The sequence below is a fragment of the Panthera tigris genome, chromosome B4 (assembly GCF_018350195.1).
Source record: "Panthera tigris isolate Pti1 chromosome B4, P.tigris_Pti1_mat1.1, whole genome shotgun sequence".
Classification (NCBI taxonomy): domain Eukaryota; kingdom Metazoa; phylum Chordata; class Mammalia; order Carnivora; family Felidae; genus Panthera; species Panthera tigris.
The window spans coordinates 39569118-39641206 of NC_056666.1; positions in this window are offsets into that span (position 1 = coordinate 39569118).

The following is a 72089-nucleotide window of genomic DNA, read 5'->3' on the forward strand; positions in this document are numbered from 1 at the left end:
ACTCAAGGTCACAAAGCTAGTTAGCCAGGCAGACTGGCCTACATCTTCTACTCTGATATTTTGCTAGACCATCTCCCTACATAATGAAAGTAATGTTTCTACTCATGGGACAGCTGCTTCATGTGTGAATAGGATACCAGGCAGTAAAAGACTATAGTAATTGGCTAATGGAGACACCAAAATAATTACCTAATTTATTAAAAAGCGCTGAGAAAAAATGGGGCACCTGGGTGGCTCAGTCAGTTGAGCATCTGACTTTGGTTCAGGTCATGATTTCACAGTTTGTGAGTTTGAGCCCCATGTCAGGCTCTATGTTGACAGCATGAAGCCTGGAGCCCACTTCTAGTTCTGTGTCTCTCTCTCTCTCCCCCTCCCCTGCTCATGCTCTGTCTGTCTCTCTCTCTCAAATAAATAAATAAATAAACATTAAAATATTTTTAAAAAAATGCTGAGTAATGTTCTGTGTCAGACCCTGATTGTGGAGCTCCTTGCTCCTAGGGAGGTTATAGCAGGAGGAAGACAGACAAGTCATAGGGTGTTTCACTACAACATGGTAAGTGCTGGGGTAGGGTAAATATAAGGTCCTTTAGTAGTATATAGTAGAGACACCTAGCTAAGACCCAAGATCCAAGAGGTCTTCCTAGAAGAAGTGACTTTATTTAAGCTGAGAACTAAGGATATGTAAACCTTAGTTAGACAAAGATCATGGAACAACTCTGTACGCAGCAAGAATAGCATGTGCTGAGGTCTAGCAGAGAGAGGGAGTGCTAAGGAGTTCAGGCACTATAGGAGGTTCAGTGTGGATGGAGTGTAGACACCAGCACAAGGAGCAGGAGGCAGGATCATGGTAAGTCTTGCCAGCCAAGCCTCAGATATTATATTTGATCTCAAAGGCAATGGGAAAATTTTTAAATAGGAAAGTGATAGAGTTAGCTTTATATTTTATACTTCATCTGATTGCTATTTGAAAAGATTGGAGGGGCCCAAGACTAACACTTGAGAAATCACTTAGGGTTCTGGAACATGGGAATCTAGACAAGACGGCAGTCTGTAAGATGAAGACCCAGTCTTTTCCAGTGGGTTTTTTCACCTTGGAAGGTTGATAGCAATGCTGTTGAGAAACAATGTCAGCACAGTGGCAGGGAAGCCTGGTAGCAGTGGGTTGGGGATTGGGTAGGAGGCGAGGAAGTGTTGACAGTGTTCAGAAGAATCTTGGGAAGAAGTGTATAAAGAAAGAGTGAGGGTCACATGAAGCTGGAGAAAAGCATTAGATTTCACCACCCACCAGAAGTGGCTTTGTTCTTTTTTTTTCTTGCTTATGACATTCCTTAGATTCCCAGTGTTCCGATTTCAGGAGGAGACACACACATTATAGCAAACAACCCCAGTATTCCTCCCAATAAGCCCAGCCTGGGTTCTGGAATGTCTTCTTCTTCCTCTGGCCTCCTTTAACAAAATGCTGATTTCCTCAACTCTCAGGTTTATTTATTCTTGGCTGTCTGAGGACAGAGTCCGTGTCCTACTCATCAGTTTATCCTCAAGATCTGGCTCCTTGTGGATTCTAAATCTTTGTGGACTGACTGACTGACTGATTAAATTAGATTACAGTGACTTCTAGACATAAAGATGTAAAGTTCCTTTTGAGGGTACTTTCAAATTAAGAGGTGTTTGTGAGCTCAAAGGGATCTCTAACTTGAGAATGTGAGAAGAAAAGCTCTTTATACAGTGTAGGATATATTATTTTGTCCATGCTTGCCCACTCAGTCCAGTCTTTCCACTTTTCCCAGAGTCAGATTGAGGTGGGGAAGAGACATTTCTCACCACCACTTTCCTCAGGCCCCTATTTCAAAATTGAGAAATTCAGAGTGTACTTCTCTGTGGTCCTTAAGACTTGTTCTTCTTCCATTTCTGAAGTAGAGTTCACTGAACTCCTAAGCTAAAACTTCAGTGTGGTCCTCAGCAACTCCTACTGCATCTTGGATGACCACTTCAGTATGGGTTCTTGCCACATGAAGCTTCTCACACTGGCCCAGACTCCACCTCTTGCATAAGCCCCTCTCATTACACCTTTGTCCAGAATGCCCTTCTTCACTAGGACAGATCCAAGTTGCCTTTCAAGACCCTGCTCAAATGTCACTTTCTTGATGAAAGCTTTTTGACTCATGTAGGCAGACCTAGTCACTTCCCATATTTCTGCAATAGCTCTTACCGCATTGTGGGGTAATTTATCTGTTTACAAGCCTGTCTATTCTTAATCATGAGCTATCTTTGTATAGACCCACCACAGTGCCCATCACATAAAAGATGTTAGGTAATATCTATGGAATGATAAATGAATACATGAATGAAGACCCATTTCCTAGTGGGCCCCTGGAAAATGTCTTTGTATTTTAGGAAGGCATTCTGCTCCCTCTCCTCTCGATTTAGTGATGCTCATTTGAAATCCAACTGTCTTTTGCATATCCTGTAATATCTCTAGTCAGCTGTATAAGTTTGAATACCTCTCTGGAGGGCACACGTGAATGCTATTTCAACATGAAACTGCTTTTGTTACACTTTCCTATAATTAGGCTCTCTATATAATGGGACTTGCTAAATTGGGAAGAGTTAGAGCATGTGTGGGGGCAGGAAATAAAACCGATAGATTATATTCAGCTCAAACTTTCAATCACTCAGGAGATTTGTTGCAGACATGGCAGATGGTGAAATATTCTAAAAAGAATTGTAGAAAAGGATCCACAGAATGCACTGGAACCAAAGAAAAACACAATCAAATGTGAAATGCAGTGGTCAGACATGAACATGAGAAGACATTCATTCAGTCTATTAGTATATACCTCTTGTGTGACTATTCTAAATGTCAGAGATATTGCAGTGAATGGCACAGACAAAAAAGTCTCTGACCTCAGACAGTTTATATGCTAGTGGGAGGATACAGATAATAGTAAATAAGTAAAATATATAGACGGTGCTAAATGTATGGAAAGACTAAGGCAGAGAAGGACAAAAAGGAATTTCAGAGGATTCTAACTTTAAATAGAGAAGCCAGAAAAAGGAACACTGAGATGGTGACATTTAGGTGAAGACCTAACAATGAGGGTGAGCCATGCAGATACCTGGGGGTTGAGCATTCCAGGAGGGGAAACAGCAAGTGCAAAGGGCTTGAGGTGGATGTTTGTCTCACTTGTTCAGACAATGGCAAAAAGCCAGTCTGATAGCAGTAGGCCAGATTAGGTTGGGTCTGTAGGTCATTTTAAGGACTTTGGCTTTTACTTTGATTAAGTCAGGAAACCACTGGAAGGTTTTAAACCAAAGAGTAACATCTGATGTTATTTTACAAAGATGGAATGGACATACTCTGGTAGCATTTTGAAATAGACAAAGCTGACCAAGACACTGTACAGATTCTGTTTTCATTCTCCTTCCACTCTACCTGTGTACTACCTTCTCTTTTTCTCTAATTTAACAAATCTTTATTAAGAACTTTTTTTAGTGCCAATCACTGAGGATGCAGTGATGAGCAGATAGATGGAGTCTTCAGTTTTACAGAATTGCAGTGTGATTGGAAGACAGATATGAAACATAATATGTGCACTAACTTGGTCTGGGGCACAAAGGCATCTCTATAGAAGAAGGAGCATCTGAACTGAAATCTGAAGGCTGAGTAGAGGTAGCCAGGTGAGGGTATGGAGGAGAGAATTTCAGGCTGGAGAAGCTGCATGTGTGAAGATTCTGAGGTTGAGGCATTCCCTATGTCTTCCTGACTCTCAACATATGGTAGGAGGTCAGTATGGCTAGGTTGTGAGAGCATGGGGGGATAGGGGGTGGATGCAGTGGCATGAAATGAAGCTGGAGAGATGGGATGGAACATGAAGGACCACATAAGGATTTATTCTGAGAGAAATAGAAAACACCAGATAATCGCATGGTAAGAGTTATATTTTGAAAATGTTGTTAATTTTAGCTGTAATGTGGTGTATGGATTTCCAGGTGAAGACTAGTAAGGACATTGATGGGGTAAGAAGTAATGGATATTTGGCTAATCATGTGTCATGGATGTGAAGAAAGGTGGGTGGATTTGGGGCATACCGGGAGGTAAAATGAATAGAATTTGGTGATTGAATATGGCAAGGGTAGGGGAGTGGGCAAATATCAAAGATGACTTCATGTTTCTGGCTCGAGAGACTAGAAGGTAACAGCACTGAATTCTGACATAGAATACAGGAGGGTTAATAGGTTTGGTGGGGAGAAGTAGGAGCTGAATTTTGGTAGCTGTGAAGCATACATGAAGATGTAGGACCATGTGTAGTTAGAGTGATAGGTACCAGAGATACAAATTTGGAAAACCTCAGCACATACATGGTAATGGAAGCCTTGGATGTGATATGACCACTAAGAAGAGGTGAAAAGGGCTCTGGGGAGCTTTGAGGGATGTCATATGTAATGGGCAGAGTGAGTTTGAGGCTCAGAGAAGTCTGAGGAAAGCCAGGAGAACCTGGTGTTATTGAAATCCGGTGTAGAAAGGGGTGGCTTCATTTACTGCAGTTGCTCTCAGCTCTGGGTCCTGTGTTCCTGAGGTTGCTGGGGTTACTATATCAACTAGATTTGATCCTTCAGACTGTCTCCTCTTCAAGTCCAGAAAAAAGAATTTTCTGCCTCATTATTGAAACAAGCTCTTTTTGTCTACTTTCTTCCCTTCTGCCTTAAAATCAGATGACTTTAGTCCTGTCCTTCCAGGTTTATGCAGCATAGAGAAGGTCTTTGACCCACTTGCAAAGCTAAAGAGTAAAGTGGAGAATTTATGGTTTTTCTTTAAATGGATTAAGTGACATATTCAGGTTCTAAGAGTATTTCTTGGGTCATCCTTGGGTCTTCTCTGGTCATCTGCATTGAAACTTCATTTTACAGATGTGAAGACTGAGGCTCAAAAATGGATTTCTCAAGGACTAACCATAAGCAAGTGTCAGTTAGGACTTGATCTTGAACCCCCAACCCAGTGCTTGCATGGGTCTTTGCTCACACATACCCAAACAAAGCACACGCACAGACACACCCACTTACACGATTTGGGGCACATATTTATTCAGCCACTATTGGTGTATTTTTCTCCAGATGATATTAATGGATGAGATTAGGAGAAACACAAACTTTTCCAAAACTAGTTTTGGAGAGACCATCAGATGTTGTTTATCACACTTCTCTTTCATGTCCTCGTTCTCTTCTGATAGGTTTTGTAGAAGCGTAAAGGCAGACAGGATATTGATATTGAGTTGCGGAAGTCAAATGCAGAAACTCCACAGAACCAATAAACCACCACTTGCCTAAAACTGCACTTTATTTTCGAAATCCAGAGGGTTAAAACTTATGGCAACTGGCTTCTGAAACTTCATGGCTTTTGTTACCATATGAGTAGTAACAGGCAGGCTGGGTTACGGGGAAAGAGTAAGACCAAATGATGACTTCCTGTTCAGTGAAAGACACCAGGGATTAGTTACAGATCACAGACATAGGGATGATAGTTTCAAAATCTGAAATCAGTAACGGTATTGATCCAGAAAAAGGTAAGAGGTCAACAGAAGGAGGCAGAAAGTATAAAACTGGTGAACAGCTAGAAATATTTGAAGAAATGCCCTGTTTCATCATAATAAAATAAATGCTAATTTAAAAAAGTGAGAGGTTGTTCTTGATCTTTAATATTGGCAAATATCTTAAAATGGGATAATAGCACTTGTGAGGATGTAAGGGAACAAGAACCCTCATGCTCCTTTGGTGGAAGTGAAAATCAGCACAGCCTGTTTGGAGCAGTAATTTAAGTATACACCCATGACCCAGCAGTCACACTCCTGTGGACTGACTCCAGAACTGCTCTTGCACAGGTCTGTCTGGAGAAATGTGTGAGGCTGTCTGTCACAGTGTTGTTTGTGATAGTTGGGCAATGAATATAGTGTAGGTGTCATTTCCATGGGAAAGGACAAGTTGCATATGGTATGTGTACATTGTGGAATATTGCATCGAGTGAGGGGTGGATCTTAAAAAGTTGGACTGAGTTAACATTGAGCTCTAGAGAACATGTTTTTTAATGTGAGTAAACACACACACACACACACACACACACACACACACATGAGTTAGAGCTTTGTCTGTTCCTCAGGGACACCTATTTATTCAAAGACATATCCCCATCGCATTAGGGTACTTATCAGGGGACTGAGAAAGGGGACTCAGGGTCAGGATCAGAGATAAAGGGAAAAAATAACACAAAAGAAGTGCTTTGCAATGACTCTCAGGACCTGGAATCCAAAAACAAAAGAAAAGACAAGGTATGAGATCTGGTGTCAGAAGGTTGACATTTTCTGTTTGAGCCTGGTCCTTGTGCACATGACATAAACGTCAAGTCTCAGTTTTCTCATCTGTAAAATGAGAATAATCAATAACTTCTCTGATAGGATGTGGTTGGTAGCAATCGAGAAGATGAAAGCATATTGCTTGGCATGTAGTAGATGTATAGTCAATGTTAAGTTCCTTTCTCCTGTCCACCAGCATCTCTTGAGGAGGTATAGGGGTTTGCCCTCCACATCGCTCTCCTTGGCCTGGTTTTGAATAGTTGCTCCTCTGTGACCATTACCCTCAGTGGGCACTGCTGCCCAACACACAGAGTCAGACACAAGCCGTCCTGGGGCCAGACATACAAGATCCTCCTCTCAAGGTTGGTCTCCCATGATCTTTCAGCTAAGGATGGGCAAAGCAGTGCTGGGTTTCCCAGATTGTTTCTGGGAAACAACCTGGCTTCTCTGCATCCTGATATTCTGGTTTTCTCTGCCTTTGTTCCCATTCTAGTGAAAGGCTGGGCTGCTCCTCTCAAAGACCTTAGTTACTTCTCAATTACTTTATCCAGCCAGCCTGGAATTACTCTCAAACCCAGATAGACTTTCAAAGGAGGTTTTCTTTTATCTTCTTTGATTATATTTTATATTTATATTTATATATTTATATCTATATATATTTCTAAAAGAAAGCCCTTCCCTCTCTCTCACTATGAGTAACCAAAACCTTTCAATGGTTCCTCATAGTCCTTAAGGTGAAGCCCAAATGCCTTAGGACAGACTCACCTGCTCTCATTTTACCTGAATAGCCTGATCTCTTTTCACTCCCTTAAGTCCTTAAATTGTTTGCTTCAGTCACAGAAATTCTCTTTCAGCTGCTTTTATGGGTTCTGCTCTCACTTTAGTATGTCTGTCCAAGCTGTGCATTCATTCCATGTAACAAATTGGGGGGGGGCACCTACTATATGCCAGGCTCTATTCTTTCTGAATGAAATATTTTCCCTATGCCCCATCTTTGCCTAGTTACCTCTTCATCATCTTTCAGGATGCAAGTGAGGCATAACTTCCAGAGCCTAACCCGGTCCCCTTCCCTATGCAGGTTAAGTGCCATCACTGTGTGTTCCAGAGTACCTCAGATGTCTCTTCTCATTGCACTTTTGTATAGTTTCCTTTGCTCTTTTGTTTGTATCCTCAGACCCCAAGTGCTAAGAGCACAGGTGCCCCATCTGTCTTGATCATCTCTGAGTCCCCAACTCCTAGACTGGCACAAAGCAGACACTCGAGTGGCTAGTGAGTATAAGAAAATGATCTCACAGCATGTTCTTGTGTTGTGTTACATTGCTGCTTTAGATCCGAAGAGATCCTGGAGATACCTCGAGGGCAAGCCTTTTTTCCCCAACTCTTTTTATAAAAAAACCAAATACTATCAAGATATAACTCAAATACCATAAAACTTGCTTTTTAAATATGTACAATTCAGTGTTTCTTAGTGTATTCATAGGCTGTGCAATCATCGTCACTATCCAATTCCAAAATATTCTTATCACCCCCAAAAGAAATCTTGTACTCATTAGTAGTTTCTCCCCATTTCCTCCTCTTCCCAGCCCTGAGCAACTGCTAACCTACTTTCTGTCTCTATGGATCTGCCATTTCCAAATATTTCATATAAAGAGAATCATACAATATGTGGACTTTTGTGGCTGGCTTCTTTCATTTAGCATAATGTTTTTAAGGTTCATATCTGTAGCTTGTATCAATATTTCATTCCTGTTTATTGCTGAATAATATTACATTGTAGGGATATACCACATTTTGTTTATCCATTCATCAGATGATGACTGGACACATGGGTTGTTTCCAACTTCTGGTTATTTTGAATAATACTGCTATGAGAATTCGTGTATAAGTTTTTGTGTGAACATATATCTTTAGTTCTTTTTGGTATATACTTAGGGGTGGAATTACTGGGTCCTATGGTAACTCTATGTCTAACTTTTTGAGAAACCGCCATACTGTTTTCCAAAGTGGCTGCTCCACTGATAATACACAGCAGTTCAAATTTCTTCATATCTTCACCAACACTTTTTGTTTCCCTTTTTTAAAATTAAAAAAAAATTAAGACTTTCAAGTAGGTGAAGCTTTTATTTCTCATCAGTATTTTATGGCCCTTTATGGAAAAAAGATTTTTTTTTTTTTGCATTTGACTTTGGACATGTTATTTAACCCTTGGTGAAGCTCTGCTTCCTACAGAGGCTAATATTTCTACTCTTTAGGGTAGTTTCTGCCTCATAGGGCCATTGTGGGGATGGACTGATGTGATGGGTAGGCGGCACTTAATGCAGTGTGTGCCCACTGGATTCAGTGGATGTGAGCCATTATGATTATGGCTTCTGATGAACTTCTTCTCTGCATCCAGGGATACGCACACAGCTCAGGCTTTGGCTTGGTGATGGCCCTTTGGTGGAAATAGTTGCCTGTGGCAGTGACCTGAGAGGGCTGGGGAATAGAGTCGCTGAAAAGGCCAAGAAGCTCTGGAAGTTCAGAGGTCTCTGGCCTCATATGCTCCATCCACATATATGGAGTGTTTGGGGTGAATAAAGTCATACTCACAGACCCACCCCCCACTTTAGTGTAAGCATGGAACTCTAATATAAACAGGGTGTCCCTGTACACAGGAGCTGTGGCCAGTGGGTGTGAATTCAAAAAGTTGGAAAACAGGGAGCCGAGTGCTTTGGCTGTTCCCACTTCAGATGCTTTGTGAGGTCGGTGTAGAAACACTTTGCAATCTGAGAGTTTTGGCTAACCAATTGATTCTTTTCAGGACTGGTCTGTCACGGCCAGCGGTCACTCAGCTCACAGTATCTCATGATCACTTCATAAGAAGAGCTTCTCATCTTCTCGTTCCTGACAACCTTCTCATTCCTGACAAGGTGCCTTTGGGAAAAGCACCTTGCCATGCTTAATGCAAAGGTAGCAGCAGCAAAGGAGGTGACACAATCCTTCTGTGGCTCCGCTGTCATTACCATGGATTGCAGAGTTCCTTCAGCCTCAGGGATCAAATAACTAGGCCTCTGAAGCCAGAGGACCAGTCCTGCTAAATGGTATTCCCTACCCCAGGTCCCTGGGTTTCCCTGATCTCTGAGCAGCCAGAGTGAGGGGTACATTAATTCTGTTTATGTATGTTCCTCCAGTAGTCAGCTGATTGGACTTCCTGATAAAAACACCAGATGTGCCTGCTAGGAGACTTTCAAAGTAGATTAACTTGGGTGTCCTATTTACTATGAGACCTGCGCACAGTGAGAGGTTTTGCACATCTTCCCTGATTGTCCCTTACTGTGTCCCTTTCAGCTCTGGACCCTGGTGCAAGCAGGAGCATTTCAGGACATGTTGGGCCAGAGGGGCGTTCCTTCCAGAGACTCTTGGGACTTGCTACAAGTACAGGCTAAGCAGTTTTAGCACTTCTGCTGTGGAGGTTGGATTAATTCGGCAAAGTGAAGATGCATTGAAACTGTGTGGAAAATTGGGGTGAGGAGTGTGATGCAGAAAGAATATGGGAGCCCAGAAATGAGATGTGTTGATAGTGACCTTAAGTGGTTGGGGCACCACTTTGTAAAAGTGTTTCTTTATCTGAAAAGTAGGGTATTAACTAGAACTCTTAACCTCTAAATCCACGCTTATTGCCTTTGAATAGCCTCAAGATTAAAAGGACCAGTAATAATAATAAGTGGTCTAAAACCGAGGAATATTTTCAGCTGGGGTCATGGGAGAAGGAGAGGGAGGAGGCCTCCCTTACTCCCTTCCTCTTTCCCTGCCTCCCTCCCTGCCTCCCTCCCTCCCTCCCTTCATTCATTCATTCGTTTGTTCCTCCCTCCCCCCTTCCCTTCCTTCCTTCCTTCCTTCCTTCCTTCCTTCCTTCCTTCTTTCCTTCCTTCCTGGCCATGCAAAAAATACTGTGACTGAATGATTAGACAGGAACCAGCAGAAACAACTGATGACTCTTGGGTGTCTTGAAAAATCTAGGGTCCATGATATTTTCAGAGGAGGAGTGTATAGATAGAAAGTTTTGGGAAATGTACTCAGAGATGCCAAATGGAAATAAGGGAGGTATATCTGACAGCATTTTTGAAGAAATAAAGCCAATAATAAAGCCTCAATCAAATGGGATATCTTTTTTCAGCTTCAGGGAACTAACCTGTGGTATTTCATTCATTGGACTCTTAGGTGACTTGATTTTTTTTTAAATTTAAAACCACAAGTATTTTTTTTTGCATACATTATATTTATACATTGAAATTTCTTCTCTGTTTTCAGAATAAAAATTCAGATAGTATTTTGGTTGAGAGAGCAAGTGAGAAAAGAGAGAAAATAAAATTTATTTGCTCCATGTAGGCAACCAACCTGATTCAATCATCCAAAACATATTTGGGGATATCAGCTTTTTTTCTACAGTGGCTTGAGCATTGGGTCACTGCCTATGTCTGTGACAACACACCCATGCATCTCAAACATGCATGTTTGGGTGGGCCTGATTTACTCTAAATTTTCTGCATTGCTTGTTATCCTTTTGAATTTGTGGAATGAACTATGGTGGACAAAGGACCCTGGGTGAAGGGGGGCAGAAGGAAGAAAATGTGCACATGTGGGAGGGAATTTTCCTAAGACCGAGAAGGGAGGCTTGATGGACATGGGGATTCCGCTTTTCCAAATTCAGCTCTGCCAGTTCATATCTGTATCTCAAAAGGAACTTGGGAAACACCAGTGTTGATGCTGTGGTGGAAGACATTTTCGGAGTAGAGTGTTGGATTTGGTTGTCTTGGTGGATTTAATGAGCCTTTTAGAACTCTCGATTCTGTCCTTTGACTGACTATTCTTTGTACTCTGTCGACGATTCTGTTATTCTGGAAAGTTGTTTATGATGACATAAAAAACCCAATGGCATCCCAGTCTCTATGTGCTATGTGAAAGGGACTTTTGCAAGGTCTTTTGCTTCTTGCCAGTGAGAAAACTGCCCTCTCAGCAGGGCTTTTCTACCAAGTGGTGCAAGAAGACGCTGAGGTCCACACTGCTGGCTGTTCTTTCTAGGCAGCAGCAGCAACAGCAGGTGGCTGAGCTGAAGGCCCTTCCAGGGTGTTCCCAAATGCCTCCTCTGGGTGCTGGGGCACCAGGAACAGCTCACATCAGAGGAGAGAGAGGAGGGCAGCGAGAGTGTTTAACAGAGGTGGGAGAAACTTTCTTACCATGCTATTGCCTAGACAGATGGTATGACAGTGAATTTTTCCAAAGTTCTTCAAAATGCATCTTCTGAACTGGGCTATTTCATGCTTTGATTTCTTCAGGTGACCTAAAGCACCCTGCCATTCTCTTAAACTCCTGATTGGATTAGCTCCTTTCAACCAAGGAACACCTCTCATTAAAAATGCTCAACCATCCAGGGAAGGGGATTCTCCCAAATGTTATGTTAGACTGGTGGGATCATGGGTGTTTTTGCTCACTTTTCTAAACCTTATGTACTTTTGGTATATTAATTTAAAATAGAAGTTACGATGTAAAAAACTTGTTTTCCCAAAGCTCATTAAGCCTAAACAGGCTCCTCATCACCAAATGATCGTTTAAAAACACTGTTTGGTGATTAAATTGTAAATGAATCAAAAGCATATGGATTCATTTTTCCCACCAGGGACATGATTGCAAATTTATATTTTGTTGAAAATAATACATTTGTAAAAATTATTTAGTTTTTCTTTTAAAGCTTCTTCAAACCAATGCTGAAGGATATACAGCTGAAAAGGAACCCACACAGAAGTAGGGTTCATACTTGGGCTTACCATGATCTCCCGTGGAAAAAGGGCAAGGGTGTGATAGTTTATAGAGTGAACATGTACATCAAATTGTAGGCCCTCATTGAGGCAGGCATCACGGTCTTTGGGTTAAGACAGAAAATATTTTTGTTTTTGTGTTCCTGGCGTGCTAATGAGACTGCAAGCATCTCCAGAGAAGGGACCTGTTCCTTCAATTGCTCCATGAAGTCACCTGCACCAAATCTTTTGTATAGAGTTTAGTCCCCTACAGCCTGTAGATGGATGGAAGCCGATTTAGAGTACTGAAAATGCTCACAGAACTTTTTTTAAAACATAATTTATTGTCACATTGGCTAACATACAGTGTGTAAAGTGTGCTCTTGGTATTTGAGGTAGATTCCCATGGTTCATAGCTTCCATACAACACCCAGTGCTCATCCCAACAAGTGTCCTCCTCAATACCCACCACCCATTTTTCCCTTTCCCCCACCCCCTTATCCACCCTGTTTGTTCTCTGTATTTAAGAGTCTCTTATGGTTTGCCTCCCTCCCTCTCTGTTTGCAACTATTTTTTCCCTTTCCCTTGACCCATGGTCTTCTGTTAAGTCTCTCAAGATCCTAAATGTCCATCAACTGATGAATGGATAAAGAAGATGTGGTTTATATATACAATGGAATACTACTTGGCAATGAGAAATAATGAAATCCTGCCATTTGCAGCAACGTGGATGCAACTGGAAGGTATTATGCTGAGTGAAATAAGTCAGTCAGAGAAGCACAGAGTGGTTTGAAACAATGTCATTGTCATACATGCCAAACAGTTGGCACCCTCAGAGCTAAAAGCAGTTCTCGGGGGGGGGGGGTGGCTGGTGCAGCTGGGGTGGGAAGAGGTTCTCTGGTGGCTTTGCCACACACTCTCCCCCAGGGAGCTGTACTCCATATCATCTCTCATTTCCAGACCACATGATCCCCTGACCCTGCACTGCTGCTGAGGCAGAAAGAAGACAGGCCCTGTTTGATTCTCTCTTTGGCACTTAGCACAGGGCTTGATGGCTGGTTAGTCTTTAGTCTGGTTTGTTGGAGAAAGGGCACAAAGCCAAGTGCAGTAGTTCATGTGCTGTCAGGAGGACCCTGTACTGGGTCTGCTGTCCTGGGCGGGACCGTGTGCCGATACTTCTGACCCTGGTGTACACATGGAGGGTCCACGATCAGAAGAAAGAGATGGATTGTACTAGATATAGTCTCAGCTGGACCTCTTTGATCCTCCAGGGAATATTTGGCCTTACCTGGAGACATTTTTGGTTGTAACCACTGGGGCAGTGCTGTTACTGGAATCTAGTGGGTAGAAGCCAGGCATGATGCTAAACATCCTACAGTGCATAAGACAGCCCCCTACCACAAAGATTCATCTGATCTGAAATGTCAGTAGTGTTGAAGTTGAGAAATCCTGCTGTAGAAGAGTGTGGGTTGGGTCATTTGTCAGATATGAGTTTTGATCCTTCATAGCAGACTTATGAGCTAGGTGGTTTTTAAGCTCTTCCATAGCTTTTGGATTTTTTTATTTAAAAAAAAAACACAAAAATGGGCAGAGAGTTGGAAAATGCGAGGCATGAAAGACAGGTGGGAAATTAAGATCATTTAGTTTGAGAAAGTGAAAACTTGAATTGTCACTTATCAGCCATCAGGCATGGAATTTTTTTTTTTTTACATGAAGGGTACTGAGAAATTATTATTCTCCTTTGGAGACAATAGAAAAAGAAATGGTATAAATTGAGGAGAAAAGATTTGTGTTCGATCTGAAAATATATTTGTGTGTGACGATGGTAAGAAATTAGTCTCAGTTGAGGGAGAAAGTCATAAAATCACCTTTCATGGAAAACTTCTAATGAAGTTAATGTATAGTCATCTGTCTGGTATGATGAGGATAACCTTGACCCTAAAGCAGAGTCCCTTTGAGTCTTGGCAGCCTGTGGCTCTAGTTGTATCCTTTCCATATTCCACAGGATAAGTAATTTCGCAATTGTTATTTTTTCCCTTGGCATTCCGTCCCCGTTCTTCATCTGCTCACCTTGCCCGCTGTCCATCTGCACCTGTAGGTAGATACTTAACTGGTTGCTTACCCTCCACCTGCTTCTTTTTGCTCATTCCATCTCTCTTCCTTGCAGCATCATTGACTGTTGGCTGAGAGATTTCCAGGACTGAGGCTCACATTGAATACTACCCTATAATTGTGACCCACACTGGGTATAAACAAGGAGCTCATCACTCTTCTAACCCATGGTGTGATTGATGCCTTGGCTTGGGAAACTTTGCAAGTCACATTAGCATGGAATTTTGCTGCCTTATTGGATTTCAATGCCGTGTCTAATTTGCTGACCAATATTATTATCCTTAGATCTTTCTTGATGTTCCTCCAAATCTCTCCTGTCTGCCAAAGTTCTGTGATTGAGATGATTGTTTCCCTTGCAAAGTATTTTCCGGACAGATTTGATTTTTGTGGTCTCTGCCCCATGGTTGTTACAGAGGAGAGAGGAAATGATTCAATGTTATTTCTCTGCAAAGTTTTAGTGAAAAAGAAAGGAGAATATAGGATTTTTTCTCCTTCCTCTCTATCCTTTACCCAACCTTATGTCTTTCACTTGCAGCCAAGGGTTTATTTCCAAACATCCTGGGTACAGTACTTGTGTGCCTATGTAGACCAGTTATCTTCATTTAGAGAAAAATTCTGTTTCATGACTGCACCTGTACCCTTCCCCAGGTCAATGATCTTACAATGTTTTTGCTTGGCAATGGTTAGAGAATGTTCATGCTTTTGTAATAGCTTTCCCCTCAGAGCACATGTCTTCCTGTTGCTAGCTCATTTATATCCTCTTTCCTGATAGAATGTTTGATTTTCAGTTCTGCTAGGTAAGAGTGTAGACTTTGTGGCCCCACTGATTCTAATCCTTGCTCTAACACTCTGTGACCTTAGGTATGTTATCTACCCTTCCTATGCATTAATTTTTTCATCTCTAAAATGAGGCTCATGATAACTGACCATAGAGGATTCTCATGAGGACTAAGTGAGATAAATTACTTAATACAGGTCCTAGTGCAATTAATACCCCAGTGAATATTAACTATGTGTACTAGTTACTCAAAGAGGCCTGAAGCAAAGAGAAACATGTTGGCAGTTGAGATGTTCTGAAACCTCCAGGGTTCTCAGATATTATTACTATGTTATCAGCTTGCTACCATTTCTCCATCTAACAGATCCAATTGTGACTCAGCTATTATCTTGGATGGATACCCACCCCATGGGTCATGGGGGAGACCACAGATACCAAGATGGGGGGCTTGGCCCTTGGAGAAGTAAGCCATTCCTGCTGACACTCTGGAACTCTCCTTGCCGTGGTTTGCTGCCCTCAGTTGTCACCTCTTGCTAGGGGTCATAGCCAGCTTTCTTTCTGCCAGAGTGCCATTTTTCTCTCCAAGTTGCAATTGATTTATCAAGTCTATTATGGTGAGCTATGGTTTCAGATGTTGTCTAGAAATCGTCTATTCATCCTTTTTTGAATCAAGGCAGTTGGTGTTGTCTGGCCTCTTGTACTTTAGAAAAACCACCGGTGCAGATACCAGTCCCCCCAGACAGGAAAACATATGCTCTGTTCCCCGGCTTTAGGATGTGGTGGCTGCTCAACATTTGCCAGCTTGGGGACCAGCACCTGAAGCTCTGTCAGCAATTTCTTAGAAGTTACTTGTGGAGGTGATCTGAGCCTCTAGCTCCTTGCTTACTTCCAGGCCCTTTTCTTGTCTAGATGATTTATGGGACAGGACTCTCTAAGTAGCATATCTAAGGAAATTTGCATAAATTAGGAATGTTTACTATGTTTTTACTTTAAATTTTGGTTAGACATATGTGTTTGAGAGCTTGGCTCTATGTTAGGACAGGTTCTTGATGCCCTGAGAGGCTCATTTGGTTCACAACCAATGGTGCACTGGCTGTTCTTTAATCTTAATAGGGGAATTCTGGGGTGTCCGGAAGGTAGGAGGAAGGTAGGGTGCAGAAGGAGGGCTGAGGGGCACCCAAGGCCCCGTTATTGCATCAGTGAAGGAAACAAAAGCCAAATAAGGATGAAGAGTGGAGGGACAAAGCCCTGGGAAAGGGAAGGACTTGCTGTGGACACACCTGTAGACCGTCTTCTGCCTCATAGCATCCCAAACCCTTGAGCTCAACCCAAACTTGCAGATAGCCCAGAACTTCTACTGGCTGCCAAAAGCATGCATAAGCCGAATAATCTCCAGGGTATTGTCAAATATGAGTTGGTACTGGCATTACTCTTCTCCTTAATGACAGTTCCCTGTGCTTGTCCAGAGTGGGTAACTCTTAGCAGAGTTGAGTCTAGTTCAGCTTCAGCATGTGTGGCTCATAGGCCGCCAGGGAGCAAAGAAAATGCACCGTGAGGCCAAGAGTCAGGTGCTGTATGCTCCTGTCAGGACCCGCTGACTCCCACTTCTTTGCTCTGCCTAAGGTGTTTTTGTATTTGTTCTTAGGCCAGCAGAAAAATTCAGCTCTGTTTACTTCTGTTCAGCTCAGTTCTATCTTAAGTCAAGAAATTCTTCACCGATTCTCGATGACCATAGAGGACCCTGGAACTTTTGAGATGGAAAAGATAGTTTCTGCCCTCAGAAAGCTCTAAGTAGAGGAGTGATTACAAATCAAACATCTGGTTTAGTGTGATGTGTGGCGGAACAGAGGGCGCGGGGGAGCCAAGGGAAGACAGAGGAGAGCTGCCTGCTTGCTGGTGTGAGGTGAGGTGGGTGGGGCAGGACGAAAGGGAGACCAAGAAGGCTTCTCAGAGGAGGTGAAAAGCTGAAACACAAGTAGGAGTTGCTTTGGCAGACATCCCAGGAGAGGGAAGAGCATGTGTGGAGGCCGGAACTGTGAGACCCTAGTGCTTTTACAGAGCTGCTGATAACTCTGGGTAAAGTGTGGGGTTGGGGAAGAGAGCCTGGCAGAGAGAGGAGGACAGTGGCAGGGAATGGGGTTGGAGAGACAGGCACTGCTCAAATCGTGAAAGGCCTTATGGGCCAGGGAGGGTATAAGATGCAAGGGACAGGGTGTTGTTAATAATCTTGCAGCTCTTCCTGTGACCATGGTGTGAAGGAGGGATTGAAAGCTGAGAGAAAAACCAGATCTCTGGAGAGCCTTCACCCTAGAGGTGGTTGGACTTGCTCAGCAAGAAGATCCAAGTGCCCTCAGTTTGCAGAGGGGCATAAGCACACTTTGCTGTGTCAAACAAGACAGTTAATGGTGGCCTGGGATGCCAAGCTGGGCTCGCTCCATGCCCATGGTTGGGAGCTGACTGTTCCTATGCTATTTCTCGAGCATAGATCCTTGGAAGGGTTAACAGAATAAAAAAGGAAACAGAGCTTCAGCTATGGGGTATGTGAAAAGATCTTGTGAAAGAAAGCAGCCAGAAAATCTCAGGCAGAGAGCGAGCGGAGGAAGGGAAAATAGGCGGAGTAACAATGGATTTTAACAGAAATGTGAGCCCTTGTCAGAGGGGATGCGTCTGACTCACTCTTCAATAGGGAACTGAGCAGAGGGGCGTGTGGTGGCTGCCTGCCCACAGGAAGGGGACAGGGGGATTCCAATAATCTGCATTTCATTCATTTACTTTGCGTTTGGACCTCCGTTCAATGTTAAGGGATAGTATAAAGAATCTAAGCACAGAAGACAATGGATATTGATGTATCAGTTACACCGTCAGCAGTGATTCATGTGGGAGCTGGCTTATAATACAAAGCAATGCTAGGAAATAATATCTTTGGTGGTGCTGTCCTGGGATACAGAGAGTGCTAGAATTTTTTACTGAGTGCCGACATTTATTAAGCGCGTAGAATGTGACAGGCACAATTCTTAGAACCTGGCATGTCACTCATGTAATCCTCCTGGCAGATCCCAGAGCTAGGCCTTATTATTAGCATCCCCATTTTACAGATGAAGAAATCAAGACACGGAGTTTATGTAACTTGCTCAAGGTTGCAGAGCCTTCTCTGAGAATGGCCTAGTTAAGTGAGGTAAACCAGTTAGATGATATGGAAATGGATGTACATGCTGGTCAGAACTGTTCACAGGCAGCACTGGAAAATTCCAAGTGCATTTGGGAGAACAGAGTTATAGGAAAAAGCCACAGGAAACCAAAACCAAGACATCCCAAAGCAAACCAAATGGCACAGGGCAACCTTGCTGGAGGCAGGGAGGACTCTTGGACAGCAGGGGCTGGGAGGAGAGGCAGAGGTATCTGCTGGGGAGACAGCTCTCCAAGGAGAGCATGTGTCAGCACAGCAGCAGACACAAAACAAACATCATCAAAGGAACACTGCCATGTGGTCTCCCAAAAGCCCCACATTCAGGACTCCGTCCTGGCAGCTGAAACCTGACTGTATAGAATCAGTTCAGCTCTGGCCTGGGGAAGTTGGGGCAGATATGGTCACAGAGCCCAGGACCTGTGGAACCCTCCAGAGGTTTACCTGCTCCACTTCCTGTCTGCATTTGACCTCACTTTCCATCTCAGAACACCCAAGGTTTCTGTCCTTATACAACCCTGGGATGGAGGGATGCCCCTGTTTCTTTTGCTAGGATCAGGATTTTGTAAAATCAGCCATGGTTTCTTTAAATGCCTGAGGTGTCAGATCATTTGTTTGCTCATGGTCTCAGTGACAGTGGGAATTGGAAAGAAATGTCAGCCTCTACTGGTCCAACTAACTCCCTTACTTTACAGACGTAGGAACAGTCTCAGAACGAGAGGTGCATGACAGGCCACCCAGCTGGTTTGTGGCAGGGACAGCAGTGAGCCCAGTTCTCCTGAATTCTGTTCTACACCCCTTAGCAAGCTAGTTTTACTCATGTTCTACTTTAGCAAAGTGCTCAATTCAGATAACCAGTGAAGGGGTTAGTTATCCATTCAGAATCAGTGACTTCCTGTGTTAACAAGTCTCTTTATGTTTGTTTTTTGCTCTATCCCCTGGTTTTATTTTTCTCCTTTTCTCTCCCCACCCATTGCACATCTGGCTTCTCCCATGATGTCCTCCTTGTCCTCATATTTCTTCTATTTTGTCCAGGTTGTCCCTGCTGCTCTTTCTCCCTTCCATGGCTCTCCTCTCTTCCCTCTTCACACACAACCAGGACAATGTGCTCCCCTCACACTGGCTCATGGTTTCCCTCTCAACATAGGGAGAGACACAGACAGACTGGCTCCATCCTCTCCCCTCAGGAGTGCTAACAACCAGTCCATCTGCTGTGGATCTGGTTATTATTTGAAATTTTGCCTTATGGTGAAAAATGGAGGCCAGGATCCCTATATTTTCTCACTCTTCTCCTTAAACACAGGGAAGTGGATTTTTGTCACCTAATAGGCACATTCATAAAAATTTGGCAGGGAATAGGGAAGCCATATTGACATTCCCCTTCCAGGGGAATTAGTGTAGTGCTTTTTGCAGATAGGCACATAATGAATTTTTGATGACTGAAATGACACTAGTCACTAGTGCTAGTCATGGCTTAAGCACTACACACTGAATAGCCTTGGATGTCAGTTTTGCTTCCTAGGATTATTTTGCCATGTTGGACTGTAGAGATTTGGTCATTGGGAAGACTGAGGATAGAGCAGTGGTCAGTAACCTTGGAGCCAAAGTTGGAGTGTGAGGGCTGCCAAGGGCTAGAACCGCACCCCCACCCAGCTCTCCGATCAGAGTGGCCTTGTGTGGGGGTGGGGAGGCAGTGACCTTCAGAGCATTGAGAAGAGAAGGGGCCATCTGCCAGTTCCTCTCAAGAATTCATTCATTACTAATGGCCCCAGAGTGCAATTCTGCTAGTTAGGACTTCTCAGTGGAAGCTTCTCATCTTATGTTGGCACCTCAGGGGGCAACTAAATTCTGTTCAAGTGCTGTCCTTCCTTGTCAGTCCCACCTCCTGCAGACCTGGTCTTGCTCGGGATGCTCTCCCTTCCTCTTCAGGAGCCTGCTAAACAGACATGGTGAACTTTGAGGTTTCCCTCACCACTTACACACGTATCCACCCCTTCTTTTCTTTTCTTTACTTTTTTTTAAGTTTATTTGTTTATTTTGAGAGAGAGAGAAACACAAACAGGGAAGAGGCAGAGAAAGGGAGAGAATCCAAAGCAGGCTCTGTACTTTCAGCGCATAGCCCAATGCTAGGCTCAAACTCATGAACCATGAGATCATGACCTGAGCCGAAATCGAGTCAGACACTTAACTGACTGAGTCACCCAGGCGCCCCCATCTCTTCTTTTCAAGTCTGCTTTTCTTTTTTTTTTAATTTAAAAAAAAGTTTTAATGTTTATTTACTCTTGAAGGAGAGAGATAGAATGTGAGTGGGGGAGGGGCAGAGAGAGAGGAAAAACACAGAATCTGAAGCAGGCTCTAGGCTCTGAGCTGTCAGCACATAGCCTGATGCAGGGCTCAGACTCACAATCTGTGAGATCATGACCTGAGTGAAGTCGGTTGCCCAACTGACTGAGCCACCCAGGTGTCCCTCAAGTCTGCTTTTCTGAACCACTGGCCCTCTTTTACAAGGGTATCATATAGGGTTGGCCTCTGAAGTCCAGTCTTCCCCCTGTCCCATCCAGTGTGTCCCTGTGTGAAATGACCAGAAATGAAAGGGGATTCCATTTTATCTCAATATCTGTTACAGGGCTTACTCCCAGATTCCATGCCTCCGATGATCCCTTCCTTCTGAACATGGACTAGCATAAAAATATCAGGTTCTGGTGGGACCTTGGACAAGTGTCTTCACGGCAACTATAAAAGGAGGCTGTTAAGACCAGCCTTTCCTACTTCATAGGTTCCATTTTGAAAATGGATTTTGAGAAGTATGGAATGCTATGAGGGAAATATCATATTAGTCTTAGCCTTTTAGCTCTTTGAGTTAGTGTTTTCACAGTTGGGTTGATGAGTAATATTGTACATCCACCCTCCTCAATAGACACAGCCCATATTATGTTGACTAGTATTACCAATATCATTGGATGCCATGGAATCAAATTCTTTTTCCACAAGGATTAAATCCAAAATATAAACCTTATTACCCTTCTCGTTCTAACTCCCTGGGATAGTCTGCCTATATTATAGGACTGAATTATTTGGGCATTTTTCTAGAGATATGCAAAGACATCCTTACTTTCTTGAAGGAGAGGCCAGGGGGTTGTAGAGAAAAGTGACACTTCCTTCTGAATCTCTGACCTTCCTGGACAAAATCTTTACCTAGGGTAGAACCACCCTCCTAGGGGGCATTTGGATATGAGGATTGGGGTTGTTATTATGACATTTGGTGCCAGGAGCCAAGAATGCTAAGCATTCTGTTCTGCTGCATCCAATCTGCACTATGAAAAACTGTCCCACCTGAAATGCAAGAAACACAGGTAGAAAGGCCATGAGCTATAGAGAAATAGAGACATAAGTCCCCTCTGAGGCCCGGGTTTCAACACCTTCCTTTTACAGAGGACTAGAAAGGGAAAGTGGTTTGCTTAAGGTCATGTAGCTAGCTAGTGGCAGAGCTGGGACCAGAGCCCAGCTCTGGAGTTCACAGCCCAGTGAGCCTTCCGCGGTGTCGGTGCAGCAGAGGGATGGGGAGGGCTGTGGCCACAGAAGCACCCCTCACTGACACAGCCTGCAGGCACGCCCTGGGTGGCAGGGCCACTTGGCCATTGATTGTATCTGCAATTCTGGAATTGAGCCTGCATGCCACCCCCCAGGCTCTCTGCTGCCCAAGGCTGGTGGGGGACTGCTGCTTTCCTTTGGAACAGTAGGTTTGCTGGTTTTCTTCCTCCTTCCAGGAAACACCCCCTAAACAGCCCCTATTCTGGGAGCAACATTAGTTAGCTTAATGAAATGTAGCAGCTTCCCTGGGGATAGAAGTGGGTCTGTCTTGTATACACTCGTGGAAGGAAGGTGGAGAGAGGCTCTAGGTGGGTGGACAGCAGGAGGTCGGACATTTATTCTTAGCTCTGTTGCTATGTGATGCTGAGCAGGCCATTGAGGCTTCTTGTTCCTGGCCCAACCAGCTCTCAGTGTTCTGCCTCTTATACCCTACCTTGGGCATTGCCAGTCATGTGTCTTCAAAATGTGGTGTTGGAGCTGGGTGGGGCTGGGGGAGGGAAGTTTTGGGTGCTACATGCATCAGTCAGTGTCCACACAGGAAACAGCACCCTTCAATGAAGTAATTGAAGAGATTTCAATGAAAGAATCATCATCTATTGCCTCTATGGAGGCAATCAGATTAAGGGTACTCAGTGGCCTCAGAGCCCCTCCTTCCACCCTGTGTAGACTCTTATCCCTTCTGGAAGGGAGTCTCAAGGTGGTTGGTAATATTCCTTTTCCTTCTCTAAATTTACTCTTTGTGCTTCTGCACCTGCTCTGTAACCCCAGCTTGGTAAGGAACACAGCGCCTGGGCCACCATGCTTCAAGTAAGGACAACAAGAGAGCAGGCTGGGTGCTTGTCCACTGCTGGGTCATTGTTGGTTGACTGTACTCCTCCTCTGGGGCACAGCTCCTATCAGGTGGTCCTCTCCACACAGCCGACCCTCTGGGTTCTGGGAATTCTTTCCCCCCTTTATCCTGTTAGTGGGTGGAGCATCTGTACTCACCAGGGGTGTTTACACAGCCATAAGGGCCAGCAGTGACCTGGGTGTGCAGGAGCGAGGTTTCCTAGCTGCCCGTAGAGATGTCAGGAAAGGCTTCTCAGAAGTAGGGACGCTTGGCTTGGGTCTTGACCAGATCATGGACAAGATTAGTACCACACTTACAAGCAGAAGTAACAGCACATGCAGAAGCACCACTGAAAATGAAAATAACAATGCACATTTAAGAACTGCAAGTCCTTTCCCATTCCGTTGGTTGCCTTTTAGTTTTGTTGGTTGTTTCCTTTGCTGTGCAGAAGCTTTTTATCTTCATAAGGTCCCAGTAGTTCATTTTTGCTTTTAATTCCCTTGCCTTTGGGGATGTGTCAAGTAAGAAATTGCTACGGCTGAGGTCAGAGAGGTCTTTTCCTGCTTTCTCCTCTAGGGTTTTGATGGTTTCCTGTCTCACATTCAGGCCCTTTATCCATTTTGAGTTTATTTTTGTGAATGGTGTGAGAAAGTGGCTTTGACAATAAATTTCATATATTGAAAAAAAAAGAACTGCAAGTCCTTGTTTTGATTGCAAATAATAGAAACCAAACTCCAAGAAGTTTTTCAAAGAGAAAAAACAACTGTTTTTATTCCAAGAACTAAAAAGTCCAGGGGCTGCAGGCACGGTTGGCTTCAGGTACTCAGAGATCATCCTCAGCCGCCTGTCTTTCCCTCTGTCTGTCTCAGCTCTGCTGTCTTCTGGGTTAGCTTAATTCCTAGGCAGGGTTTCTCCTCTGTGAGAGGTAGGGTGGTAGAGGTGAGGAAGAGGAGGAAGGGAAGCAGTTCCTGTGGCACTAGGCTCATGTGTTTCTTTTAATTTGTAAATCTAGAGAAAGTGAGACACTTCTCTCCCAGCCTCCATACAGCACATGTTATGGGCATTCCCAGCTGGGGAGAGAAGGACAGACTCTAACAAGGTCTGGGCCCATACCTATCCTTGGGCATATCACAGGTGCAGAGTTGGTGCACCTGGACCACAGAGAGAAGGTTTCCACAGAAAAGAGGACTCTTATTACCTGAAGAAGAGGGGGAAAGGCAAAGCATTTGGGGAAGACCAAAACTATGGCTCCCATAGTCAATTTCACTGGCTATAGCTGGACAGCAGGATGTGTATGTCAGAGGAGAGGGATTGTGGGGGTGTTCCGGGATGAAGCTAAACAGAAAGCGGGGTCCAGGTAATGACAGCTTCCTCATGGGCAACGGGGAGCCCCTGAAGGATTCTAAATGGGGGAGACTTTGTCACACTTTTATTTTTGAGGCATGATTTGAAAAGCAAAGCTGCTCTCCACTAAAAAATATATATATATTTAATAATAACAATAATAATAATAATAAAATTATATTAAAATTTAAAAATCAAACATGCAATACTTCCTAAAGCCAAAAATAAATGTGTTTGGGATTATTTGCTACTTAGGTCTCTCTGCTTCATTCTCTTCCCACACATCCAACCAGGAGTCTTGCTGCATCGTCTAAGGACCAAGCATGGTCAGAGGGTATGGATTTTCAGACTGCTTTAGAATTCTACTTGTGCAGGGGCCTGATTCTTTTAAATCTGGGGCTTGAGGGCCAGGGCTTAATGTGGCTGATTGCTGTGCTGGGCTCTGCTCAGCTGTCTCTATGGAGCTGGAAGAATTTGCTGGCAGAACCTGGCTGGGACTCTGACGGGCAGCCTCCTGGAGCTGCCGACCTACCGTGGGCCTGTGAGTCACAGCAGGGTCCCGTGACACATAGAGCAAGTGCTGAGCCACACGCTCCACTCCCCCCTAGGCAGGTAATCATTACTCACACTGTCTAATTGCACAACCATGTTTCATTTGTCAAGACCCACCTGTCTCCATGCAGAATAGGGACTGACAGTCTGGGGGGTGGGGGTAGACATTCATCAGCTCAGAGGAAGCTGAAACATTTTGCTAAGAGTGACTATTGGAGGATCCATAGCAGAAGCTTCTAGAAGAATGCGGTGGGAGAGAGGAACATGGGCTCTAGAACTGGACTGTTTGGGTTCAACTGCAGATACTGTCCCTTACTGACATGCCATCTCAGACAAGTGGCTTTAACTTGCTCATCTGTGAGATATGAGGTCAAAGGACCCACTTCAAGTGTGTGCAGATAAAATGGGATGGTGATTGCAAAGCACCTGGCACAGGGCCTGGTCAATGAGTGTTCGCTGTTATCAGTGTCACATTTCTCCGGCCTTGTGATTAAATGCCTGTTTTGTGATGAGATCTCTCCATATCGCTTGATGTTATTCTCCTCGGGTGCTGGACTATCAGTGGGTGGTCAGTTTAGGCAAGACAAGCCTGGACAGAGAAGGCAAGAAGGTTTTACAGTGGCCTTGGCCTCTAGGGGCACGTCTCCTATCTTTCTCAGAAAGGGCTTCCTCCTTACCAAACTTTCCCTGCGCTTCTGGAGGGAGTAGAGATAATTACAGAGCTGGAAGGGAAATGCGATTGATTTAGTTTGCATAAGTACTTGGTGTGCAAACATTTTCACAGTTTCCTTATTTATTAACTCTGACTGCAGATTGGAAACCTCAACATTTTCATATATTGCCTTTCCTGGGGTCATCTGCATTAAAAGTGAATGGCTTATTTATCCAATAGTGGGTTTTCAGGACAATTTCTTCTTATTCTAGTGCTGTGACTTTTATTCTAGTGTATAAATTGTCTTTCCCTCCTAGTTTGGACCAGTTGAAACATAGGACCTCTCAGTTACAAAAGTGGGAGTCAGACAATGAACATTTTGTTTTAGTCATAAAGCAGAAGTAGAGAATAAGACCTGTGGTCATGACACGGCTCCTAGATAGTTTCAGCCCTGAATTAAACTTTCCCATGTGGTCACAGACAGAGTTGCACACACCCAGCCCCTCCCACAGGGTCAGGCCTCTTGACCCATGGACGGAGGGTGGGGGGTGGAGGGGCACCTGTGCTCTCATCTCATACCAGCACATCTGAACCAAATCTGCTCCTCTCCAGGGTTCTCAGCTCAGCAAGTGGCACCACTGAGCACCCCGACACCCAGGGGGGAAGACTTCAAGCCCTCCAACTCCTCTTTCCCTTCCCACCTTCCATCTTATGCAACAAGAAGTTATAGTGAAGGTGCCCCAATGAAATGCATCTCTCTCACTTCTAACCCTACCTCAGCTCCACTGCCACCTTTGCCTGGTCCAAGCCATGCTCACTTCTTGCTTACACAGCCTAGATATCTTCCCAGCATCTCTTTTTGCTTCTGCCTCACAACACAGCAGCCAGAGTGATGGCAAACCATAAATCAGACCATGTTACTCCTCCAAACTCCTCATAGTTTTGAATTAGAAGGAAAAACCAAGCTCTTTACTTTTGTCTCTGAAACTCCTCAGGACGGCCCCTGCCAGCTTCCCTGAACTTACCTCCACCCTTCACCCCCGCCACACTGCTTCAGCCACTGTGCCCTTCTTGAGGTTACTTGAGAATTCCAAGCTCACCCTTGCCTCAGGAACTTTGCACATACTATTTCCTTTTTGATACATTCTCCCTCCAATCTTTGCTCATCATTTTATTCAGGTCACTGCTCAGCTTTGCCTCCTCAGAGAGGCCTCCCTAACCACTCCTTCTAAAATAGCTGCCCTCTCTATTATTTTCTTTTCCTTTATCACACTTCTTTCAAATCACTTATTACTACTTGACTATATTATGTGTTTTAATTTTTTTTGTAGTGTCAAGTTTTTGTTTAAATCCATTAGTTAACATACAGTGTAATATTAATTTCAGGTGTAGAATTCAGTGAGGGGTGCTCATCACCGCAAGTGCCCTCCTTAATCCCGGTCACCCTTTTAGCACGCCCCTCCCCCCTCCTCTCCAGCAACCCTGTTTGTACTTTGTAGTTAAAAGTCTGTTTTTTATGGTTTGCTTCTTTCTTTTCCCCCTTCTATGTTTATCTGTTTTATTTCTTAAATTCCACATAGTGGAATCATATGGTATTTTTTTTTTCTGACTGACTTATTTTACTTAGCATGATACTCTGTAGCTACATCCACATCATTGTAAGTGGCAAGATCTCATTCTTTTTTGTGGCTGATTAATATTCCATGGAATATTTGGAAATGCTGGTTTAAAACTTTGTTTTATCAATGCTGGGTCCCTGGTGCCTAGCACAGGGTCTAACATAGAGTAGGGGCTCAGCAGATGTGCACTGAGTAAACCTATCTTGTGGGCAGGCAAGGTGGAAAGAGAAAACTTAGAAGGGGCGGAATCATACCTGCTCAGGCCCTTCTCCTGGGTTCACTTGCCTTGTGAATAAAGTATACAAGGTTCCTATCTTCTGGTACAAAGGCAGGATGAAGCTCCCTGCCCTAATGTTTAGAGAGGCAGGTTAGCATTGTGGGGGGTTGCTATTGGCCCCATTTTACAGATGAGAAAACTGAGGCTTACTTGAAATACTTTGCTCAAGGTCATATGGCTGGAATGTGGCAAAGTCCCAGTTCCAAATTCTGCCTCTGTGCTCTTCACCTCTCCACTCTGTTGCCTTTTCGGCTGGTGTACTTCTCAAAGCTTTTCTATGCCTCATTAAAATCCTGTGAGGTGTCCATTTTACAGATGAAGAAGTAGATGAGGAAGGCATTCTGGGGTTGGGAGTGTTGAGTGACTTCCCCAGTATGACACAACTTGAAGTAGCAAAGCAGAATTTGGATCTAGGCGGCTTGACTCAGAGCCTCTGCTCCCCACCCCTGCTCACATCCACTGCCTCTTCCTGCAGAGCAGAGGCCGTCAGGGTGCCGTCTGGAGGATCAGTGGGGTGAGCACATGTTTAGCCCTTCGGGCAGGCCTCACGTGATCCAGTTGGCATTTATTGGGCACCTGCTTTGCACTGGCACTGTGCTAGGTCCTGGGGACACAGTATTGAAGATGACAGTCTGTGCTCTCAAGAAAGTCAGTGTAGTGGGGGAAACAGAAGAATGAAACCCAGCAATTTTACTACAGTGTAGTAAGTACTATGATGTTGTGAGCCCAGGGGGGGAGGCACTAGAGCATGGGAAGGACACTTCATCTAGTCTTGGGAGGTCAAAAAGGTTTTCAGAAGAGGGGGTATACCTGAAATCCTGGAAGATGAGTGGAAGTTGGCCAGTTGGAAGGGGAGAGGGTCAGTGTGCAGGGCAGGTCAGCTCAAGAATCACATGCAGTTCTCTGTCTTTGGACTGGATTGTTTAGTGAAGGAACGGGGACAGTCCATAACTTGAAGGGCTTTAAGTGATGAATGAGAGAGCTGAGACCATGTCCTGCGGGCAATGAGAAATCTCTGTCTTGAAGAAAGCAGGCAGTGTCGGCAGATGTGCCTATAAGATGGGTCACTCTAGTTTTAGTATGGACAGCAAACTTGAGAGGGAGCCAGAAAGGGGTAAAGACAGTCAACCAATTATGGGACCACTGCAGTGTTTGAGGCCTGAACTAAGACGCTAGATCTGGGGATGGAGAGAAGAGGAGAGATTCAAAAAGTGTGACAGAAGTTCAAGCATCAGCTACCATCTCAAGTAGCTCTATGCTTGATAATGTCTGGGAAGAGGCGCTGAGCACAGTATAAAGGAAATATGGACACAAGGCTATGTGTCTTCGCTCGAGCACAATGCCAGCCCATCCCAGGTGCTTCGCAGGTGTGATGGCGTCACCTCCCCTCTGAGTTGGCCCTCTGAGGAGGCGCTGGGCAGCTGCAGCCAGACTGCTCCTGCTGTGATGCTGCAGCCTCCTGCTGTAGCAAAGCTGGTCTGCAGCTGCTGTTCTTCCCTCACCCAGCTCTTCCCGTGACTCTGCAGAACTCAGGAGTGCTGGTTCTTCCCGCAAACCTGCCCTCCACTGCTTCCCTTCTGCTCCTGTGCCACTGGCATTCAAGAGCCCCTGACCCATCACACCTGACTGCTCCACCTTCACTTTATAAAGTTTCTATTGATGCTTTCAGGAATCCCAGGAAATGCAGGCTTCTGAACTTAGACAGGTGGGAGACTCTATAGGGACTCTGGAAACACAATGAAAGGGAAGTAGAAGAAGAAAGTGAATTACAGCAGCTCCTCAGATCTTTTCTTGGCTGCAGCAGACTCTCTGGGTAAGATCTGAACGGGATGAGCTGCCTCTTCAGACTTGAACTGTCCACTAGCAAGGTGGTGTGGATGAGCTGACTTAAAATCGCAAACTCCTTAGAAATGCAGTTCTGAAGCATTTACACGTGTCACAAGCTGCTGCTTGTTTTGCCTGATTGAATTGAACCACTGAAATGCTTTTTTTTTTTAAAGGATAGGGTATAAATAGAATAATCTAGAATAGAGCAACCAAACAGGTTTGATTAATTTATTTGCTTCTTTACCTGAATAAGAGTGGATGTTCTCAAAACCTCTGTTATAAAACACCCGTTGGGAGAGGAGAATAGTGTGGGATAATGCACACCTCTCCTTCACCCCATCCCTGACTGCTGCAAAGAGAGCACCTTCCCTTTTCCTCACAATTTCTCCACTGCCTAAGGAAAAGCTAAAATGTGAATATATATTGTCACTCATTTCTTTTGAGAGAAAATCTCATTTTCCATACTGCAAATCACCTTGGTTTCATAGCACTTCTTGCAGAAGAGACAATATATGCATAGTAGTTCAAGAGCTGAGTTTAAGTCCTGGCTCTTTTGGCTAAGGTTCTAACAACTACCTATTCTGTCTGTGCCTCAACTATCAATCTATGGTAAGGAAATTATAAAGGTCCCTACTCAAAGTGTTGCAAAGATGGAATGAAATAATGTGTATAAAGCTATTCTGCCTGGTACATGGTGAAGGCTTAAAATGCAGTTGATAAGGATACTCAGAGTGGTAACAGTAGTGATGATAATAAAATATAATAAAGACCTCAGGGCACTTTTTTGAAGGTTAAGACATAAGTGGTTAGGTCCATTTTGGAGCTTAGAAAAGCAAGACTTTTGGCCACAAGTCAGAGATGGCTCTTAGAGTGAGAAATGGACCCAGAGATCCTGGAAAGGGAATGCCTCCCCTTTCAGCTCTGTGGCTCCCATCCTGTCATCCTGGGGCCATTCATATTGCCAGGGCATTGAGGAAAGTCTGTGCATCTGTCCCTGGTAAGGAGAGGCGGAGGAATTGGCTACTCTCTAAACTGCAATTCAAGAAGAGCTCTAATGAGGCTATAGCAAATTGAGAAGGTATTGATGCCTCCAGTGAGATATATGGCAGCTGGAATCCATATGGAACAAAACAAGGTTGTGTCTCTTCTCCCCATTAAAGTCTTGGAGTCTGTCCTGGGATGAGCAACCATAAGAAGCTGTTATCAGCCCTTTGACCTGTGGCCCCACTGCCTCCCACTTCCCGCTCTTCTGAGGGCACGTTTGCCATCACTTTGCTCTTAGTGACTCCCTCTTCAGCTGTTCAAGAGCCTTCCTGATTTATATAAATGGCCTGGAAGAAACAAAGACATCCATGAACCAAATACTAAAGGTTCTGAGATATATGCTGGATCTCTCCACGCTCCCTTTAGCAAAAAAAAAAAAAAAAAAAAAAAAAAAAAAAAAAAAAAAAAAAAAAAAAAAAAAAATCTTATCAACTATCTCAGTAAAATTTGATTCAAGAAGAAACACTATTTTCATATAACATGAATCCCAGATTCTTTCCATCTACAGAAAGAACTTGAAAAACAGCATGAATGGAATGTCCATAGAATTACGTTTGTTGCTGAATTAAAAAAATCTATTTCAAAAATAATTTATTGATTACTAAGCACTTTCATGTTTTCTTAATTGATTCTTAGAACTATCTTGTAACAAGCAAGTTAGGTGTTATTAGGGCAATTTTACATTTTGCAAAATCTACATTTTACCATTTTAGATGAGGAGACTGAAAGTGCTAAGGAATTTGCCCCAGATTTTACATTTGTAAGTAGAAACACTAGGACTCAAGCCTTTCCCTTTGAGTCCATGCCCAGCGTCCTTTCCAGGACACCATGCTGTTTCATGTTGCAGAAAAGTGTACTTGCTCCATTCTGAGTTCCAAGTTCATTGCTCCTTCCATCATGATACCATTCTGCTTTCACATTCCATTTCTTTAGAGCCATTTTATCTGAAAGAGTCAACTGTTCTTTACACTGGGTCCCAGTTTCAAGGTGTATTTCCTCAATCTCAAAGGAGAAAGGAGCCTACAGAAGTCTATGGCCTTGTCTATACGTGTTTGATTTTCAGAGACCCTCAGAAGGAAGCCTATGGATAGAAAGCAGTTCTCCCAAGTTTCTGTGACTACATCTTTCATGTATTGACCTTGGACTACCAACCCAATCCACTTGTGCTGCACAATACATCCACAGCCCCCATAGGGCCTTCATCAGAGTGACAACTGTGAGTACTGTATCCCTCAGGAAACTTGTGGCTGTGGGAATTTTCAGCAGGAACCTCCATAACCATCTCCTGTCTGAGCACAATAATCCTAGGTCTTTCCATTTATCCTCATAGTTGTTGCTTCACAACCTCTTGCTCATTTCCTTTCTCTTCCTCAGACACTACTGGGTCGTTTCCTCAGGTGCATTTTTAGAATGAATGGCCACTGTAAGCTCTCTGGTCTAGAGTCTTGCTCTTAAACTTTAGTGTGCTTGACAGTAAAATAGCATTTTTAATGTCTGTTTTTGGTACATGTATTAGTACACCTTTTTGAACACAGTGTAGTTTCATATATATGTATCTGCGTGTATACATGTATGCATTTCCCTATTTGTAGATGGATTCTTAAGGCTCTTTTTAAATTTCTTAACATGAATTAGAAATTAACATTAAAAAATAGCTCATAGGGGTTCCTGGGTGCCTCAATCGGTTGGGCGTTAACTTCAGCTCAAGTGATGATCTCCCGGTCTGTGGGTTCAAACCCCACATCAGGCTCTGTGCTGACAGCTCAGAGCCCAGGCCTGCTTTGGATTCTGTGTCTCCTTCTCTCTATGCCCCTCCCCCACTCATGCTCTGTCTCTCTCCATCTCTCAAAACTGAATAAACATTTAAAAAATTAAAAAAAAAAACTTTAGTGTGCTTGAAAGTCATGGAGGGAACTAGTAACAACACACACCACAGGCACAGCCCTCAAGACTGATTCTGGAGTCCCGGAGTTGAGGCCAGGAAGCTGCATTTGGATCAGCCCCTTTGGGAATTTGGCTGCAGGGATAGTTTGCAAACCAGCTGATGATCAGAGCAGTAATTTTAAATGACTGCAGAGGAACGCATGGTTTCTTTCACATAGCAGGACTCAATAAATTCTAGTTGAATAAATGAGTATGTTGTTCACTTCAGAGTGGATTGATGCTAAGAGCTTTCTAAAAAGTGATTCTTCTGTCCCTACCAGGCACAAAGGAGATTAGTTTTTACACACTTTTGAAAACCAATGGGCAGGGAAGTTTACCTGCAGATCCACTTCAAGGAAACAGATTTTGGCACCTGAGTGACTCAGTCAGTTGAGGGTCAGACTCTTGATTTCAGCTTACGTCATGATCAAGCCCTGCTTTGGGCTCCAAGCTTCCTCTCCCCTTGTGCCTCCCCTGCCTGCTAGCACCTTCTTTCTCTCTCTCTCTCTATCAAAAAAAAAGGGGGGGAATAAAAAAAGGAAGCACATCTGATCACTGCAGCATAAATTCTATAAAGCATGGCATATGACATGGTCTTAGTTTCTACAAAATTATGACGTAGGAAAACCCATGCCAAAATGGAGTACCAAGATGCATAAAATCCTATTGTCCCCCTGGAAAATTTTGTTACACACATTGGAAAGATCACTAGCAATATTGCTATGACATTTCAGAAAAAGGAGTAGTTACATTCAGCTGGGGGATTTGAGGGACTTTGCGGAGATAGAAGATGTGAGCTGAGTCTGGATAGATGGGAACAGCGCGTTCTTGGGGGATGGTCTACAGCGTTCTGGAGGATGGTCTACAGTGGAGAGAAGCTCATCTGTGAGAAGGAAAAAACTTGTTCTTTTTTTTTTTAAAAATTAATGTTAATTTTATTTTTGAGGGAGGGGAGGGGCAGCGAGAGAGAGGGAGACACAGAATCTGAAACAGGCTCCAAGCTCTGAGCTGTCAGCACAGAGCCCAACACAGGGCTCAAACTCATGAACTGCTAGATCATGACCTGAGCTGAGGCTGGATGCTTTACCAACTGAGCCACCCAGGTGCCCCAAGAAACCTTTTTAACCATGGTAAGTGGACTGGCGCCCCAAGAAACTATTCTAACCATGGTGAGTGGACTCACACCCCAAGAAACCATTCTAACCATGGTGAGTGGACTGGCTTGACTTAGGAGACTTGACTTGACTGGCTTGACTGGCACTTAGGAGAGTAGGGAGAGGGAAGATGCTAATACAGACATGTTACATATACACAGTTTTATTTAGTTCTCATGACAGTTCTATAGGGAAGGTAATCATGTGCCCATTGTGTGGAAAGAAGTTCAGAAGAATAAGTGAAAATAAATCAAATAGTTCAGAATCACACAGCTGGCACAAGCCAGACCTGGGGTTTGAACCTAGCTCATGTGAATGCCCAGCTTAACAGCAGGGTGTTCTCTCACTTCCCCAGGTGATCTGCTAGAGAGCCCTGAATGTCAAGCTTAGGGTTTTGTGTTCAACCTCCAGGTAATACATACCTTGCAAAGTAGTATGGAAGCTAGAATCCAGCCCAGAACTCTGTCCAGGTCTCTTTGCATCTTCAGTATGTCTTCTGGAACTGCCATTCCGGAAAGAACCACAACCATGCCATTTTGACCTGTTAGTGTTTTGTTGTATGTAAACAGTATCATGGGATAGCAGGTGGAGAGTTTTACAGATTCCTTCTTCAGCAACAATTGTCTGATTAATATTGTCAACACATGGCTTAGTTCTCTTGTCAAGAGCAGACAAGTGTCATCAGTGCATGTGTGTGTGTGTGTGTGTGTGTGCGTGTGTGTATAAAAATTGTTGATAAATCAGCCGCTTTTCATGTGAACAAAGCCTGCATCTCCAGCTGACATCTTAATTCTAGGGCTCAGAAAACCCAGGACAGGGATAATGAGACTTTCTGCTTGTAAGTAACACATTAAGAAATTCCTTGACTCCGTGTGGCAAGAATGGCCATACAGATATCTCTGGTTATTGCTTTTCATCAGGAATTTTGTTACTTCTCTCCTGCATAAGAATTAGGGTGAAGCACCTTTCCTACCAGTAATGGATTTGGTCAAATAGTTCCCAGACAGGACTAATAAGATAAGAATGGCTTGAAGGTGGCTCTCTCTTTCCCAAATAAAACATGTTCTTTCATTGTGTGATACAATAAAATACCAATTTAGAAAGGATTTTTTTTCTTCAGTTGTTTCCAAGTTTATAAAGTATGTTCCCACATCATTTAATTCTTGAAATAGTCCTGGGAAGTCTCTAGAATCATCTCCATTTTGTAGATGAGAAAACTAGGAGCCAAACTGAAAGTTAAATAAATATTAGTGAATATAGGTAGGACCACTAGAATTCACGTTATACGCTCTCATGTATTCACACATTTGCTTGTTCATTCATGCCTTTATTTATTTATTCATTCAACATTTACTGAACACCTGCTATGTCCCTAGCATTGAGTTAGGTTGTGGGAATCTGGAGATAAAAATGTGAGCTATTTTGAGCTCTCTGAATAGAGGCTAATGAAAGAGGGAACAAGTCAATTATTGGTTTATTCTTCGGAACTCTAATTGGTGTTATTTCCACTCACATTTAAATACAAATAAGCAATATTAGGATCTATGAGTCTTCCGGCTAATTCTCCAGTCCCTAAAGACATTTTACTCTCACTTATTCATCTGCACATTTTTGGGTGTTCTATTACCTGCCCAAGTTCAATATTTGCCTCAGTTCAATATTAATTACTTCCTGGATGCATTTCCTTTCTCTTGGTTGCTAAAAAGAAAATGTTTCAATGTATCTGTGTGTTGAATCTATATCAGATAACTTTTCCACTTGAGTCATCTCTATAAATGTTGTCCCCCACTTTCCTTTTCTGAGCCTTCTTGGAAAAGATGATTTAATTCCAAATGCCCATAATTTCAACTTTATAGAATAAAACCTGTTCTCCCTCCTTTGTGCTCCCTTCTGAAATTACTTTGTATTTTTAATATCACACACCACACAGTGCCTTGGAGTATAGCTATATGCTTACACATCCTGTCTTCCTTGCTAAATGGTAAGCTCGCTGAGAGAGAGAGAGAGAGAATCATGGTATATTCAGCACTACACCATTCACAGAACCTAGTACATTCCATGATAAGTTTAAGTGTTTCAATAAACATTGATAAATTGAGATCCCAGAGAGCCAAAGCCCATCTCTCCAAAAGATTCCTTCTTTTTTTAAAAAAAATTAATGTTTATTTATTTTTGAGAGAGAGAGAGAGAGAGAGAGAGAGAGCGAGCCATCAGAGGAAGGGCAAAGAGAGGGAGACACAGAATCTGAAGCAGGCTCCAGACTCCTAGCCACCATGTCAGTATAGAGCCTGATACAGGGCTCAAACCCACGAACCATGAGATCACGACCTGAGCTGAAGTCAGATGCTCAACCAACTGAGCCACCCAGGCGCCCCTCCAAAAGATTCCTTCTTAAGGGCACCGTAAGTGATGCCACCAGTGTCCTCTCCCCTTAGAAATGTGACCTTGACAGTGAGCCCACCCACTACCACTTTTCAGTAACCCATGACCTCTCTCGCTGGGTGTTTGCTTTCCTTGCTCCCAGTTTGCTTAAACATTCTTGGGTTCATCAGGCTCTTTGGTGAACACAAGTTCTTTTGCTTGGAGTTAAGTTGGAATCTTTGAGCATATCAGGATGCCTCATCAGAGGCCACACCTGAGGGTTTGTATTGGCCAAGCTGTGGTTGTTCTGTGTCTTCCAGATACCATTTGTGTGGGTGTTGACTGTTTCCTCAAGAGAACACTCAGAGACCTGGTCAGTGTAGGGAAGAACACTGAACCCCATAGAAGAGAAAGAGACTCAGAGTAAATGGGATATGAACTTTTCTGTTCAGATCAAGGACATGGGCAGGTGCTGCCTGGGAATGAAGGGCAGGGAAGTACTTGATTTGGGGTCAGGGATTTTACTACTAAAGTCTTGGGCTGTTCTGAAGGTAAAATTGCAAAGTTATGTAGATCTTTCAAAATGGTTCATTTCAATGTATGGATGTATTGAGTCTGCCCCTTATCCTCTGTGAGTAGCCAAAGCAGGTAATAGGTGCCCATTATGGGACGGTACTGTTCATTATGCAAAGATCTCCCTATTGGACAAGGCTGTGGCTGAGATTATGGGGGTACCAAGAATCTCCATGCCTCTTAGCTTGCACGATGCGCAGCTGGTCTGGGGAAGACAGGTTTGTTACAACCCTTGAAAAATATAGGCCTGTAGCTGGATCCTGCAGAGTAGTTTTGCTGTGCTAAAGAGAAAAAGAGACCTGGACATGAGCTACACTCTTCCAAGGACTCTGTTTACCATCTGTAAAGAGGCGATGCAGTGTTCCATATACTGATATACCTTCAGGGATCAAGTGGGTGATGTCATGGAGAGAAGTAGGCCAAGTGTAGGCCAATAGGGCATGAGGAGAACTGGGGGTGGGGGGAGGTGCAGGACCTGCATAAAGGCTCTCAATTTTAAAATTTGTCAAGCCACGAATTTTCAAGCTCTGTTGTAACATGTTTGGGCTTATCCTTGGAAGGAAGGTGTTATACAAGTCTGTCATTATTATCATCAAACAGTTAGGTAATAGCATTATTTTCATGCTCCCTATGGGTAGGGTTCAATACCATGTGCTGAAGAAGAATACACAAAAGTTTCTACCATATGACCCCTGTTTTTGAGGATTTGAGTATTTGGTCTAATTTTGTAGACAGATGGTCCATCCATCCATCCATCCATCCATCCAAGAAATACTTATCAAATGTCCGCTATGTGCCTTCCTCAGGACTATGAGCCCAATGTGGGTTTACAGTGGTGATCAAAAGCCCAAGGTCCCTGCCTTAATGGAGGTTACATTTATTAAATACAGTTAAGTCCCTTGAAGGTCCCAAGGGACACAGTGAAGGCCAATATGTGGGCTTTGCCCTCAAGTTGCTCATGTGCTGGTGGGAGGGACAGATATCCATATGACCCCCATTCTAGGCATGAAATGTCACTGCTAGAGTAGAGGTATGCTCCAAGTTCTGTGGCTGCAACTAGAATGGAGGATTATTATACCCTAGGAAGGATCAAGATAGACTTCCTAGACGAGGTGACATTTTTGTGTGTCCGGATTTTGATAGGTAATACAGTTCAGGTGTGAGTGGGTGAGGATGAGTTTTAGGGAAAGAAAAGTATATGAGGGACCCAGAGGGGAAAGGCTGTCAAGAGGTGGTAGTGCTGGGTGACTGAAGCCTCAAGGGATGCTATATGGAAAAGAGGGCTGGGAGATGGACAAGTCATGGACGAATGCACTTACCATGTGAAGGAGTTTGTGTTTTATTTCCTTGCCATCAAGGAATGGTGGAAGATTTTGGACGTTGCAGACTCTTGCAGCAGCTCTCCTCCTCTCCCACCTCAAAGGATAACTCCATTCCCACTTTCTTCTCCCTCTTCTGCCTCAGGAACAAGTTTAACTACTTATCCACACAGCCTGAGTCTGACTTCTCCACAGGAACTCTTGACCTTTGTTTAGCATTTTTCTCTCATATGTCCTCATCAGATTCTCTCTCACCTGCATTTTCCAAATTTTCCTGCATGTCTGGACCCTACTCCCCTTCCTATAAATATGCTCAGTTTCCTCTTCTAAAGTCAAAACTGAAAAATCTTCTCTTAGCCAGGCACATAGTGGGTGCTTAATGATCATGATTATAACTATTACTACTACTCTTTCAGGCTACTGTCTTATCTTTTTCCTTTGGCTATGCAACTTTTTGGTCTACTTCATTGCCATCTGCTTTCACTTTCTCTTCACTCACTGATTCTTAACTCCTGGCCCTCTTGTGTGTGCCTCACTCCTAGCAGGGGCTGGACTTTCATCCTGATTGTCATATGTTGTGGCCTGTCCCCAGCAATTGCTCCCCTCAGCCTCTATGATCTTTGAGTGTGCTTGATCCAGGAATTTACCTGAGCCCCTAGGGTGGGCTAAATGTGTTGTCCCTCATTAGTGCCTGGTTCCTGTGGTACCTCAGTTTCTCTCCTTTTGCTGCATTTGGTTGGAAGTATCTGTGTAGCCAGCCTCCGCTCCTCGAAGGCCCAGACCACACTTAACTCATTTTGGATCCCCAATATCCAGAATAACCAATACTTAGCGTTGCCCATTATGGTAGCCACTAGCCATATGCGGCTACTGAACACTTGAAATGTGTCTGAATTGAAAGGTGCTAGAAATGTGAAATATACATGAATTCCAAAGATTTAGTACAAAAACATAAAATATCTTGTGAATAATTTTACAGTGAGTACATGTCAAAATGATTATATTTTGGATATGCTGGGTTAACTAAAGCATATTATCAAAATTAATTTTACTTGTTTCTTTTGACTTTTTAAATGTGACTATGGAGATATTTTAAATTCTTTATGTGTGGGTTCCGTTATATTTCTATTGGACAGTGCTGTCCTATAACATGGCTGGGAAGACGGGCCCTCAAACCATGGTTACTAAGCTGAATTGAATTGAGTTGAACAGTATCCTGTCTTTTGAACCTCCTTTCTTATTTCAGTGGTGAGCCTTTCTTGGTGTTCCTCTACCTCTGGCTCTTTCATCTCCCATCCTCTGAGCATTGGTCACCATTAGATCTGAGCCTTTACTCAGCCTGTGTGTCCCCAGCAATGTGGAGACTGACATAAGAGGATGAATAAATGTACAAAGCCATGGTGATATTTTTTAAAGCAAATGAATGAAATAAAAAAAATGAATGAGCCCTGCCAAATGGTGAGAGTTAGCCATTGAAGCCTTCCAGGGTGAGGTGACCTTCCCAGGAGGCTTTTGGAGGTGAGGCACAGGAAAGGGCAGGCTGGCAGGCACAGCTCTCCTCCACCCACTTGCATAAAGGCTGCTGTGAAATGTAGAGCAGTATTTTAAGTGCAACGAAGGTCGTGGATTGAAAACTGAGAGACCTTGAAATCGAGACGTGTTTGCTGTAGTAACCATGGGCGTTGCCTCTCTGGGTAGGAACAGCAGGGAGGCCAGGGTGGCATTGCTGGACTCCTTCTGTGAAGAGCTCCAAGGCTCTTCAGTCCTGTTCTGGAAGAAGGCAGCTGACAACCATCATTGCAGCTCAGGGTTGGGCAGGGGGCCTTCCCTCTGCTGGATCACTCCCTGCTTCTGTTTTGAGCGATGGTCAGATTGAAGAAACTTGGATTCTCTTACTGTTGCCACACCTTGCTCTGGAACGTCTCAGTGCCATGACTTACAAGCCCTTCCCTTTGCCTTCTCAGAGCTTGGGGAGATGAGTGATATATAACGGAAAGGATCCTGAGTTTCTCTAGGTAAATGTGAGATCCCAGCTGGAGTTCTGTTACCAGGAAGTCTGCAAAATACTTAACCAATTTGGGACAATCCCCCAGCTCTATTTGCCCCAGTGACAGGGCTTAGATGGTTTAAATACTGATTGTTAATAGTATTGATTATTCAGTACACCCTATGTCCTGGTCCTCTTGCTGGCCAGTGAGCTGGATGTTAATATCAGCATCATCATAGAGTTGCTCAAAAGATCCGACATGTAAGGAGCAGAGCTGGAATCTGAGCCCATATGTGTCGCATGCTGTTTTCCTGTTATTACAGACAGCCCTCAGAAAAGCCAGGAGCCCTGAGGCCATGTTATGTATTCAGTTCTCATTCAACAATTAGCCTCTCCAGCACAATTTCATTTGGCCCCAAAACTATTAGGATTTGATAGATAGATGGTGAATGGTAACCCCTAACATTTAACTGTAAAGTTATATTCCTAACTTTCTGGAAAAGTGAACTGGACAAGGATTTTTCAGTCATTTCACAAATAACTAATCTAAGGCTCAGCACAGTCAAGTGGTAGGTTCAAGGTCACACAAGGAGTGACTGGCCAAGCTGGGTATCTGGATTCTGGGAAGGGACCGGTGGAAGGAGCTGTCCCTTCCCTCTGCAGAGACTTGAAATTCAGAGGGTACAAGTTCCCAGGACAGAAGATCAGTCTCTTCCCAGGCTGCCCTTGAGGCTGGGGGAAGGGAGAGGGCTGCTGTCTGCGCATTGGCGTGCCTCTGTCTCTAATGATGCCATCTGTCCCTGCAAGCATCTTGTGTGGTGGCGGCATCCTGTTCTCCCTTGCTTGTATCCTCAGCATGGGTCTCTCCATGGTCTGAGGACCCATTGTTCAGGATTGCGGCGGCTTAGAAGAAAACATATGAGTGCCTTCAGAATGGTGGCAATGCATCTTACCTTAAAAACTGCCTGGAAACAGATGACTCATGATGTCCTCTGTTTCCAGGCAAGATCACACCTACAGCTTCCCCGACAGTGTGTGGGGAGAGACAGTGCGTTACTGTTCTTAATGGTCTGTGTGAGGATGACATAACCCAGTACCTCGTGGGTAGGCAGCTCCTCTTCACATCAAGCTTAAGACTAAGGAGTCAGAGAGGGAGTAGGACTCTTTACTCAGGATCTTTAAGGAAAGGGTGGGTGGCACCTGCCTCCTGGGGCTGACCAGGCAGGCACCATGAAGCACTGAGCAAGCACCATGGGACGATGGCTGAGACCAGAGACGTGTCCCCTGGGCTGAGGGTGCATACAGGCTGGTCAAGGTCAAAGGCTAGTCTGGAGGCCTTTGGTGGAAGTCCTTCATTTTGCAGATGGAGAAACTGGGCACCTCAGGCAGTGGTTCACTTCTATCAGTACCAGGTCAGAGGCCAGATCAGAATGTTTAGTGATTGCCCTTTCTCCCTTCCTGGAAGGTGTACGACCAACTAGCCAGAGATTCTCAACCCAGACTATGCATGGGAGCCTTATAGACACACCCCTCCCACCACGGAGTCTGAGTCAGTGTTTGGGGTGGGGGTGGGGGGTGATGAGATTTTGTTTTTAGCCTTCACAGGTGATTCTAATGTGTGGCCAGGTTTGAGAATAGGCTCGTGTGAAAGTGGAACAGCCAGGAAGTGAAATCACCAATATTTGGTGATTATCTGCTGTAGCCAGTAAGGTCTTTGGTAGTTAGGTTCCTCCTGGGATGCATGGAGGTAGAAGGCACAGTTCCTGTCTTCCAGGAGCTTGAAGCTTATTGTTTATTTGGGAGGGAGTAAGGCACACATGAAAAACAAGAGGCACAGGAGAGTTGTGTTGCACTGAAATTACTAACGTTATTTGCCTGTTTAGCTTTGACAGAGAACAACAAATCCCACAGGGTGCTCTGTACAGTTAACACAAGCGTTGTATGCGACATAAGATAAGGCAGGATTCCAACACAGAAGCAAGGGTATTTCTGTCTTAAGGATGACTGGCTCCTTGTCATATAGGTCTCAACTCTAGTGTTATGTCCTCTAGAGAGGCCTTCTAGAGTGTGCCTTCACCTGTCAGTCAGGCTCTAGCACATTACACTGTTGATTTTCTTACCTTGGACTGGAGTCATTTCTTTGTTTCCATTTTCCACCTCTTTCCACTGAAGCATAAACTCCATAAGAACAGAGAGCTGGTCTTTTTCATCTCCCACTGTATCCCAGCGCCCAGAACAGAATTTGGCACATTGTAGGTGCTTTGTGAACATCAGTGCAGTGGATTGTCAAGGAAGGAAGTTTGTGGTGAAGGTAGCATATGAGTTTTACTTTGGGCACAAGTAAGACTCTCCAAGGAAAGGGAAAAACATGGATGTACAGTGGGTTGGGTGTGGGGCCTGAACAAAATTGTCCATGTGAAACAAAGGATGCATGTGTCTGGGGAGACAGTAAGTTAGACTGGCTGATACAAAGGGGTGTTCTAAGGAGAGCAGTGGGAGATACTGCTGGGAAGGTGAGTCTGAGCTTATTCATGAAGGTTTTGAGAGTCAGGTGCAGAAGTGTGGCCTCTGTCCTGTGGACAGTGGGGTCCACTGAAGGCAAGTGAGGAGGAGAGGCATATGGTCATTCAGCAGCTGCATACAGGTATTTGAAATTGAGAGACCAGCCAGGGACCCTGGTGTTGCAAGGTGATGACCTAAGGAAAAGAAGTCTTAGTCCCTGTGCTCCCCCAAGTACTAGGCGGCTGAAAGCTGAGCTGGAGCCCTCTGCTTGGGAGCTGTGTTCCCCTGCTGTGGTGTCAGTTGTGCTAGAGAGGAGTGCCCCCATGGGAGGTGATGGTGTCGGGTGAGGGGGAGGGGCAGGCGGCCATGGGGATGGGCTGGCATTGCGCCCTCACTGCTGACAGAGAGTGACTCAGATCCCCTCCTGGCACCAGCCTGCTCCGGCAGTGCAAGCTGTTCCTTTGGCTCCTAGAGACTGGGCTGGCTCTTCCCTTCTCCCCTAGGATGGAGGCCAGGGAGGAGGGGTGCTGGTGTCTGTGTTCCCACCCCCTCCCCTTCTCCCAGCGCAGGGGTGGGAGAGGAGGAAGTGCAGACTGGGGTTCTGGGCTCAGGGTGCACTTCCGACAATGCTCTCACACTGTCGCAAGCCTGTTTAGCACACACACAGCAGGATACCAGGCATGCTGGACAGATGACCAGGTGATGCGGTACTTGCATAGAAGGCTTTCCTGAAAAGTTACCATCAAAAACTGGGTCAGGTGAACAGATACTGATGGAACATGGGCAGTGACTCAATGGCATGACCTAAGATTGTTCAGCACAAAGTGTTTGTACAGTACTTTGTAGCTTGCAAACTCTTTTCACATTCTTAATGTCAATTTCCTCACAACCACCGCAGGAGCAAAGCGGTATTCCTGTGTGTGTGTGTGTGTGTGTGTGTGTGTGTGTGTTTTTAATCTGAAGCTCAGAGAGGTTAAGTCACTTGGTCACTTGCTGAAGGTCACATAGATGTTGAAAGACAGAGATGAGAACCTTAACCTGGATCACTGGTTTATAAGAATTTTATTAACCCACACACTTGTGCCAGTTTTCATGAACTCTTAGACATAAGCAGTTGTCATATTTTAACCCTTTATTGTAATGTCACATGAAGAACTATGATTATCACTGGTGCCTCTGGAGACATCCACACCTTTTATGCAGGTGAGTAAACATTGGGAGTCCCTAAGGTTTTGAGTGATGAGTCACTCATTGATCAAATATTTCCTATTTACCCTGTTCATTAGTTATTACTATTCATACTTAGTCTGACATATTTCATTATGTTGAACCATCTGAAATTGCCATTTTTTGTTGGTCAAAAATGGTCAAATATCAGCCATATTTTGAGGTTCAACTTAGTATATCAAAGATGCCAGATAAACATCTGTATTTGATTTAAGAGGATATACAACATTTGGGAGTTCATATTTTCAAAACAGAGTCTCCTTCCTCAATATATATCATGGAGTAAATACAACCCCAGAATGTTGTTGGAGGATAAATCAGATATACATAAAAGAGCTAATTTACTTCAGTGCCTATGAGATTACTCTGAAATTAGCTTCGTCTGAGCCCTTGCCCTCTGTAGACAAAGGCAGTTGAGACTTACCCATCCAGGAAGACTCCAGGGATCTTGGAGTCTAGTGGTTGGTCAGAGAGTGTTAAGACCAAGACCTTGGGTTCAAAGTTCCTTGGCTGGATTTCTGGGTCTGCCATATGCCTGCTCTGTGACCTTGGGCAAGTTACTATTCTCTCTGCTGCTCGGTTTTGTTATCAGTGGAACAGGAATAATAGTATGCTTATCTCACAGAGTTGTGAAGATGAAGACAATGAATGCAAGGGGTTAGAATTATTCCTGGCATCTAAAAAATGCTCCATTTTAGCTGCTACTGTTACCTTTATAATTATTCTTAATATTCTTATTCCTTGGGAGACAGCTCTCTTGGCACACGATAGAAGATCCTGCTGCCTACAACCTCAGGGATAGGTTTGTAGCTTCTGGGAATGCTGTTATGTCTGATCTTTGAGATTCCTTTGACTAGGCTCTATGACTAGGTCTCCCTTCCATGGGAGAGGTCTTCATAAAAATTTGGGGAGTGGAAGCCAGTAGAATTATCCTTGGCCACCCAGAGCATCTGTTGTCTGAATTCCCTGGATTGAGTGAGACTTCTCATGTTTCATATCTCTAATTATATGAAACACTGTGCAACATTTGGGGGAGCACAGTCCAAATAAGACCACTTTCATCTCTGACACCAGCTATAAGTTCAGAGGTCCCTAAGACCACATTTAGTTTCAGTAATTTGCCAAAAGCATTTGGAGAACTCACTGAAAGCTGTTATACTTATGGTTATGGTTTATTACAGTGGAAGGTTACAGCTTGAAATCAGCCAACGGAAAAATCCCATAGGGCAGAGTCCAAGAAAAGTTCCAAATGTGGAGTTTCTAGTTGTCCTCTCCCTGTAGAATCAGGACAGCATTAGAGAATTACAGTTGACCCTTGAACAACACAGGGGTTAGAGGTGCCAACCTCCTGCACAGTCAGAAATCATGTATGACTTGACTCCCCAAAACTTAACTACTCATAGCCTACTACTGACCAGAAGCCTTACCAATAACATAAAGTCAATTAAGACATATTTTATATGTTATATGTATTATATACTGTATCCTTACAATAAGTAAGCTAGAGAAATACTATTAAGAAAATCATAAGGGAGAGGTGCCTGGGTGGCTCAGAGTATCCAACTCTTGATTTTGGCTCAGGTCATGATCCCAAGGTCATGGGATCAAGCCCCACATGGGACTCCATGCTGAGCACAGAGTCTGCTTAAGATTCTCTCTCCTTCTCTCTCTCTCTCTCCCTCTGATCCTTTCCCCCCCTTGTACACATACTCTCTCTCTAAATTAAAAAAGAAGAAAGAAAGAAAGAAAGAAAGAAAGAAAGAAAGAAAGAAAGAAAGAAAGAAAGAAAAGAGAGAAAGAAAGAAGAAAGAAAAGAAAAAATCATAAGGAAGAGGAAATACATTTATAATACTCAACTGTATAAAAAAAAAATCCACATGTAGTTAGTGGATCCATACAGGTCAAACTCATGCTGTTTAAAGGCACTTTCCTGACATTGATGAGTGACAGTATACATGAAGTATTGCCAAACAGGGAACTCTTCCTTCAAGCCTTGGTGTCCAGTTTTTGCTTGGAGCCCCATCACACAGGCATGACTGACTTCCCATGTGGCTAATCTCAGTTCCCCAAGCCCTCAGAAGGTTGAGTGTTACCATGTGACCCAAAGCCTTCAGCCTACATCATGGTTGTTTTTTGTGGCTCAAAACTTACACCACAAATCACATTGTTACTATCTAGCTGGCTTTAGATCCCCAAGCAAACAGAGATACTCCTATCAGCCATGACTTTCTAAGGGCTTAGGGATTGTCTCCTAGAATTCAACATTAAAGGAAGCCCTCTTTCTGGGCAAGGTTAAATTCTTTACCACACAGGTTCTATGTAGGCCCTGTGGACACCAAGATAATGGGGCATAGCCCCTATTCCAGGGAGCTCTTAGTCTACTGGGATAGAAGGTAAGTAACCAGTGTAAGTGAGCCAGGGTGTGGTTGCTGTAGCACCCAAGGTCACTGGAGGACGTGGTAGTGAGGTTCTTCCTGGGAGAGTTGGCATGACTGGTGACAGTGGGAATAAGGCCAGCCTGGCTAGTGAACTTTGTGTCCCAAGGTTTGGAGATAAGAGGTTTATGACTTATTCTGACACACTGATCAGTTCCACTGGCCCAGAGGATCTTCACATCCAGCCTTCCTCCGTGGTTCCCTGACTGTGGGACCTGGAGGGCAAGGGGAGGGTTGAACCTCCCAGAACAAATGGGAAGCTCAGCATCTCAGTAGGTTGAAGTAGCCTCCAGGCTGAGTGGAAGTACATGAATGATTGGAGACAAAAGTGTGTAGACATGATTATGTAAGCTCTCAGAGACCTGTCCACCCATCAGCCCTCACCTGGAAACTGCTCTAATAATTGTAACTGCAACACAGGATGCCTCTGGAATCAGATCAATGAGGGGGCAAGGCTGTTCTCCCTCCTCCTCAGTCTTCTCAGTGGCTATCCTGGGTCCCCCTGGGTGGGAGGAACACCCTCAGATGCTCTTTGGCACAGTTTACCTGCTGGCCAGTGCCATGTTCTCCACCAGACTCATTCCCATCTCTCACCACTGCCAGGAGTTTGCTTATCCTGACACTGACCTCACCATCAACACTTTGATGGAAATCTAAGCTCCACATCCCTTTTCCCCTCCACCCCCACGCATTTAATGTTCTATTTCTGGCCCTCACATTCCTTCTTTGGGTCCATGGGGAGAAGCAACCCTATTAGACCAATTCAGAGGGATGGTCACACCTGTCAATCTGCAGAGAAGTGGCCTTGCCAGGGGGACTGCCAAGTGTCAGTGGGGACTGCAAAGACCACACCTGGACATAGCCCAGTGCAGTGGGACCCCATGGTCTTATGTCCCAGGATGTTTCACCATCCGACTTGATTTAAGCCTTGTTTACGGGGACTGGGCTGCACAGTGCTTGCCACAGTCTTCCCTTTCTTCAAGGAAAACAGCAGACTCAGGCTGTCATCTCAGAGCACCAATCTCAGCAGCCACCTTTGCATAACTTGATGACTGATGATGCTTTTTTGGGGGGCGGGGGAAGGGGGTTTCCAGGCAGCTTTATGTTTTTACACTTCATGATATTTCTCAAAACCATGTCTTGGCTTCTCTGTATATGACCTCAGGGCAACAAGTAAAAAGAAACTTGATTCATTCAATTCATGAATATCTATTTTAAAAATTCACTATAAAACTGACACTACTGAGGTGCTAGGAATTCAGAGATGACAAAGACAAGGTCATGGTGCTTGAGGAACACACAGTCCAATGGGGAAGACAGGCATGTAAATAATGAACTGAGCAGTGAAGTGGCCAATGTTAAGAGGAGAACAGATGATTAATTTTTCTGTAAGGAGTGACAACTGGGGAGGGGTTCCCAGAGAAGGGAATGGTTCAAGCTGGCCTTGAAAGAACACTAGAGCTCCCCAGTTGGAGAAGAGAGAGAAGCTGTACAGGCAGAGAGAGCTGCATAGACAAAAGCAAGGGGGTGTGAGAATGCATGATGTGTTCATTGAGGACACAGAAGAATCAAGGACAGCACCCACAACTGCAGCAGCTGTGTGCTGTACAACTCCAGGGGGTCAGTTATCCAGGCTGCAGTGTGAATGGTGCAGTCTGGCATCCTGCAGGGTGGTGGCTAGATTGTAAATGGAAGCAGTGCAGGAGGTATAGCGAGGAATCATGGCAGGCTTCACTTTCATGTCATCTGTTGTTTGGTCATCAATAAAACATTGCTCAGCAAATATTGGTTCAGTAACTATTGAGTATTTGGGATTTTAACATATTTCTGCCATTTGTATCTACCTTGCAAGTAGAGGCTCTTGAGGCCTGTCTCTAATAATACTTAGCACTCCTGCCTAGCAGAAGGTCAGCACTCTTCAAACCTGGGAGGCATCATTAGCTCACATTTCAGTGACAGGTGCATGTAAGTCAGTAGTGTTGAGCCTCTATTGCCCAGCATCACAGAGATCTTTGAGCAGTAGGGGATGGTCACAAGCATCTAGTTCAACAACCTCGCCAAATGAATGGGGAACTGAGGTCCACAGGAGGAAATTACTTCTTCAGAATCACACAGGTAGACACTTTTAGAGCATGGACTAGGAGACAGATCAGCTACCTTGAACTTAGCAACATTTCCACCAAATATCTAAAAGAATTGAGTACCATTTATTTGTCCTTCCTAGAAAGCAGGATTGTGCCTCCACCAGTTTAAGTAACTCCAGCTGCTCTGATAGTAATCCTGGAAATCCCAGTGAGCTGACACAATAAAAGTTTATATCATATTTTCATGATGGCCTAGTGGGGAGACAAAAGGGTGTGGGGCTTCTGGCTTGTGGCAGAAAGAATGGAGAAGATACATTCATTCTTAACTGCCTGATCTGGGGGAGTGACACACATCCCATTGGTGGGAACAATCACAGATTGCATTTAGGTGCAAGGGGGCTGGACAATGCAGTTTAGCTGTGTGCCCAGGTACATAATATGCATTTAGCGAGCATCCAACCACAGTTATAATGAGTCTCTGTCATAGCTGTTATCCCTGATGCTAGCAACACAATGGCAGTCAATCAAGTAGTTATCTGGTCTTTATCCCTGAGCCTCTCCCTGTGTTCCATTCTCAAAATGGAAACTCTGGCCCACAAAATGCAGTGGCCTGTCTAAGGTCAGATCCAGTTATAATGTCCCAGACATAAACCCAGGGGTTCTAAATTTCAGGGTGCACTCTTCTCTCTTCAGGTGTATCTGAAGCATCTGTGTCTTCTCTCAGAGGACCAAGTTCTCAGCACATCTCTGAAGGGTTGTGTGCAGTGGTGGGAGGTCCAGGCAGGGGGGGCCCTAGGGAGGGAGAGGAGAAAGGAACATCTCCAAGATGTTTTTCCTCATCTGCCAGCCCTGCTTTCCTCTTACTCTGTCATGGAATTGTTTATTTTTCCTGACAGCGGGCACCAGGGGTCAGAGTACTTGCCTGCAGGAAAGAGCAGTGGGGAGGACTCCTGGGCCCGGATGTGTGTGGGTATGTGTGCTGTGGGCTCATGCTCACATGGTCGCCTGCTGCTTTGGTTACAGCTTTGTTTGTCCTGTGGTGTGGGGCAGAAAGCAGTTTCTTCCCACCTCTGGGCACCAGAGGTCATTTCTGGGGGAAGATTATTTTTGGGAAAACATTGGGTTGGAAAAAGGCATGCTCAGTCTCTTGAGCCCTTGAGTAACATCTGAAGCCCCTTCCCCTGGGGTTAAGGGAACTCTTCCCGGGTACTTGGTACACGTGTCACCCCTGTTTCTTCTATCCCATCCTTTCCAGGGCTCACCAGACTCCTCATTCACCACCTTTGGGTATTCCTACAGGCACGTGGAGGGCAAGAGGAGGGCATGAATCATTTGATTTGAATCCATTCTGAAAACATGCCAACGGATTGTTTGGCCTCTTTAGAATCACTTCTCAGTTCCTGGGGTCACCACCCCTTAATCTTTAAGCCCTTTTTACTAGCAACCTTAATTCAGGTTGTTGAAGCTTAAATACAACAAATTTCTCTGTCTCTCTCCCTCTCTCTCTCTCTCTTTACCTATTTATTTTACTTGCTTATTTACTTATTTGAGAAAATGGATGTTAAAATTTCTTGAGCTCTTTGGTGATAGGCACTGTGTTAACTGCTTTCATTTACTTTACTATCTCATTTTATCTTCAAAGCAACATGGTATCAGTCACTGTGTGGAAGGCACTTGATTAGACACCGCACAGGTCAAACATGATTTTAAAATGGTGAATTTAAAATGTAATCTCTGTCATGAGTGATAGCACGGCAGCAAGGCCTTGATTACTGAGTGAGCTCATATTTTGGGTCAGGAAGTGCACAAAGTACTGGATACGCAACACCTCATTCATCCCTCAGAAGGAATAGGAGGTAGACAATCCTAGGAGATAGACATTATTATACCTATTTTAGAGTCTAGTAACCTGAGTCTTAGAGAGGTGAAACCACCTGCCCAAAGCACTGAGCTGGTATGTAACAGAACTTGTGTTTAACCCGTGTCTGGCTGACTCTAGAGTTAAGGAATGGACTATCACAAATAATGCAAATAGAAGCCAGAATCATGGAAAAGACAACACCAGAGTTACAAGTGGAGAGCCAAGGAAAGGGAAAGGTTAATTAATTCTCAATGGGGATCTTTGGAAGGTGACCTACATGCATTTGAATTTGAATTGGTCCCTAAAACTTGTCGGAGCTCCCTAAGGCAGAGTTACACAGGAGCAAGTCTAATGGGAGAGAACTCCATTTCCCAAAGCTAGAGCTTCTACTTGAGACAAGGTCTCAGGAGCCCACCGGAGCCATAGAAAGAGCCAGTTCATGTTTATCCCCATTTATCCGACAACTCTGTCGAGTATTGTAATAATCACGATTATTACAGAGATATTTATATGAAGATAAGAATGATTGCATTATTGTAAAGAGCAGGGTTATCCCCTCCCATTTGGTACACTGGTCATTAAAGGTCTGCTCAGAACTGCTAAGGCCCAGAGAAAGTTCCCTTCCAGGCCTGTGGCACCCGCACTGTGGGAGCGCTAGGCACATCCCTCCAGGGAGAACAGGCCTATGGTGAGCTGAGAGGCCCTGGAGCAGCCTGTGGCCCCTGAGACCCCGGTGAGGGCAGTGAGGCAGCAGCTCTAGGATAGGGCAGCAGGTGTTCTCTTGCCTGCCTGCCTGCCATGCAACCTCCATTCTCCTTGAGCTCTGAGCTTCCCAAGACAACAAAACAGAGTCTGTGTATTGTCATCTCAGGAATAGCTTGAGCCATTGTTCCGGGATATTTCCAGTCCTTTTCTCTGGAGGCAGAGGCTATAGAACCAAATGTAGGGAAGCAAGGGGCCCCCCAGCCCACCCAGCTGACCTCTATTCCCTGCTTGCTCTGTGCCCAGCTCTGTGCCTGAGGCCAGTCCATGCTGCTGCTGTCCCTGCTGATAAAGGCTTCAGGTCTCTTCTCGGAAAACAATCAGAGATGAGCCAGAAAACAGACGGTGACTCACTGTCATTAAGCAAATGAAGTGTTATTGAAGTAGTGATGTGCTGAGGATAGAGCAAGCATAATCCAGCTGCAATTACAACAGGAGAGACGGAAGGCTGGCAAGAGAGAGATCTCCCTGGTTGTTGGGATGGGGAAACTGAACAGACCGGCAAAAGCTGTGTGTGACTTCTGTAGAGGTTTACAATTAGGATAGACATGCCAGATTACAGGAGGAGGGGGCAGTAAATCTTGAAGGGTATTCACTGTGATCAGGAACCCTGGGGAGAGTATTCTCTGCTTCTGGGAGAAGGCGGTGCTCCTCAGATTTTAGTGCGTCTCAGGTCACCTGGAGATGCTGTTACAATGCAGACTAGGCTTCAGATGCTCTGGGTGGGACCCAAGAATCTGCATTTCTAACCAGTTCCTGTGGATCACTGTTGCTGCTGCTATTGCCAGGCTGAGAACCACACATTCAGAGCAAGGAGGCAGAGAAGGAAGCAATAGGATTCTTCCAAAGCAAGTGGGTTTAAGACTCAGCCATGACTTTTCAAGATTGCTTTTTTTTTTTTTTAAACATCCCGAAGTATTTATCTGGGGGTGGAGGAAGTGAGGACCAGGCACAGAGAGAATGGATTCTGTTTGTGCAAGATGAGCCAAGGGCTACTTAGGAGCCTGGGTCAACCACTGAACCCAAGGAGCTACCCAGGACCCAGTCCCCAGAAGACCCCCATGTGCCTGGGGCCCTGGGAGTCATGTTAGGCCTCACTGCCCTGGGGCCTCAGGAGAGGGCCTTATGGGTGGTGGTGGAGACAAATGATTCTAGCTTTTCTCCAAAAGGCATACATTCCAGCCTCACTTGTTAAGACCAACAGAGTCTGGGAATAGCAGGATATTCTGAATTCATGAGAAATCCAGATTATGGAGTTTGTCAAGAGCTGTCCTGAGGTGACATCTGCCATGGGCCTCACTTGTTAAGACCAACAGAGTCTGGGAATAGCAGGATATTCTGAATTCATGAGAAATCCAGATTATGGAGTTTGTCAAGAGCTGTCCTGAGGTGACATCTGCCATGGGCAAACCTACAGGTCCTGGGTCCTCTCTCCTGACAGACAGTTCACCTGAAGTAGGTGCCACGCAGGAACTTAGTTAGCCCCCTGTGGGGTGTGGTGGGGCAGAACTCGCCCCTGAGCATCTTGTTTACACCACCTATCAGCTCTGGTCTTCTTCCTTTCAGCTGAGGGAAAAAGTAGACTTCAGCCCAGGTTGGTCTATTTGTGACAAGTTCCAAATTATGAGGATCCGAACTATAAACCACCCTGAAAACTGGAAGGGTCTGTATCATTTATTTACACTGGATCTCTACGGGGCAGGGCAGGACACTGTGGAGGCTTATCCCAGAGAGATAGTCCTTGGCTGAGGGACCAGGTAGTGGTCAGTGACATGGCCTCTTGAAACCGCCTTCTTGGCTGGATTGCTTTGTTGGCCCCAGCAGTCTAACACTCTCAATCTGCCTCTTTACAACCTCCGATTATTAGCAACTGCACTCTGAAGCAGGGCCCCTAGACCAGCAGTTCTCAACCTGGTGTGATTTTATTTCCAGGGAAATTTAGCAATGTCTGAAGACATTTTTTATTGTTACAGTTAAGGGCAGGTCCTACCGGCATGCAGTAGATAGAGGCCAGGGATACTACTAAATGTACTACAATAAACGGGACAGCCTTGCACAAGAAAGAATCATCTGGCCCAAAGCGTCAGTAGTGTAAAGGTTGAGAAATCCTTCTCTAGACAAGTGCCCAGGGGTCCTGGACTGACCCAGGGGAGCTGGATACACAGGAAGCCCAGCTGGGACTTTGTCAGAACACTTGCCTCAGGGCAAGGTGTTAGGGCTCATTTTCTCCCCTTAAAATAATGAGGATCCTTATAATTTGCCCTTTTACTTGCCTTTGTCAACTGCCTTTCATATTGTTGTATTTTGGTGTGTCCAGCACTGAAGAGGTTTTAGTAAGTAGTTCTGTGATAGCAGGTGAAATAGTGGGGGCACCAGAGTCTTTCCTTGTGTTATATTCCATACTGGCCGTTCTTAGCAACACTCCTTAGTTAGGGTCAGGTAGGGAAAAGGCACAGACTGTAGCCATGTATCAAACCATGCAAGCATTAAAACACCATGGATATTTAAGAAATGGTAACTAGCATGGTTATAAGCACCCAAAACTTTTATGAAATGCTTGTTTTCCCTCCCAACCCTGGGTGGCCAGGAAGAGAAATTAAGTCCCTAAAGTCTAGGAGTAAATACACTAAAGATGGCAAAAATCACAGGCAGAGAGAGATTCAGGATTCATGCTAAACAAAATGGTTACATCATAACTCTACGTAAGCGAGTGATCTGCTCACCTATCTGCATACTGAGTTGCATTTTGCCAAACCTCAGGTCTGAGGCAGGGGGTGTTGGAGATGGGTTAGTAGTATAGGTTAGAATGTTTGGGCATGTGTGCCTCTGTGGATGCCATGTGGGTACCAGGATGAGGATACTCCAGGGCGCCATAATGGGTAAACATATTTGTGGCTTGGTGCGCAAGACTGTGTGCGGTCAAATGGATTTGATTTCCTGACAATATATATGAGCACTTTGGAGCTTAGTCTTATTTTGTGTTTTTTATTCTTCTTAGCCTCCATTGGAGGTAAACATACTGGCATTATATAAATACTATACTTTTATTAGTTTATTTAGACTTGTCTACTGCCTCTTTCCCCCTCAAAAAAGGATCTGAGATAGGTCACAACTAAGGATACAAAGGATATAGAGAAAGGCATAGATGTAGGTAGACTAAGCTTTCTAAAGCAGCAATGTATTGTGTACCAGGTTTAAAAAATTATGCTAACTCTGTAGGCCAATCTAGTCACTGTGATTGTCATGTTTGTCTCAGAGCATCTTTCCAGCTAAAGTAAAAAGGGAAAGGGGATAAAATAATATAAACTTTTTATGTGTGACCTTGAATGACAAAGTGAACAATTCTCCCAACTATGATTTTACAAACAAATGCCGAAGTGGTTTTGATAACAAATCTTAATAGAAGCTGAGGGCACAGTATTCAACTGTAGGTTAGTGAAGACAGCTCCCCAAAGCTCCTAAGGGGCCACTGCTCTTGGGGTTTCACTTGTATGGGCTCAAACTTGAAATGCTCAGCAGAGTAGAATGCCACCATTCTTTATATTCTCTTCCCTAAATATAATTTCTTTGGCTGCGCTTTTTGCCAGGAGTTGTTTACAGATAATTTGAGGCGTTACTTCCTTATAAACTCCTGGATGTTGGTCTTCTAGATCATAATTAGAGAGATACCTTATATAAAAGTGCCCATACTTGATTTTGGCATCAAGTAGGCACTTTGCATTAATCTTTTTGTTTATTTATTTTTTGCATTTGTTTTTTCATCTGTCTGTTCATCTGCCCATCCATCCATCCATCCATCCATCCATCCATCTGTCCAACCCTCTCCTAATTTTGAACAGAGTGGGAGGGTGTAATGGCTGACATGTTACTTATTTAGATGAGCTTATAGGTCTGTGAGATGGAGGCTGCCATCCTCCAGGCCCCATAAATGCCTGATTGTCACCTGGAATTGTGAAGGCCCATGGGACAGATTGGAGACGAACAGGCCCAGTTGGTTAGCAGGGAAGCAGTTGGTGATATATGGACAAGCCAAGCTGTGGGAAGGAAATCTGAAAGGCCATCCTCAGAGTACCTAATTAAATGGGTTCACCAACTAAAACCAGGCTACAAAAAAGGCTTTGTGGTGTTCCTCTCATAAAAGGAAAATAACCCATTGCTTGTTCCATTTCTAGTTACATATTTGTAATTGAGGCCATGCTTGTTTGCACAGCCAATTCTATGGGTGCAAATCAATTTATTTTTGTTTTTAACACTATGCTATTCAGTTGCCAAGAAACACATCAATTGCTTAGTGGTTTATCTAATTCATCCTGTTGGTTGTCTGCAATATGATCCATTTCTTTGTTCTCGGTTAAACCAATCATGTGACTAGACTGTGCCTGAAATTCTGCTCTTATCACCATCCCCCATCTCCTGGGCAGGTGCACATACATCCATGTACACATGCACATGTACACCTTTGAGGGCCCAAAGCTTCAGAAAGAGCAGACAGCTCAGAGCAGGTACAAGCATCCTCTAACCCTCTGAAATCCCCTTGTGACAACCCACATAGCTGTCACATCCTGAGAAACTAAATTTGAATTCTTCAGGAGCTGTGCTATTCTGGCTAATGAACTATGAACTTTCTTAAAGTTAACGAAAACATTCTTTCCTTGTCGTTTTTTGGTTGTACCATGCTACTGAGAATATTTCTGTAACCCATTAGTCCCTTTGCCTACCTTGGCAAATACCATAAATAATTAAATCTACCTTTGAATGATTAAAACTCATTATTATAAGGATAGAGGCTCATTAAGGCATAAAGGATTTTGGAATGAGACATATGTGGCACTGGATTTCAGCTTTAAATGGCACTTACAGGCCGTGTGACTTTAGACAAACTGACTTAAATTTTATTAATCTCTGTTTTCCTTTTTGGTCTGCAAAATTAGAGATGATCATATTTGCCTTATAGGGCTATTATGAGACTTGGAAATAATGTAGGTAAATTGCCTGGAGCATAGTAGTACCCTGCATATGGTAACAATGGTTGTTTTGGCTTTTATTATTCCAGAGAGTACCAGACAAACAGAGTTATAAAAGGTGCAGGAAATTGAAATTGAGTCCAATGTGAACTGTGCTCAGAACAGCCTTCTGAAAAATTGAATTCTGATGCCAAAACCAATATCCTTTTTATTAATAACATTGGAGTTTCATGGGTAAAGATCCACATCTGATGTGTCTAATTGGTGTTCTCCTGAAAGCTGCTGTTATAAGTGGTCTGTGAAGGTCTATGGTACCCACTTGGGGGAGGGTTCCATTTCTCCATCACCTGGCTTTGCTGGACCAGGGAAGAAATGCAAGAGTGGGAGTCCTAAGGACTTTCACCACAGCCACACAGGGGAGTGAGGAAGGGGCAGAATTGGACCTTCTGTCCTGGATCCTGCAGCTATTATCTGGTCCCCAAGCCACATGGGTTTCATTCTTCACTCCATGTGATGGGGGTTGGTTATGTCCAGCAGAGTGACCTGTTGTTGAGCAGAAACAGACTTGAAGAAGCAGACAGACAACAAAACATGGTTGTTGGGCATCTTAAGCCTCTAGTAACTTTTAAGGCAAAGGGCATTTTGATGAAATACCAGCAAATCATAAACATATGGATTGCAGTTCTTGGCCTCGGATTCTTAGATGCAACCTTAAGGAGAAGGGGGTTGGCAGAATGTGTTGTTGAGAAGTTACCTACTTGACCTGACAGCTGAAAATCCCCATGTAGGGGAAGATCCAGATGATGATGTCAAGAATAATGGTGGCTCCCAAGAATCATGGCCATACCACATTTCTAAGAGCAGAACTGTATTCAATCAGTCATGTATTTGCCAAGCCACAGCTTACAACCAAACCTCAAAGAGTCCACTTGAGGGAAAAGAGCTAAGGCCACTTAAATGCCTTTCCTTCCCTTTCTCTTATTCAGAATGTCATAAAATCAAGCCTGGCATCTTCAGCTAATAAGGGATTTGTGGGACAAACCTTAGAAGAGGAGAACTAAGAAATACTCAGCTACCAGTCTCCTGGGACTATCTGTTTCCAAGGCTGGATTTTTAATTATTAATTAATCGCAAATTAGTAAATAACAATAAATGATAAAAAAAAGCGTTATAATGTCTTCTGGTACTCTGGAAATGTTAAATGGCAATCCCCATAGTAGATTCTCAACAAATATAATTAAATTACCTACTACATGTCAAGTGCTCTGCTGGGCACAATGGAAATCATGGAGAAGCACTGTTCCTCCCCCTACTCTAAGGGAACTCAGAGTCTGGGAAATTCAGGGCCATCATGAAAAGGCCACTGGCTATACCAGGCAGTAAGTGCCAAGTGTGATGGTGAGCTGGCCCCCAAGTTCCAGGAGACCACTGGACCAGAAAACATGTTAGGTGGCAATCTGTTTTCTCCTTGTGGGTTTCAATGACATCAGTTTCAATGGGAGAAATTTCAACTGGATATGTTATGTCTTCCAGACAGTAAGAGTTTTTAAATCCCAAGGGAAGAATTTTTAAAGGGGTCAGGATATATCATTTTTTCCTGGAACCTTTGCTCCAAGTGACCTGTATTTTCAAGGGGAATGGGCCATAACGCCCTTGTTCTAAGGACTTAACATTCGTGACATTGAGTTGCTACCTGAACTGAGCATGTACTACACCCACATGCATGTGCAGTCGAAGCTAGACCACCACCACCTCCTGCTTCCCCCAGGACCCTCTACCCTGCCCAATGTCCCAGCCAGGGAATCTGACACCAGAGAACCTTCCTGGACATAACCAGTTCTTACTGCTAATAGAGTCTTTGCCTGATTGCCTGCTAGATACACTCAGCATTGATGTAGCCTCTGTTTTTCTTGTGACAATTTGGCTCTGCTCAGCCTCCTCTCTGGAGTTAAGCCACCCATTCTTAAAGGGATGCCCCAAGGCTGTCTTGAAGCTCTCTTTCTTCTTCTCTTCCTTGACCTCCCACCATCTTCTCAAATCTCTACTTGAAAAAAAATTCTCCCCTAAAATTTTCCAAGTATTTGAAGCATTGTGGTATAAAGGAATGAGCTCCAACTTTGGGGATAGATAAGTGTCCATTCAAAGCAGGACTTAGCCACTTGCTAGCTATGTGGCTTTGGGTAAGCAAATTGGCCTCTCTGATCCTAAATTTCTTCATCTGCAAAGTAGAGTCACTAGGAACATTAGAGGATGCCATGGGCAAAGCATCTAGTATGGTGACCAGCATACAGTAGGCAGTTGTTACTTTTAGTGCACCACTTACCCAAATTTCATTTCTTTTCACATGCTTGCTTACACTAGCATAATTAACTTAGTTCATGAAGTGCCATTTTATGAGACAACACATTGTTAAATACTTTCCTAGTCACTGTCTTGTTTAACCCTCCCAACTGGTTGTGTGTCAGAGATGCTATTTTCACCATTTTTTAGATAGAATTATAGAGGCCAGAGATCAGCAATGTGAGACAGGCTCCCAGAGGACTCCTGTAGCACCCCTCCCATCATCTGTCCCATTTGCCTCATGGTTATTTACTTATCTCATTGAAGCTGGTCAGACATATCATACAAAGGAAGCTATAGCCCTGTCCTCAAGGAGTTTCTAGTCTGGTTGGTGGGAAGAGAGAGAGAGAGAGAAGGTACTGTGCATACTTGCTGAGGACAGGACTGTCCTTTTCTGTTCCTACTGGAACCTCTTCCTGTGGCTGCCAGCCCAGGGCTCTGTCTGGCCCAGCAAGCTGCTCAACTGAGGCACCTCCATGGAGAGCAGAAGGCAGAAAAAATTTTCAGGGAAGGAGGCAAGCCAGGGACAGAGATGGCCTGCATTTCAAGGTGGGACATGCAGGCCTATGCTAAGGCACTTCCCCAAAGCTCCTTTTCATGTCTATTCTACCTGTCAACAAGGTCTATGTTTCTAGGTATGAAGCTTTAAATGAGGGAAGGCAGAAAAATGGAAAGACAATCCTGGCCCACTGAGAGCCTAGTTGTCAGAAAGAGCCCTCTACTAAGCACCAGAGAAATGGATGCCAATGCACAAAGTGCCATGGGTGTAGTAGCCCAGGGTGGGCAATGGGACAGTAAAAAAAGGATGGGGGCCTGGGGGTCTTTGAACACGAGCTTTATGTGGTCTTGAAAAAGACAATATTACTAGAATGGAAGAAATAGCTCAAGAATAAAGGGGTGGAGATTGCCATATTGAGAACCAAGAGGAGCCTTTGTAAAATTCAGGCCACACTGGGTAGAAGAGAGAGGATGGGGAGAGGATGGCATGAGGGGAAAAGGGATGCCCTGACTATATTGTCAAGAAACTGGCAGGTCTGTTAAGTGACCCAGGGATCTTGGTGACAAAGTGAGGCAGCAATTTAGAGAAGTGGAAAAAAAAATAATGGGGTCTGGACCCAAATACAAGTCCTGACAGTCAGTGTTGTCACTGGAACATGGCAGCCCATTTCACTCTCAGCCCAGTCTCCTGTCCGTCATAAGGGTGAGGCCACCCACCTCAAGGGTGCTGGGGAGAAAGAAAAGCGGACATGACACCCCACTCAGCAGGCGGGCTCCATACCTCTCCCTTCCCTCCCCACCTGCTCTCCCAGATGCTTTCGCTTCAACCCAGGGCCCCAGGGACATTGTCTTACTTGTCATGACAGAGGTTTAACAGCAGAGAAAGTCCTCTAACCTTGCAGAAGGAAGCACCTTTTTCCTTTGGTGGAAACCATGGGCCCCAAGTAGCTGGGCCTGTGGGCCAAGATGGACAGAGGAGTGGTGGCTCCACATCCCAGCCTTCAAGTCCGGAACCAGCTGCCCTCCTCCATAGGGCACCAGCCCCTTGGAGTTTGCTTCAAGATGATCTTTGCCATTTCTGGAGCTGTGGGATGCAGCCAGGTGTAGTTTTCCTCCCCTGTGGCCTGACCCAGTTCTAGTTAAGAAGTATTCAGATTTCTCATGGAGAAGAAAAACAACAAACCAACTTTATATTCCTTTCCTGAATGTTTTTTTCTTTTAATTTTAAGGCAATCATTTAAGTAAGCTTCTTATGTTTTGAATGGTAAACTGAGACACAGAGAAGAATATCAACATGCCTTTATCCCATAGTGAATCAGGATCAGGGGACTGGGATGCTGAGCTTGGCTCCAAACCAGAGTTTTAGAGCCTTAATGTACATACAAAGCACCAGGGCCTGTTAAAAGTGGACACTCTGGACCCGCTCAGTGGGAGTCGGGTGGAGGAGGCCTGGGTCGGGGCCTGTTCTCAAAGTCCCAGGGCCTTCTGACCCCGGAAAAGGGGGATCTGGTGACCACACTTGAGATGCTTTTGCCACCTCTGTTCCTTCCCCTCTCATGACAGAGTGTCTTTCTCAGAGTCCTCCTTCACTGTCCTGCTCAAGCTTCTGGTCTGGGCATGGTCTGGTGACACCCTGTGAAAACCACTGTTCCAGCCATCTGTCACTACCATAGCCGGCCCATAGATGGGGCCCTGGCTGGCAAGCTTCCTGTGTGGCCCAGAGGGACCACTTGGAGGGCTCCTGGACATGTAAGCCAGGCCACAGGCATGGCCTCAAAGACAGGTGCTTTGGGCCCTGCCCCCCTCTTCTCTCCCTCCTTGGTGGCTGGGTGTTTGCAGCAAGTCTGGGCCAGAGGGTCCTGCCACCCTGGAACCTCTTGGCTGGGCATGAGTCGGCTGTACTTTCTGGGCCTTCTGCTTCGGCCTTAATCTCTCTGGCTCTCATACTGGTCTTCTCAACTCTTAGCTCCCTGAGCTCTTTTGCTCTGTCTCCCAATCTCCTGTCTGATCTCATCCCACTGAGATCCCCAGCATCCAGCCTGCCAGATCGGAGCTGGGAGGCTGTGACTAATGGGCTTGAAGGTGAGTCATCTGCTAAATATAAAAACCCACTCACTCCTTGGAAGCAAAAGATTCCAAGAGGCTCTGCGTCCTTCCCACCCAAACCCATCCTTCCTCAGAGGGTCAAGAGAAGTTTATTCATGAACAGCAAACAAATAAACACCAAAGAGTAGCAACAGCTGCATTGTTTCATTGCCCTTCGGCTCTCTCCTGAGGATCTCTGAAGGTGGTGAATTTCTCTGGTCCCTCTACCTGCTCTAGGAGGAAGGAGCTGAGTTAGGAAGACAGTGGCTTTGGCCCCCTGTGGAATTATGAAGGAGGCAAAATTTGTCTTCAGGACTCCCTCTCCCCTCTTTCTGCCCCATCCTTATTCAAGAGACCCCAAACTGCCCATCCTCCTGCAAAGGTAAAGATGAGCCTTGTAAATACATACGTGTCTTGCAGGAATTAGGCAATGCTTATCCATGCATGATTGAATAGCAAATGGAGGGGTTCGGGTATGGGGTCTCATAGTTGGACAGGTGCCCTCCCTTAGTGTCACTCTGTTACCCTCCACAGCGTGCTTTCTGCTTGGCTTGACTGCTATGGCTCTTTGTCACCCTTAGAATATGAGTCCTTGTAGTAGATGCATAAAATATCACAGGGATATTTAATACTTAACCCTTACTTTGTGCCAGGTACCATGCTTAATATCTTGTGTGGATAATTTCAATTAATTGTCTCAATCCTGTAAGTCTATCACTACTCTCAATTTACAGGTGAGGAAACCAAAGTTCACGAAGATGAAAACAATTGTGTAAAAGCCCAATAATAGGGGTATTAGAACCATGATTTAAACCAGTACTTTATACTTTACCTCTAAGCTAAGCTAGTGACTTTCAAGCTTCCTTTGATGACAACCCATAGCAGGAAAAATATTTTGTCATGATGCCACGAATACACACATACACATATACATATATATCTGTACATATGTGTCTATCCGCACACGTATGGATATGAGAAAAATGTTTGGGGAAACAACACTTACTCTTACTGCCTTCTGACTCTATCATATTTATTTATTTATTTATTTATTTATTTGTTTGTTTGTTTGTTTATTTATTTATTTATATTTTGAGAGAGAAACCATGGGTAGGGGAGGGGCAGAGAGAGAGGGAGAAAGAGAGAATCCCGAGCAAGCTCTGCACTGTCAGCACAAAGACAGATGTGGGTCTCAAACACACAAACCATGAGATCATGACCTGAACTGAAACCAAGAGTTAGAAGTTTAACTGACAGAGCCACCCCGGTGCCTTCTATTCTATTCTATTCTATTCTATTCTATTCTATTCTATTCCTTTCCATTGTAGTCTAATTTTATTTTAAAAGTTGTGTAGACCATCAAATTGCTTTCATAACCTTCTATAGGTCTTTACTTATTATTTGCCATTGAAAGACGCTGGGCTAAACCATACTTAAACTATAGTGATTGTTCCACAGGAAGTTGTCTGGAAAGCCGAGTTCCCGTCCTAGGGCAGCAACTAAAATATGTGACTTTAGACAGTTGTCTTCACTTCTAGGACCTCATCCTGCTAAAGCCTGATGTGAAATGGAGTTTAATGAAATGCTATGGAGGCCCAGCTCATGCTTTTCTTTAATTTCCTCAAACCGTCTGCTTACATCTTTGTCTGGGGAAGAAGAGTGGGTGCCCCTCCCCCCAGCCTTGTATCTCACATCTGCCTACCTGTGCACACAGGTGATGCAGGAACAATGGACTGATGGCCTGGTGGTCTTCACCCTAGCTTTGGTGGTAGGCTTGATCACTGCAGCATGGGTCACAGAGAAAATATGGTTTCCACCTGTCTGTGACTTGTGATCTGAAATGAAGCCACACGTTTTCTCATGTAAAATGTTCGTTTGATTCCCCTTCCCATCTTTTTATTTGCCTGCTTTTGGATATCTTTCCTTTCTCAGGCTTTCTGAAAGGCAGAGGAAGGATCATTCCAGTGGATACTGGGAAATGTGAGTGGCAGGAGAGATACAGAGAAAGAGAAAAAACTAACAAATCAGATAAACCAGAATGGTGTGTCTGGATTCAACAGGACTGGGTCCCGGTATCCCCTTGACCGTGAGTGGCTGTGTGACCTTGGGGATGACCCCTACCCTCTGTGGGCATGTATTGGATATGAGGGACTTAGCTGAGGTCTCATCCAGCCCATTCTAGAATTATGAGTCCACACATTGAGACAGAGAGAAGAGAGAATGAGCCCTGGGTGGTGCTTACCATGAACGGCTAGTCCAAGAAACCCCTGCGGATGAGAATTCCTTTGTTTTTAATAACTAAAATAGCCTGTCATTCTTCCCTTGGCCTCCCTCAAAAGGTGTTTATCTCATTCCAGTGAGTCTCAAACTTCCAAATTGGCTGCCTGTGGTAGGTGAGCTCCTCGGTGGACAGATTGCACATCCGTGCCAAGTACCAGCAAGTTACTAGAGCAGATCTGCACACAGGAGTTTCCCGTCCCATAGATGAGGTCTGCTTGGGTCCCAGGCTAATTGGTTGCCCTGGTCTGTGAGTGATGGTCACGACGTCTGTGGCTGAGGCCGAGCCAGTTCGACTGTGAGGTTGGCTGGTTTACATGCAGGTCCTCGTGTCTCTGAATGGGGGGTGAGGATTGCGTGGGGCTGGTATGCTGCCCCCAGCTCTATGCAACTCAGGTGGCCCAGGAAAACATGCTCTTCCCTGGATCCTGGCCCCCAGGTGGCAGTATTGGCACCGACACCCCTGCAGCAGCTTGCACTCCACCACCTGGAGGCCCAGCGCAAGGGCAAGGGCACCACTGGCATGTGCTCTGTCTGGAGGCTCTGCCCTGCACGCACCCTTCACCTCTCTGGTGAGGACGCTCAAGCCATTAGGCCTGTACCCCTTAGCCCTCTGCACTGTTTTAGGACTGGGGGTGTCCTGGGGGTGCTCAGGAGGCTGAGCTGCTTTTACCTGTCCCTAGGCTCCTCTTTCCTCTCCCTGGCAGCCCCTCTAGGAGACTACTGTGCTCTCCAACTGGCTACAGAATTCACAGACTGAAAGAGACTTGAAAGGGTCACCTTGCCCCGCTACCCAGAGGGAAGACACAGAGTCATTCAGTGACCACGGTGTCTGAGGGCAGAGGTGGGGCAAGCTGCTACCCTGGTGTAGGGACTCCCACAGGCAGAGAGGGCCGCAGCTAAGGCTGCCTGTGCATTCTCCCTCTCTTCCCATCAGCAGGGGAGGCTGTCTCCGCCTCTACCAGGGTCAGAGAGACCTCTGGCTCCCCTTGAAGAGGCAAGAGGAGGAAGATCCCAGCATTGCTACATTCCGGAGCAAGTCCGGTCCACGTTTCCGACAACTGCTTTGTAAAAAATGAGCCACATACCTCCAGCCAACATTCACGGAGCACCTGCTATGTGCTAGGTGCTTCCCCATTCTTAAAATGCATTTGTGCACAGCAGCAGGCCCCGGTTTATCTCTGGAATGATATGCGGGCAGGAGGTAGGTTCCCCATGTGCTCCTGCCCTTCCGATGACGATAACGGTGTACGACCAAACACATAGGTGCTGCCTCCTCTCCCTTCTCTGCCCCAGTTAGTTAAGGAGAAGAGTGCTGTGCCCCGCTCACAGCTGGGGAAAAGGAGCATACGCCTGCAAAATGTTTCCTACAATTGCGGCAGGAGAAGGAGATGCAGTTATGTTGGCTTGAGCCAGGTTCTGAGCCGACACTGCAGGAAAGGAACCTGGGGTGCTGTCTTCTCGGGGAGAGAGGTGCTGTCACTCAGTGGGTGGGAGGACCCAGCGGTGCTGTGACTGGGCCGGGCCCAGTGTGAGCCCCAGCCTCACTGTGTCTCCTGGGAACACAAGCCTGGCTGCTAGCATTACAGGCAGTGAGAAAGGGCGGGAACTATCGAGTGTAGGACCTGTACTTGACACAAGCCTTGTTAGGACCTGGAGCCTGCTGACAGTGCTTTGTCCCTTGGATGCCCAGAAGCTTTTGCTGCCCCCTATCCCCTACCCTTGTGGTGCCTGTTGTGGGATTCTCCCCAGCCCAATTAGCTCCTGTTCCCTTGAATCAAAATGGGTGAAGCATTGAGGAGAAAAGACAAAAGAAAAAGACCTAGGATTTGTCCCATAGAAACTTGTGTTAGTGGGACGCCTGGATGGCTCAGTCAGTTGAGTGCTGACTTCGGCTCAGGTTGTGATCTTGCGATTCGTGATTTCGAGCCCCACATCAGGCTCTATGCTGATGGATCGGAGCCTGGAGCCTGGAGCCTGTTTAGGATTCTCTGTCTCTGTCTCTGTCTCTCTCTCTGCTCCTCCCCGTCTCATGCTGTCTCTCGCTCTTTCTCAAAAATATAATAAACATTAAAAAAAATTTTTTTTAGAAACTTGTGTTAGTCCTTATAAAACCTTTGAAAAGGAGGAGCAGAGTCAACATAATTTGTAAGTTTGCACTCTTGATTTCTTTCCATCTTCAGCCTTTCCACTTGAGGTCCAGGCAGAGCAGACTAGTTTGCCTCACAGAGAGCTGGCTGAAGGGGAGTGCAGGTCACTGCCATCCACTTTATAGATGAGCAAATAGAGGCTACCAGAAGCCCCCAGTCCCCACTGCCAGGAATCAGGAGATGGATGGAGGTGCATTCCCTCATTTCTCAGCCTCAAGTAATGAAATCCGCTAGCTGCCGACTCTGCCCAGACTGCCCCTGGGGCAGAACGCCCATGCGTGGTCAGTGCTGGGCAGATGCTTCACCTCACCCTGCCTTCCTCCTCACCACAGCAATGGAGATTAAGCCATGCAACCTTTGTAGACTTGTGAGGGCTAAGTGAGGTGAGGAATGTTTGATAGTTGGTGAAGCTCTTTACATGTGTTTATCTGCCCTGGATTTCCACTGTATTCTCTATACTGCCTTCTCCAAAGTCCTGGTCACCTCATGATTGGTGGTCTTGTTGGGGGGAACAGCAGAAACTTTGAAGCCAGATCACCCTGTGTTTGAGTTCCAGCTCAGTCATATGCCAGCCATGTGACTTAGAGCAAACTAACCACTCTGACCCTCAGTCTCTTCATCTGCATAATAATACCCACTTCTCCAAAGTGACTTGAGGATCAGTTCAGATGAGGGCTGTTAACAAGCACCCAGGACAACCTGGCCCTGATCAGCCTTTACCCCAAACACACCCATGGACACACATTAAGATCTTCCTCCTTCCTCAACTCCTCAGACCTGCTTCTGCTTATCAGCAATTTTCCAGCTGGAAATATTTGCCTTCACTCTGGAGAGTGGGGTGCAGGAAGGTGACTCCAAGGTGAAAATGCCTGGGATGAGAACACAGAGGGGACTCAGAGTCCTTAGTTTGAGGATCCCCACTGCAGAGGCAGCAGAAGGGAGGCTGGGCTGAGTTTCACCCCTCACCTAGAGTGAGGCCACAAGACTTGCGATATATGCCTTTGTCTACTTGGTACATCTGCAGTGATCTCTGAGTTAGATGTATCTTGGCAGATCCATTTAGTATTCTGTTCTTTGGGGAAGCCAAAGGTGCCTTTGGAGCCTGCAGAACTGACTGGCTGAAGCCAGGAACGCACCTGCCTTCTAGTGGTGATAAAGGGAAAGGCATGAGCAGCACCAAGGCTGAGGTACTGTATGGTGTGTGTGGTCCCCCGGAGATTCAGCAGTACCAGGCAGCACAAGTCCAGACTAGCCCAACATGTGCGGGTCATACAGATTTGGGGTTCCACACACCCATTCCTTTGTTCATTGCTTCAACAAATATCTACAGAGTATCTACTATGGGTGGGGAGGAGGGTGGTTCTAGGTAGGGATGTTAACAGCGATCAAGACAGGCAAGTCTACATGCTCATAGTTTTCATTCTAGTGAGTATGCTGTTTCTGGGCATGGGTGGAGGTGCTTCTCAGCCCTCCCCTTGCCTCAGAGTCAAGAAATCAGCAGCCAGGCACCTGATTCATGCCAGGATTTCTCATTTCTGTTCCTTTAAAAAAATGGTACCAGCAATTAAATGACACAATATAATAGAAAGACCATCGAACAGAGTTAGTCGGGATGTATCTGAATCTTGGTGCCTCCACTTACTAGCTGTGTGACCTTGGACTCCTCATTTAACCCCCCAGCTTGGCCTGTTACCTTCCAGCAATATGCTAGGAGCTAATGAGCCAGTGCTGGATGAGAGCATACAGTCCCTTCAGCTCTCTGGTTATGGGTGGGGGGGCACTGTGACAGCCACCTGCCCTGTGGCTATGAATGCTGGAGTGCCTTTCACCTGGCATTTGGAAGGAGTAAATAATTAATATATTTGCTTTATAATTTAAAAAAAGGAAATAAATTCATGAAAATTAATTTGATACAATTTTATCAGTTTCACTGTGTGCCAGTATTTCAGTTACCCGCTGCTGTGTAACAAACCACACCAAAACTTAGTGGCTTAACACAACAGTGTGTCATTACTTCTTGTGATTTCTGTGGGTTGATTGGGCTCAACTAGGCAGACTTTCCACTTAACATGACTGCTGCTAGGGCTGGGAGGTCCAAAGTGGCTTTTTCACATGCATGTGTGGCACTTCTGCTGGGTCAGCTGGACCAGCAGGGGGAAAGAGAGGACCTGATCAGGCATCTGTCTCTTCATCATGCCTCCAGCGGGTACCTGGCCCTCTTCTGTGGCAGCTCAGGGCTACTAGAGCTTTACAAGAGGCTGAGCCCCAAGGCACAAGTCCTTATCAAAACTCTGATTGCATTGCACTGACCAGAGGAAGTCCCAAGGCCACGCTCAAGGGCAGCATGGGAAGGAGCCACACAGGACATGAGTACCGAGTGTCATGTCCATTGGGTGCCACTCACATAACAGTCTCAATGATGATGTGAGGAGCCCTTCCTAAAGCAGTGGGGCTGTGTCTTCAGTAGTTTTGGGAATCAAGGTGCATTTTGTTGCTGCTGTCTTTCCCAGGAATGACTATTAATTGGGAAGTTCAAAGTTTCCGCAACCTGGTGTGTCAGGAAATAAAAAGATGAGCCTGGAGGAGTCACTCCTTCATTTCTCTGAGTGGAGCCACCTCAGAAAAGAGGTTGTCTGCACACTGAGAACTCCATAAACTTCCTTATTCATTTCTCCTTTCCTGTTTGTCACCAGGGAGAGAATGGTGGCATTGGAGGACTAGGACATAAATGGCACTAAGGTTCTGTGACAGCAAACACATCATATTTTAAGGTCACCAGGCTCTAGACACAAGCTCCAAAAAATAATTTCCAGCTGTCAAGTCTTAGTGGGTTTTTTTTTCCTGTTTTTATCTCTGGTGTAGAGGTGTGGGTTAATCATACTCCTCAGGTCATTAACCCGCCCTTGTCTTGTTTTACTTATTTTTGTATGTATGTATGTATGTATGTATGTATGTATGCTTTTCATTCTAAGGCACCTAATGGGTATCCTTTCATTTGTACACATTCTTCCAAGCTGTGTATTTCTCTTTTGTTGGCATATATGTTATGTTTAATTTACACAGCCAGGACTGTATTATAAATCTATTTTTGCTTTTTATGTTTTCCCTTAGTACCATGGTTTTTAGGTCCATCTGTGTGGCTCCCTATTTTTCTAGTTGGCTGTTTTTTGGTGTGCACTCACCCAGTGCCCTCCTCTCTCCTGCCCAGTGGGGGACTCCTGGAGTGTGTCAGCTCCCACCCTACAAAGATCACCTCTGGGGACAACCTCAGCATATATGTGAGTGTTTCTTTAGGCTCTCTGTGCAAAAGCTGAATCTCTAGCACAGTGGGGGTGTTTATACCACATGTGATGAGGTAGTGCCAGAACTTTTCTGAGTGGATGCCCCGGGCTGTCCTCCAGCAGCAGTACCAAGGGGCAGAACTTCTCATCACAGTCCAGCCCTAGCATTAGCCATAGCAAGAAGATACAGACACAGCCCCTGCTCACAAGGATCCCGAGACATCACTCTTCCATGCATCCTTGACACAGACCCTTGTGGACATGTGTCTTCAGATTTCTCCCCGACAATCTGACCTGGCCCTGGGCACCCCGAGCCACATCGACCTGTCTCGGTACCCATGCCTCATCCACCTGCCCTCTATGTGTCAGCATATCTATGTCATGGCAACACACCAAAGCAGCTGGGACTGGATTTTTTCAAAGAGGGGAACTCAGTGAAGATGAGAGATCTCACCCACCCAGGTTTAGCTAACACATCTCAGAAGTAACCATAGACAGTGCACTGGAACACAGTCACTGGCAGCAAATGCTTTGTCTTACCATTGTCAGTGAGTCTGAAAAGCTGGCTTCTTGTTTGGTAGGGATGGAGTAGACAATGTTACTTTAGTGAAATGACCTGATGCCAACCAGATCACCTGCTCTAGACACTTCACTTCACAGGAAAGGACACTAAGACCCAAAAAAGTGATCTCAAGACCGTTGGGTAGTTGAGAGGCAAAGCTGGGGCCAGAACCCAGGGTCCCGTTTGTCCAGCCTGACTTCCCTCCTAACCACTGCCCTTGTTCCTTCTACACTTCAGGGACCCTGGATCCACAGACAGTCTTCAACTCTGTTCCATGAGGTTGAACTCCTTCCTTCCCCAGCTTGGTCTTAAAAAAGGCTCATAAATACTAAAATTGGGTTTATCGGGTTTATTATCCCTCCCTCTCCAAATTACTATGTCCAACTAAAATGAAACAGGAATAAATAAAATAAAGAGGGGGAAGAAGAAAATAACAATCAAAGCTATTTCTCAGTAGTGTAAAGTCAGTTATGGAATAAGGGAATAATATCCTGCAAGAATTCTAGGCCAGTGCGTGTTTCCCCCTTTTTCCAGGTGGAGAAAGCAGAATTAGAAAGGCACCCAGGGAGGGACTGTGAAGAGACATGACCAATTATTTAGCAAAGAGATCTAAAATTACCTGTACAAGGAGGTCTGGGTGGCCCAATCAGATAAGTATTTGGATTTCAGCTCAGGTCATGATCTTATGGTTTGTGGGTTCAAGCCCCAAGTCAGGGATTCTCTCTATCTCCTTTTCTCTGTCGCTCCTTGCTCGCTCTCTTTCCATCTCGAAATAAATAAATAAACTTAAAAAAAAGAAGATAAAATGACACCTACAGTCACACATTATCCTGTTCACAAGAGTCACAAGGTAGGCTTTATTCCTTATAAATGTCTCTTCCTTGTATAGCTCAAAGCAAAAATTCCTAATGTCCTCCTATGGTCCCTTCATTCTTTCATCCGACATTCTCTGAAAGCATAACCATAGTAGTAGTTTCAGAAACAGTCAAATAACATTTATATGCCTTTGTAAAATTGACAAAGTTGAACATAGGAATCTATGCTTAAGAAAATCTTAATTCTGGACGAGTGATTAATTAGGTAGGAGGGCAGGATTTGAAGATAAGGGGATGAGTTCTGGTAGTAAATAAACAAATAGCTCCCTGGAGATGGTCAAAGAAGAAGTTTGTTGTTCCACATCACAACACCTTAGGATACCCCAAAAACTTGCTCTGCAAATTAGAATAGGTTGGGGGAGAAGGGGATTTCAGAATTTTGAGCTAATTTTCTATCTACCCAATAAGAGAAACGTTAGAAATAATGCATGCTTTCTTTGTAATCCTAAGCCACACCAGGCACCAACTTTGTGAATGGGGTCTCCCAAAGAATCCTCTGAAGGGAACATGACGTGTAAACATCATGGTGTCTGTTTGTTTGTCCCAGGGACTGTGCCACTGCACACTGTCCCTGACCCTACAAGCCAGCGCTTGACCTAGCTGACCCCATGCCTTGGGTTCAGGGGAGATTTTTAAATTTATTTTTGAATTCAAATGCTGTAAAATTCACCCTTTTAATAATGCACAATTTGGCAGTTTTTAGTATATTCAGAGTTACATGACCACCATCACTATCGAATTCCAGAACATTTTATCACCCTGAAAGCAACTTCATACCCACCAGTGGTTACCCTCAATTTCCTCCCTTCTTCTGCCCCCCAGCCACTGGCAGCCACTAATCTACTTTCTGTCTCTGCAGAGAAATGGCCTATTTCGGACATTTCATATAAATGGAATCATGCAAAATGCGGGCTTTTGTGACTGGCTTCTTTCATTCAGTGAATGTTTTCAGGGTTCGCCCATGTTATAGACTGAATGAATACTTCATTTTTATGGCTGAATAATATTCTGTCATGTGGACATGCCTACCACATTTTACTTATCTGCTCATCAGTTGATGTGCTCAGGGAGGATTTTATTACTAAAAATGAACTGAACTGAACTTGAAACTGATAGACAGTGAATAACTTTTTCCGATTCCTGAGGAGGCTGTTAACATGACAAAATCAGTGGTTTAGGATGATGTCTGTGGTGGGTGGACCATGAAGATCTGATTTGCAGTGAGGCAGAAATGGGCATGATGGAATTTGGAGATTGTTCTACAAGAGAGGGGAGAAAGGCCAAGGTCACCCAAGAAATCTATGTTCAAGGAGAAAACCTGAACTCTCACTCTCTCCAGCTCTGACCATAAAGCCATAAAGCCACAGGCTTACAAAAGCAGCTCATTCTGAGGGAGGGGAACACCCAGTGATGGTTTCTACCTTGTCTCATATGTCTCCTGGAAGCTCTGTTGAAAATAAGCCTACCACACTCCTTCCCGGAATGCTCATGACTGATAATTGCCTTGTGCACAATTTTCTGCCAAACCCTGTTGTTAATGAAATGATGATTTAGTTATCCTTGTCAGTACTAGCCCAAATTGTACGAGGACCCATTACTGCATCTGTGAGGCTGGCAGGAATGCCCTGCCAAGGCACCTGTGAGCGGTTCCTACAATGGGCATTCTCAGCTCAAGCTTGACTGCGGAGTGGAGGCTGCCAGAAGCCATGGGTGCAGCCTGCTGCCTGGACCCCCACCCCACAAATATCAGAGTTGGAAACACCTAGGAGCAAAGTGAGAAACCAGGCCAGAGCACAACTCTGTCAATTTTGACCTGCAAAGCCTGGGGCTGCTTCTTGTCAGCATGTGGGGAAGGGATGCACTGAAGGACTGTGGTGACATGTCAGATTCCCTGAGGTCCAGGGAGATGCTCAGCTGGCTGGTGGACATGGGCATCCTAAACCACCTCCTCAGGTGATGCCCACAATATACCTTTCTTCCCTCCTCCCCAGTCTGCCTGTGGTTTGGGGCTTCCACTCCTTTCCCTGCCCCTGTTCCCAGGACTGCACTCTCCAGCCTTCCTGGACTGCTCATGCTGGCTGCTTTGCAAGAGAAGAGAGCAGTAGAAAGAAAGGGAGAGAGACATGGGTATGGTTGGGGCAACCCCATGGTTGCTGGTCAAGGCAAATATACACAGAAATAAAGTTACTTGGCTCACATGATGTTCAATACACCTGTGTGGGCACAGGAGTACGTGTGTGCACAAACACACACACACACACACACACACACACACACACACACACACACATTTCCCCTTCTCTTGTCTTCAGGAATATTCTGTTTAGGAGCGAGGCCCTCAGGTTTGGAACTAGTTTATCCAAGTTGTGATGGAGAAATGTAGCTCAGCTAGGAGTGTATTGCATGCCTTTTTGGGGCTTTTGTGAAGTTAGCAGAACCAGCCTCTCACCTTGGTAAACCGGGTAGTGGAGGCTATGTGGTGGAGGAGTGCTGGTGTAACTCTGGCCACCAAACCCACAGCAGTGTGTAATAGATGCTCAAAACCTGGTTGCATGCCTAGTCATTTATTCTGATCGCCTCCTGCATTCTCCTCTAAAAAGGTTGTGGCAACTTACAACAGCATTAATGAAACAGATAAGCTAAATTATGTGAGAGGAGCATATAATATAATAAAACAGAATATAATAAAGTCAGAGGTAAGATCAGCACCTGGGAATCTCTCTTTTGTGGCTGAAATTTGGCCCTGTGAGTCACAGAGCTTCCTGCTTTGGATCGTGAGAAGGTGTCATTGGGGGTCCTGATATGGATGGTGTGTAGGGTCAGAGTGTGGTGCCTTGATACTATCCTTGAAGTAGAGAAAGAAAAGATTCCATGACTGCTTCTGGGGGCACCCCTCACAGGAGGTGGGGGTGGGTGGGAGGATGCCAGCACTCCTGTCAGCA